A 72,089-nucleotide genomic window follows, 5' to 3' on the forward strand; every position below is an offset into this window, starting at 1 on the left:
CTTATTCTTTATCTTTAAGCAAGAATGGATCTTTATGATCCACAGATTCTTATGTACAGGCGAGCAAGGTCTCAAAGAGTCTCGGTAGGGGTAGGGTAGCGGGACAGTCTCAAGGTTCAAAGTCACTTGCGGGTGTGTATCCGGCACACAGCTCTCAATCCTCGAGCCGGGGGATACGGGGTGATCTTGGGTCCAGCCGGACCGGGATAGTCTCTGAGCCGCCATCGGATCAGCAGGGCTCGAGTAAGGAGGTGGTAGTTCTTACTGTCTGTAGGGAGCCGCGATCGAATCAGCAGGGCTCAGGAATTTCTCAAGGTTGCAGGGGAGCCGCGATAGCGTCAGCAGGGCTCAGGTGGTCTCGGGCAGAAGTCCTTCTCTGCCAGGTAGGGGCCGCGACAGCGTCAGCAGGGCTCAAGTAGTTCTTCAGGTTGCGGAAGAGCCGCGACAGCGTCAGCAGGGCTCAGGTGGTCGTCGAGTAGAAGTCCTTCTCTGCTCGGTAGGAGCCGCGACGAGGTCAGCAGGGCTCACGTAGTCCAGGATACAACTGGCTTGGTCCTCCAGAGCAACACTTGATATAGGACTTCTCGCCTTTGATATCCGGAGTCCTCGCAGGCGGAGGTCTTAGCACCTGGGGGTCGGTTGTTGTGGGTTCCGCCTCGGCGGCTCCTTTCATCCTTTCACGGTGGGTCTAGAGGGATCCCAGACACTCAGCAGGCCTGGAGCCAGCCCTCGGAGAGGCCGGATGGATGATCGAAACTCATCTCTCAAGGGGAGGTGTGATCGAGCTACTCCTCCCTCTCTCGCTCACAGGGAGCGCTCTACCCCCTGGCCGGGTATGGCGCCGAAGGCCGAGGTCGGGCTGGGGTGGCCATCTTAGGTGCAGGGACATGGGCATCGGCCTCGGGTACCAGGGAAAATGGAGGGAGAGGTCGGGGAAGCCCAGTGTCGGGGATGTGGGTCATGGAGGGAATGGTCGGGGGAATCAGGGCCATGGGGAGCTGTCCCCCCCAGCTGAAGGTCGGGGAGAACTACCCATCCTCTTGGGGGTTCTCTTCGCTGAGGTGGAAGAACCTGGAGAGGCCATCAGCGTTGGCGTGGTCGGTACCAGGGCGAATCTCTACTGTGAAATCCATCCCCTGGAGGGAGATTGACCATCTCAGCAGTTTGGGTTTTCTCCTCTCATCTGCATGAGCCACCTCAAGGGTCGATGGTCTGTTTGGACTCGGAAGTGGGTTCCGAACAGGTAGGGTCGGAGTTTCTTGATGGCCCAGACTACGGCGAACGCTTCTCGTTCGATGGTGCTCCATCTCTGTTCTCGGGGCAGTAACCTTCTGCTAATGAAGGCTACGGGCTGATCTATGCCTTCCCCATTGAGCTGGGACAGTACGGCTCCGATGCCATGCTCGGAGGCGTCCATCGGGACCACAAACTCCTTGGAGTGGTCCGGGGCTTGAAGCACTGGGGCAGTACACATGGCGGTCTTCAAGGCGTCAAACGCCTTTTGACAGGAGGGGGTCCACTGCACGCGCTTGGGCTGCTTTTTGGACGTCAGATCTGTGAGGGGACCTACTAGGCTGCCGTAATTCTTTATAAACCTCCGGTAGTAGCCGGTGAGGCCCAAGAAGGCTCGGACCTCGGTTTGGGTGGTGGGCGGTTCCCAGGCCAGGATGGCATCGATCTTCGGCTGGAGAGGGGCGACCTGCCCGCTTCCAACCTGATGGCCTAGGTAGGTCACTGACCCCTGCCAATCTGGCACTTGCTGGCTTTCACCGTCAAGCCTGCCTGGCGCAGGGCTAGCAACACTCTCCGGAGGTGCCGGAGGTGCTCGTCCCATTGTGAACTGAACACCGCAATATCGTCCAGATATGCGGCACTGAACTCTTCCAGCCCGGCCAGGACTCGGTTCACCAGTCTCTGAAAGGTGGCCGGGGCCTTTTTCATCCCGAACGGCATCACTCGAAAGCGATAGTGCCCGTCCGGGGTGGAGAAGGCGGACTGCTCCTTGGCGTCCTCTGTGAGCGCAATTTGCCAGTAGCCGCAGGTCAGATCGAAGGTACTCAGGTAGCGAGCAGACCCCAGGCGGTCGATGAGCTCATCCGCGCGGGGAATGGGGTGGGCGTCTGCTCGGGTGACTGCGTTGAGCCCCTGGTAGTCCACACAAAACCGAAGTTCGGGGACAGACCCAGGGGCCGCGGCTTTTGGGACCAGTACCACTGGGCTGGCCCAGGGACTGTCGGAGGGCTCGACCACTCCTAGGGTGAGCATTTTCGAGACTTCGGCGTGGATACAGGTCCGGACTCGGTCAGGCACACGGTAGGCTCAGTGTCGCACCGGCGGGCTGTCTCCGGTGTCCACGTCGTGGACACACCAGTCGGTGATTTTGGGGACCAAGGAAAACAAATCAGGGAACTGCCCCAAGAGTTGGCGGCAGTCCTCACGCTGCTGAGGAGTGAGGGAGGAAGAGAGGCTCACTCCGTCTACGGAGCCGTCCTTCTCGTTGGCACACAGGAGGTCAGGGAGAGGCTCCGTTTCCTCTTCCGCTCCGTCGTCGGGGGCCAAGAGCAAGCTCAACTCCGTCCGCACGAAGTGAGGCTTGAGGCGGTTCACGTGGAGGACCCGAAGGGGGTTCCGCGGGGACGGGACGTCCACCAAGTAGGTCACTTGGCTTTTCCTTTCCACGACCTTAAAGGGGCAGGTCCATTTGTCTTGGAGGGCGCAGGGTTTCACGGGGGACATCACCCAGACCTGCTGGCCCGGTTTTAACTCGACCAGAGTGGCATTCTGGTCATACCAGCGCTTCATCTCCTCCTGACTTGCTTCGAGGTTGGCTTCGGCTAGCGCTCGGAATTTCCGTGTCTGGTTTCTGAGAGTGAGAATGTAGCGGAACACATCTGGAGGTGGTTCTCGGGGGGCTGTCTCCCATCCCTCCTTGACCAAGCTGAGGGGCCGGATCACTGAAAGAATATCGACGGACAGAATATCGACCATCAAAAATATCGTTGAGAAAATATCGACAGTCAAAATATCGAGTTTCTATCTACAAACAGGTAAGTACAAAAATATCGAGTTAAAAATATCGTTTACAAAAATATAGTTGTAAAAAATATCGTATTTACTAAAAACAGTGTTAAATTAAATTAATATTAATAATTAATTACTAAAATATACTTAAAATTACTTAAATTAACTTATAATAATTAAATAATTAATTAAAGTTAAATAAATATTTTTTTATTTCATATTTATTAAACATATATATATAGTAATAAAATATAATAAAATAATACCCAAAAACTGAAAACTGACCCTGAACCCTAAAAATACCCCTTTACCCAAAAACTGAAAACTGACCCTGAACCCTAAAAATACCCCTTTACCCAAAAACTGAAAACTGACCCTGAACCCTAAAAATACCCATTTGCCCAAAAACTGAAAACTGACCCTGAACCCTAAAAATACCCCTTTACCCAAAGACCCAAAACTGACCCTGAACCCTAAAAATACCCCTTTACCCAAAAACCCAAAACTGACCCTGAACCCTAAAAATAAAAAAAACGATATTACTTCACTTACCTTAAAAACGATATTACTTCACTTACCTTAAAAACGATATTTTGGCTGTCTATATTCTGTCCTGTCGATATTTTCTCCAAACGATATTTTGGAGTCGATATTATGTCCAAACGATATTTTGGAGTCGATATTATGTCTGTGCACCGAGGGGCCCCCGGACGGGGTGCCCGTACAGCAGTTCGAACGGGCTGAACCCCAGGGACTTCTGGGGGACCTCCCAGTAGGCGAACAAGAGGCAGGGGAGGAGGACGTCCCACTTGCGCCTGAGGGGCTCTTCTAGGCCCATGATCATCCCCTTCAGTGTCCGGTTAAACCGCTCGACTAGGCCATTTCCTTGGGGATGATACGGGGTGGTGAATTTGTAGGACACTCCACATTGTTGCCACAGGGACATCATGTATTTGGAGATAAAGCTTGTGCAGCGGTCTCTCACGACCTCGCGGGGAAAACCCACTCGGGAGAAGATCCCCATTAACACTCGGCCCACCACGGGGGCCGTTATGGTGCGGAGGGGGATGGCCTCGGGGTATCGGGTGGCGTGATCCACCAGGACTAGGATGAATCGGTGACCTTGGGAGGTTGTAGGGTCCAGGGGCCCTACTATGTCGATCCCGACCCGCTCAAAGGGGTACTGACGACGGGGAAGGGTTGGAGGGGAGCCTTGCGCGTTCCTCCACTTTTCCCACTAGCCTGGCACGTAAGACAAGACTTACAGTGGGCTTCTACGTTCGCTCGCATCTTGGGCCAATAGAAGTGCGTAACTAGGCAGTCATAGGTCTTGTCCTGGCCCAAGTGTCCCGCCAGGGGTACATCGTGGGCCAGGCCCAGGAGGAAGTCTCGGAAGCGTAGGGGTACCACCAGCACTCGGGCTGACCCTAGCTCGGCAGACTTCTGTTCACTGTACAGGAGGTCATTCTCCCAATACACGGAATGGGGTCCAGTTTGGTCGCCCGCAGCTTGGGCCGCGGTCTGTTGCCGGGGTCCAACCAGGGATGGGCAAGTGGCTTGCTCCCGGCAGAACTCCTCTCGGGAGGGGCCCCCCTCGTGACGCCACTGCGCCAACTAGGGCAGATCATCTATTTCCGGGATCTGTGCGGGCTCGGTATGCAAGGGTTCATTGTCGGTGACGGGCTCTCCTCCTGGGGAGAGGCCGGTGGGCTCAGTTCGGTCATCCCTATCCTCTTCTACAGGGCTGTGGCTGGGAGGTTCGGCGTTGAATGCCCCGAGGGGGGGTAGTCGGGCGGACATGGATCGGGTGGTGGCGCACACCCACTCGGGTAGGCCCATCATGCCCAGGTGGGTCTTGCACTCCACCTGTCTCCACGGGAACTTTCTAGGTCGTTGCCCAGGAGACAGTCTACAGGTTGGGAGGTTCGGACAGCGACTCTTAACTTTCCTATCACTCCTCCCCATTCGAACGGTACTAGGGCCATTCTACACACACTCTCGGTGTTGTCAGCGGACAGTACGGGGCACAGGACATTCGGAAGGATCTGATCCTCTCTGATTAGGTGACTGAGGATACCGGTGATACTCGCCCCAGTGTCGCGAAGGGCCTCCACTCGGTGGCCGTTCACCGTCACCAGTTGCCGGTATTTCTTGGTATTATCCGGTAGGGGGGCCCCGGGGATCATCTCTCGGTCTCCTAGGAAGACTAGGGCCATGGCAGCGGGTTCCCACTCTTCGGTGTCCTCCATCTCCTCCCCTAGGACTACGTTGGCTACCTGTCGGGCTGGGGGAGCTGTCGCGGAGGGTTTCGGGCTCAGGGGACACTGGGGGTCACTGGCGTAGTGCCCTGGCTTTAGGCGACGGAAACAGGAAATTGTGACCCGGTGCCCACGGTTACCTGGGGGAGCGGGGTTGGCTGGCGGGCGTGCGGGTAAGGTCTGGGGTTGGCTTCGGGGGGGGCTACGCTGGGGTCCCAACTGGGAATCCCTCTGCCTTCCTTGGTTCCCTCCTCCCCTCTGGCGGGGAGATCCCTGACTGCTTCTAGGGTAGTCTCCTACGGGGCCCCGGGGGACCCGGGTGTTCACCCAGCGATCGGCCTCCACGGCCAGCTTCCTTGGGTCTGCCAGCTTGCTGTCCAGCAAATGCTGGCGAAGGTCCACAAAACAGTTCACGGACAAGTGTTCCCATGCAATGAGGTCGATAAGTCCTTCAAAGGTGGTAACTTTGCTGCCCTTGATCCACCCCTCTAATGCTCGACTATAGAAGTTCACGTACTCCACCCACGTGGTGCCGGGAATCTTCTTGCACTCTCTGAACCGCTGGCGATACATCTCGGGGGTGAGTCCGTACCTCGTGAGGAGGGCTTCTTTCATGTGGCTGTAGGAGGTCTGCACTGAGGACGGCAGATCGAGCAGGGTGTCTCTCTCCTCGCTCAGGAATCGACCCCACAACCCAGCTCCCCAATCCTTCTGCGGAACTCGTTGGGAGGTCATGGCGACTTCGTAGGCCTTGAACCATTGCTGGATATCATTGTTCTTATAGTATTCTCTCACCACATCCTTGGGGATGTGGACTTTCGGTTCTACCGGGGAAACGGCTTCTCGGTTCCCCGGGGGTCGGTTTTCTTCGCTCCGGGCCTTTAGCTCGATCTCCTTCGGGCCGCGCTCGTGCTCCAGCTGGAGTCTCTTGTCTTCGTGCTCCCGTTGGAGCTTCTTCTCCTCTAACTCTCCTTGCACTCGTAGCTGTTCTACCGCTAGCTTCTTCTCCGCTAGCTTCAACTCGCACTCAATCTTAAATTACGCCAGTTCAAGTTCATGATTTCGGTTTCTGTCTCGGTCCGCGACCTCTTCGGGGGAGAGGCCCCCATCTGGTGCGCTGCTCCGCACCGGAGCGCTGCTGCCCACCCTCGGGCTGGGGTCGGGTTCGGTCGGCTGCTCTGCTCCTCCTCCTGACAGAGGAGGGTTTTCCTCAGACTCGACCCAAGCTTGTAGGGCGTTCTGCATAGCTTCCTTCATATTCAGGCCTGTGGTAGCGATGCCTCGTGCTTTGCAAAATTCTTTCAGTTCTTTGTGCGTGTACTCTTCCAGCCGTTCCGCACGGAACGTGATACTCGCGTCGGCTTCAGTGGAACTCTTGGTGTTCTTTTCTGTCATCTTTGTTTGGTAGTACGTCAGCCGCTTACTGTACGATCTCTAGATTATGGGCTTGGATCCCGTCGCTTGCCACCAATGTTAGAGGGGCGATCCCAGGGGAGGGCAGACTCGCACCTGACCACCCTGTGACCCACCTCTCCTAGGAACACAGCCGAGTAATGGCAGGAGATCCTCAGGGGGAGGACCTCGAATCTAAGATCGTACGCGCTGTGCTAGTACCACTCGACAAAGGGACACCACACCGGAGTATTAAGAGAACATATTCTTTATCTTTAAGCAAGAATGGATCTTTATGATCCACAGATTCTTATGTACAGGCGAGCAAGGTCTCAAAGAGTCTCGGTAGGGGTAGGGTAGCGGGACAGTCTCAAGGTTCAAAGTCACTTGCGGGTGTGTATCCGGCGCACAGCTCTCAATCCTCGAGCCGGGGGATACGGGGTGATCTTTGGTCCAGCCGGACCGGGATAGTCTCTGAGCCGCGATCGGATCAGCAGGGCTCGAGTAAGGAGGTGGTAGTTCTTACGGTCTGTAGGGAGCCGCGATCGAATCAGCAGGGCTCAGGAATTTCTCAAGGTTGCAGGGGAGCCGCGACAGCGTCAGCAGGGCTCAGGTGGTCTCGGGCAGAAGTCCTTCTCTGCCAGGTAGGAGCCGCGACAGCGTCAGCAGGGCTCAAGTAGTTCTTCAGGTTGCGGAAGAGCCGCGACAGCGTCAGCAGGGCTCAGGTGGTCGTCGAGTAGAAGTCCTTCTCTGCTCGGTAGGAGCCGCGACGAGGTCAGCAGGGCTCACGTAGTCCAGGATACAACTGGCTTGGTCCTCCAGAGCAACACTTGATATAGGACTTCTCGCCTTTGATGTCCGGAGTCCTCGCAGGTGGAGGTCTTAGCACCTGGGGGTCGGTTGTTGTGGGTTCCGCCTCGGCGGCTCCTTTCATCCTTTCCCTGTGGGTCTGGAGGGATCCCAGACACTCAGCAGGCCTGGAGCCAGCCCTCGGGGAGGCCGGATGGTTGATCGAAACTCATCTCTCAAGGGGAGGTGGGAGGTGTGATCGAGCTACTCCTCCCTCTCTCGCTCCCCGGGAGCGCTCTACCCCCTGGCCGGGTATGGCGCCGAAGGCCGAGGTCGGGCTGGGGCCGGGGCGGCCATCTTAGGTGCAGGGACATGGGCATCGGCCTCGGGTACCAGGGAAAATGGAGGGAGAGGTCGGGGAAGCCCAGTGTCGGGGATGTGGGTCATGGAGGGAATGGTCGGGGGAATCAGGGCCATGGGGAGCTGCATGGATTAGGAGGGATCACTACGGGTCAATGAGGACCACGCCACGAGGCCGGGTCCAACACTTAGGATACAGGGGAAAACATCTACATACACTAGGGTACACTAAGGGTTAGGGTACCCTCATGATTGGCATTACCTCCCCTATACGACCCTAGTACATAATAGGTTAGATGGATTGAAACTACCTTTAAATCCCTCGTATATAATAGGGTAAGGCAGTTTAGAGGCCAAAAGCCTTTCTGCACTTGCATGTATGCACTGCTGAAGCCTGTGGTCAGTTTAAAAGCAGGCCTGTTAGTGCCCTTTATTTATTTATTTATTTATTAGTATTTTGTAAAGCGCATGGTTACACTAGCAAGTGTGTCCCCGCGCTGTGGATGCTAATAGTTGTTCTCCGTTGTTAACGCTTCTTTCCGGTTTTAGTCTTTGGGGAAGAGGAATGTTTTCAGGTCTTTCCTGAATTGTAGCTCAGAGGGTTCTGTGCGTAGTTTAGCTGGCAGCTGGTTCCATGTCTTAGCAGTCTTGACTCTGAAAGATTTTCCGCCCATTTTGGCGCTTGTAACTTTCGGGACTTGTACTTGCCCTGTGCCGCTTGATCTCAGCTGGCGGGTGGGTTCGTACCATTTCAGGAGATCATGTAGAAATCTAGGACCTCTGCCATGCAGGATGCGATGTCCTACACATAGTGCTTTGAATTTTACCCGTTCCCTGATCGGGAGCCAGTGAAGGGTTTTCAGAGCTGTTCTAGAAGATGCTCTTCTGGGAAGTTGTAGGATCAGGCGGGCCGCTGAGTTCTGTATTCGTTGAAGTCTAGAGAGGCTTTTTTCATTGGCCCCTAGATAAAGTACGTTTCCATAGTCTAGCCTAGATGTTATTAGGCTGTGGACTAGGGTCTGGCGTACTGGTATGGGCATAAGGTCCAGCGTTTTCCTAAGGACTCGTAGTATCCCAAAGCAGGTGCCTTGCGCTGGTTCCAAAAGACCTCGGCACTTCCAGTGCAGACACACTTGTGCCATGTAACAAGGATGACTGCGCTGCATGGTTATCTTTTCTGTGCAGGAAAGGACACCTCACAGCACAAAAATAATCTAGAAAGGGAAATTATGTTATCAATGTGTGCGGGAGCATGCAGCACACATGGAATAAGTTGAAACGCACTAAAGAACTAAATACGTCTCCCAGTCTTGCCTGTCTAACGTAGCATTTTCGGAGCTGTCAAATTTCACACAACCCCAAATGTGTGATTCTAGAGCCACATCAAAAGCTATGAAAGTTATGGGGGAATGTCCAACCCAACACCAATTGCCCGCCCCTTTTCTGTAACAGACTGGAGTGGTAAAGCAAATATGAACAAGGTGGCGCTAATCTACGTTAACCGGCTTTGCAGAACCCTGTAACTATGGGGAAGTTTTTAACACCACAAAAACATAAACAAAATAGATGTCCCATCAGTGTTTGTGCCTTGAATGCATGCCCCCAAATCTTTGACACAAGTAGTAAATGCTTGGCTGACACATATGTGTGTGTCTCAATCCCATGACAGAGGTACAAACCTTACTGGAATGGGGTACGTACTTGTCACATACAATATGGCAAACAGGATAACTTGTACCATTGCATGGATTGCCAATCAAACATTGTGAAGTATATAGCAGCATGACTCTGTGAAGGTTTGCAGGTTGACAGCCTAGACACTTTTTGAACAAAAGACATCTGACTAATGAAAGTCACATACACAACATATGTCACATTCCATAGCCATACACTGTTGCCGGGGTATGCAACACCAAAACAAAATGGTACAAGTACCACTTTGCGTTCATTTCTTAACGTTAGCGTGAAGTTTTAATAGCCATAATATAAAAAACTCGCAAAGTACATGAGCTGTCAATGAAAATTCAAGTCTGAACCATTCGCAGCACAAACTACATTGGACTGTCACCACCAGAATGCAGTGCTTCTGTCAATTGATCACCTATTTCAGCTTAGCTTTGTGCTTGGCATCATGTCAGCGCTTCATGCAGTCTGTCACTGTCCTCTTGACTTCTGCAATGGAGTTCACCTGGTTGACTATGGACTGTCATATTGAGTTTTTGGTCCTCATGACACCCTGGAGGTGACGAAGGGCTTGTATTGACGCTCTGGCACCTCAGCAATCAGGATCTCATGCTCCTCCTGACTGAATCTATGTTTTCTCTTCCCATTCCCCTGTGACTCTGTCTGGTCATCCTGGCTGTAGGGGAAGTTTTTGTCTTGTGCTGAACTTGGTCCTGGCTGCTCAATTCTGCATTCAGGTATTTATTTTTTATTTTTCCCTAGCGGCGTATTTGTAATCTCTTTTTGGTGCTAGATGCTGAAAAGTAACATTAGACTGAGTAGCGTGAATGTTTTGTTGATATTTGGCCAGCCAACACTTTTTTCAAGCTAACGTGTAGTTTCTATCACCTTGACACTAGAGTTAGCATCATTTTTCGCGGCTGGCAGCTGATCCTAACGCCAAGTAGTGACGTATTGAAAATGCGATCGGAGTGGTAAATAAAATTGCCACTAAGCAGCGTGAAAACTGCTTAGCGGCAATTCCTGTAAATATGCCCCTGTGTGAGGATGAAAGAGAGGCAATGAATGAGCATGTGGGTCAGGCAGTTTGGAAGCATATGAATCGGACAGTGGGTGGGGCATGTGAGTGAAACTGTAAGACAATGTGAGCATGTGCAAATGTGTTATCATGTAAAATAGTATGGGGCATAACTACAAGCCCTAATAGCCACAGGCGCACCACTGTTTATGATGTTCTTGTGGCGATAAACCCTTCGCCTTATTTACAAGGCAGTGTTAAGCCACTTAGCGTGGCTTAATGCAGCCCAGTAAATAATGCCCCGTTTCATGCTACACTTAGCGTGTAAGGTGCGCGCAATGGGTGTTGGGTAGGCGTTCAGCCCAAATCATATTTCAGCAATGTTTAGCGAGGTCTCGACGTCGATTGGGGACCTATTCAAGGCTAAAATAAAAAAGGGAAACAACAACATTGATAAGCGTCAGGGCAAATTTGGCTGGTACTCGAAAGAGTGTCGTGCTGGAAAGAGAGCACTAATATTGGCAGTAAAAAGTGGAGATGCTACCCTAACAGCCACTAAACGCAAGAGTTACAAAGCAGAGTTAAAGTTAGCAAGGAGAGATTGGGAAGACGCATTTTGGCAGGAACTCCGTGTCGCCAGTGGTGAAAAAAATGCAAAAGGCTTTTGGGACTTATTACGCAAGAAAAACAGACCCCTAGACACTGTCATCACATGTAACATAACTGAGGATCTATGGTATTCACATTTTTCAAAATTGTACACAGCACCTGTAGCAGAAGTGATGGACTTCGCTCTACCACAGATCTCTCGAGGCGATGGGAGCTACGAGGAAAGCCTGTTTACTAGGAAAGAAGCGGAAGGTGCCATAAAATCTCTAGTTCCGCGCAAAGCGGCTGGTCCCGATGGCCTTCCTGGTGACCTGCTTCGTGCAGACTTGGGTAACTGGAGTATGCTAATCGCATCAGTTTTAAACGCTGCAATGGCGGGTGCTCCCCTGCCCGCCTCATGGATGGCCGCGGAGGTGGTCCCTCTGCACAAGAAAGGCTCAAGAGAAGACCCAGCGAATTACAGGCCGATTAGCCTGATCGATTGTTCGCAGAAAGTAGCAGGCAAGGTCCTTTTAGCCAGAGTTCAGCAGTGGGCAGATGAAAACAAGATACTTTCAGATTTCCAGGCTGGGTTCCGAGCTGGTACAGGAACAATTGAACAAACGTTAAGGCTACTTATGATCTATTGGAAGGTCGTCGTGATTGGGAAGGGTACCTTATATCTGGCCTTCATCGACCTCCGCACGGCCTTCGATTTGGTCCCCAGAAATAATTTATGGAAGGTTTTGTGTGACCTCGGCATGCCACCCTACTTGCTTCACCTGATCATGAGGTTCCACGAAAAAAACTATGCCCAAATTCGCTGGGGGCCGAATGGTCAAAAGACCTCAAGAATAGATGTGAATAGAGGTGTGAGACAAGGGTGCGTACTTGCACCAACACTCTTCTCGCTCTATGTAAATGGGGTGGTGGACTACTTGACCGGGATACCAGCAGATGCACCCCGTTTGGCAGGCCGTTAAATTCCTACCCTGCTTTTTGCGGACGATACTTTACTTCTGTCAAAATCCCCGATGGGACTTCAGCAGCTTCTCTCTGGTTTTGACGCCTTTTGTAAGCAAAGAGGACTCTGTATTAACACAGATAAAACAAAGTATCTTATCCTGAATCCTCCGCAAAAACTCGGCCCTCCCCCAACATTGGGGTCTGTTGCACTGGAAAGGACCAAGACGTTTGATTACCTGGGTATCCGGCTGGTGGACTCCATGAAATGGGACCACCACTTGACCAAAATGTTGCTAAGTTTGAAAAGAGTAACTGGGGCCCTGTTGAAAGAGCAGAGAGCAGCCTCCACAAAACCTATAGCAGCAGTAATGGACATTTACTCGGCCAGAGGAGTAAGTGCCGCTCTTTATGGGGCGGAACTCTGGGGGACGTCAAGCATGAAAGAGCTTACTCGAGCTGAGAACATCTTCTTGAGAAGTTTGATGTCCCTCGGTCCCTCTGTCCCTATCCTGCCGTTGCAATTGGACATGGGCTGTCGGGCGATTGAAGACCAAGCTAAGTTACGCCCTTTGCTTCTGTGGGCCCGCATCTGGAGAGTTCGTGAGCTCTCAAGTTATGCGGATGGCCTGCGGGAGATAATCAAATCTACAGGCTGGGCAAAAATAAAGTGGCTAAAGGACATCAAAGCATTACTTGTCAATCTGGGCCTAGAAGAAGCATGGCATCAACAGACAGCCCCGCCCAAATTAATGCTAAAACAACTCTACTGGAAATGGGTGGCAAATAAAAGATACTCTTCTGTGACGATTTGTAAATCGACTAGAAATGTTATGGAGTCTAAAGATGTCCCCATTAGAGAACTGTATTTGGACATTATCTCAGCCCCATGGGAAAGATCCCTGTATTTTAAATTTAGAATAGGTCTTCTCCCCTTAATGGAACTCACAAGCCACTGGAAAATTCCCCACCAGACTGCTCCGTGGTGCCCTTTCTGCCCACAGCGTCATGAATCTGTCCCTCATTTTTTATTCGAGTGTTCTGCTTATAAAGTTCCACGGATGAAATGGCTAAAACCCATGTGTCTTACACTGGGAACAAGACATTGTAATGTGGCACTAAGGATATTACTTTCAGACACTCGCTCATTTTATGCATGCGCCACCTCGAAGTATCTTGGGTGGGCATGGCGGATTCGGTCAAAAAGACTTAGACAAATTGTTTAATCATGTTTTTATTTCTTGGGTCTGTTTCATAAACATAACTTTTTTAGGTAATTTATACAATTTTTCCCCCAAAAAATAATAGTAAGAATTGCTGATTTCTTCATGCAAGGGGTCTTTTTACACGTTTTATCCTTAATGCTTCAAAATGAATTTTATATGTATGTATGCTTTTTAAGATATTTTTATGTCGAAATAAAGCCTTTTTGACTTGACTTGATTGATTCAGATGCTGCCCCTTATTTACAAGGGTGGCATAAATAGGACGCAGCACCAAAATTAAGACCAGGGAAAACCTGGTCTTACCCTGGTGCAACGAGGACAAATGCTTTATTTCTCCTTGTTTTTCCTCTTTCCAAGTGTGCTGCATTGTTCAGGGCACATAGAAACAGAAAATTGCCATGAATGATTATTTATGTGAAGGAAGGTGTCCCTTCCTTTACATAAACAATCATAAAAAAATGACAATTTGCAAATTCTATGTGTGCTGCTCAATGGAGCACACATAGAGTTGCAAATCACTAATCCTGGATTGTTTATGTGAAGGAAGAGACACCTTTCGGCACATAAATAATCATTCCCCCCATCACAGAAACCCTTGTACAATAGCGTAAGGATCCCTGCCTTGGCGCTAGGCACCTAGATTTGGTGCCAGCCTTAAAGCGTCAGGTTTCATTGGCTAGGCACACCATGACATTACTTAGGTGTTTAGCGAGTGCCCTTTTAGAGCCTATGGCTGTTTAGCAAATTTTGTGAAAATTTTGCTTTAAAATGTGCCATTTGACCCCATTTCTTTCATACTTTTCGAGAAGCTGAGATGCATCACTCACTTACATGCACAACTTCGGGTCCAGCCTCATGCCACACCACTTTGAAAGATCACTATTTGCCCCTATAATTTGCTGCGGTCTAAATGAATCCACAGGTGGAGTGTGACTCGGTGCTGTCCTGTTCAATAGGTAAATCAAACTGTTAAACTAGTGCCAGTCTCATTTGCATGGCAATTTGATTTCACATGGCACACATTTTCCTATTTATTCACATATATAAAACCCTTAATATTCCATTTTTCGTGAGAGTTGTGGAAATGATTCACTGTTGCTAGTGTAGGGTGTGAGCCTTCGTCACTTTTCATTGAATGGAAGCAAACCCTCATTCACTCAATGTGAATGCCTCATCTTAGGGCCCCTTCTCATCCCGGACACCAGCCACGGGTGGGCCATCTTCAGGTTCTGTGGGTTGCCTCCCTAGATGGGGTTTGACTAATAATACTGCTGTTATAGCTGGAAAAGTGCCATATAAGACTACATTTGTGCACTAGTTGAAAATATGTCAGAACTATTATGACCTCATCTATCCTTAGAGATAGTCATCAATTGTTGAAATGTTGCTTCCTAAAGGAAGTGCCTACAACTGGTCACTGGGACTGTGCCCTACACATGTTTCATTTCATCTATCTATGTTGTAAAGGGTAGGAGCTATGGGATATATTTGCAAGGGCATTGCACCACAGGAATGTCACTTTTTCCGACGTCCCGGTGATGGATTGCCCTGCTCCATATTTACAAAGTGGCGTCAAGCCATTTTTGTGGCTAACGCCAATTTGTAAACATGGTACCCTTCAGGTATCTTTGTGAAAGGGGCATGCAATGGGTGTAGCTCTTGGTGTTCCACCTCAACACACATTGCTTTTTGACTGCCCCAGATTTGCAATGATCTGTAAATCTAAGGCAGTGCCAAAAACTAAATCCATGTAAAACGAGGAAAATTACTTTTATTTTTCTGCGGTTTGCTTTTGCGTTTATGTGCAGGAAAGTGTCTCTTCCTGCACATAAACAATCATTAAATAATGACGATTTGCTGCCTCTAGGTGTGCTGCATTCTGCAATACACATAGAAGTCACGAATCGACAATATTTATTGTTTATGTGCAGGTAGGTGTCCCTTCCAACACATAAACAATCATTCCTGGCAACACAGACACCCTTGCACTATGAAACAAGGGAGCCTGCATTTAGCGCTCGCGCAGGGCGAAACACAGGAACAAGCCGTATTGTTGTAAATACTGCACATCCCTGCGTTTTGGAAATGTCGGAGCAAAGCGCTGACAAATTTGCCACAACTCCTCTCTCTGACAGTCCCCTGTACATATGCCCCTGTGTTTTCCCTCCCTACCATGACGTGTAGGGCTGCAGTTCTTAGTGATTTCCTGTAAAGTTGCTTGTGTCTGATCACCTTTAAAAAAGAGCTGGCTCTGTAAAATTGAGGCTTAGTGGTGCTTAAGCACTGCAAACAAAGACGGATACATTCCAACTACTGGAACTGAACCTTGAGCATATGTTACAGGATGTTTCGCATTTTGACCTCTACAAGAAAGTATTTGTTTTGCTGTTCTCCTGCTGCATTGCCTGTAAGGTGCATGCATGGCTTAGTTATCTTGCACCACACCAATGTCTTTGGGAGAGAGTGATGCATGCATTACTGTAATAGCCTTCGGGGTTTAAGACCTGTCCTTAAATTTTTTGATGCCCCAACCAGGCAGCTGGTGATTCAGGCCACTGTCATCTCTCGCCTGGATTACGCCAGCTCCCTCCTGGTGGGGGCCAATCTGGCAGAAATTACCCGCCTACAACAGGTACAAAATGCTGCGGCTAGAGCGATAGTCGGCCTGCCTAGATTCTGCCCTGTTTCAAATGTTCTTCGCTCCTTGCATTGGCTTCCAGTGAGGAAGCAAATCCATTTTAAGGTTCTTTGTCTGACCTTTAAAATTTTGAAGGGAATAGGTCCCCAGATCATGTCTAACTTCCTGTCTTTTTATGTTCCCACCCGCGCTCTGCGTTCCCAGGGCCAGGCTCTCGCCGTGGTTCCTAGATTCAGGCTATGTCGTGCTGGTGGACGTTCTTTCGGTGTTAAAGCGGCAACCCTCTGGAATTCCCTCCCGGTTGAAATTCGCCTGTTGGAGGATCTTATGCTTTTTCGGAAAGCCATTAAAACATTCTTGTTTTAGTTATTCTTTTTAGCTGTTTGCTCTGCTTTGTTCCCTGTTATGCTATGTCCTACCTTGCAATTGCGCCAGGACGCTCCTTCGCTGGAGCAGCTGCGCGCACAACAAATACCGATAACATAACATAACATAATGGCTTCCTTCTGGGACTAGCCCTTTCGAAGAACACAGTACTGTGTCTGCACTGTGTTGGGAAGAAATGTAGCTGGTAATGTACCCAGGCTCTGTAGCCCCCCTGCCCCAGCAGCCATTCAGTCACCTACACTAATACTTGATTCGATCCACTAAACTACATGCCACTTTACACTAGAGGAAGCAAATGGCCGGCCCTGTTGGATGTTAAGGAACCCAGCACTGCAGCTACCCTTGCGGTATCAGTTCTGCATTTAATTGAAGCTTGTACTACTCCTAACTCTGCTGCCTCTGTCTGAAGAAAGTCTGACTACTGCTGCGCATGCTGTACAAGTTGCGTGAGATGGAAGCTTGCCCTTCTATTGGCTCTGCTGCATCTATGCTCTTTCCGAAGAAAGTTGGCACTACCACTACCTGTTCTGTGTTTGAGGAAGCTTGCATTGCTGCTGGCTCTGCTGCCCTGTCCTCTGTCCGAAAAAAAGAGTGCCCTACCACTACCTGTTCTGTGTGTGATGGAAGCTTGCATTACCGCTGGCTCTGCTGCACTTGTCCTCTGTCAGAAGAAAGTCTGCCCCTACCCATACTGCACCTGTTCTGTGTGTGATGGAAGCTTGCCCTGCTGCTGGCTTTGCTGCATCTATGCTCTTTCCGAAGAAAGTGTGCACTACCACTACCTGTTCAGTGTGTGACGGAAGCTTGCATTGCTGCTGGCTCTGCTGCACTTGTCTTCTGTCAGAAGAAAGTATGCACTGCCCCTACCCATACTGCACCTGTTCTGTGTGTGATGGAAGCTTGCATTGCTGCTGGCACTGCTTCCCTTGTCCTCTGTCACAAGAAAGTCTGAACTGCCCCTACCCATTCGGCACCTGTTCTGTGTGTGATGGAAGCTTTGTACTACTGCTGTCTTTACTCTCTGTCATGTAACAGACAGCAGACTCCACCTGTTAGAAGCTGGCACTGCTGATGTGTGTACCCCCTCTGTCCTGTGTGGATGATACTTCGGCACTGTTGATACCCATGCTGCACCTGTTGTGTGTGTGATGGAAGCTTGCATTGCTGCTCTCTTTGCTCAGTCTGTCATCTATGGGACAGCAGACTGTACCAGTTGGATGCTGCCACTGTTACTGGGAATTGTATCTCTGTACTGTGTGGATGAGACGTCGGCACTACCGATACCCATGCTGCACCTGTTGAGTGTGTGATGGAAGCTCGCTCCGTTTGGGACTGTGCTGCCACAGTCTGTACCTCTTCTGTGTGTGTTAGAGAAGCTTGAGAAAACATGTCATTACACATTGGATAATATGATTAATTGTGTCAGTCCTAGTATTTTTAATGTGATCTATTTAATAGTTGTTACCTAACTTTGGCCCAATATGCTCCAAGCAGACTTTATTTCATTCCTTAGTTATTGTAATTTACTGTTGGTTCTTTATTTAGTGACTATTATACTATATATATATTTTTTTTTTAACTTTGTGGAGACATTCTGATAGACATTCTTTTTATTTAGTTTCAATACTTAAAATATATACTATTAGTTTGTTCTGCATTAATCGCATTAAAATATTACTTGTACTTTAGCGGAGGCATATTTATGGCAACAATTTATTCAAGGAAAAATGAATTAGGCACTAGGTAATATCATATGTTTTATGATACTTAAGCCCGAAAACATCAGAGAAAGGGTTTTGTAAACAGGCACAGAACAAAACAGGTGTCTATGTTCTTTGTGATGAATCTCACACGTAAAACACGGCTCGCTGTTGGTTAACCAAATATTAAATCCAGTCAGTGTTCTGTAAACCCAAAATCAATATTCATGAAGTTAATTTGCATATGATGAGTTTCCATCCAGATTTCCTTATTGTTCCTAACTGTGAAAATCTAAGGGGCCTTTTTGTTAAAAAATAGTGCAGCGCAACACAGCACAGCGAGTAACCTTACTGTGCTGCGCTGTGTGATAGGGAAAGGGCAGGAATGCACCGTATCTAACAACATCCAGCGTATTTAGGCTGTCCGGTTTTAGATTAAAACCTATAATAACTGATAAAACCCCACCAGAAGGGAAATAGCCCTGACCAGTGTAATCATATACACGCTGTGAAAAAAAAAATGTACAACCTCAAACTAAATGCCATTCAAAGAAAGGAAAAGGAGAGTGAAAGAGAAATTTGTATTTCTACCTGAAGGGGGCAATACAATGTAACTTTGTTATACAAGGTGGCTGTAAGAAAGACTGGGCTAACTTTAGTCTGCTTGAGTTTTGTTGTGTAGGGGTGTTACTAAAATATTGTTTCTTCTTCCTTTTTTCAGTTTTGTGGTCCTTGGTCTAAAGATACAGGGGTTAGAAGCATGTTTAGGTGTTTTTTTAATAAATTGTAGAAAATCAGGAAATATCAAAATCATATTTGATTTTTTGACTACGTTTGAGTCTTTTACTGATAGGAAAAATGTAGGATTGATAAGAATCTTTCCAATATATGTACCATCACGTTTACCCACAGAGAAGGGGTAATAGCCCTTGATACATCATCCCCCCTGTTCTAGTGAGTCAGTATTGATAGTAGGTGACTTTCCAAACACCCCAGGCTTTAAACATTCAATGCAAGGTATTGTGCTAGGTATATGTGAAAAGAGTGCAGTCTGGGATAGTGGTGAAAACATGACACCAGACTTTTGGAAAACATGAAGCGCAGTGTCACTTGGAATGCTGCTGCAAAAAGTTCTTACCAAGTTCAACAAAGATTGTAGTGATATTGCATGTATTTGCAGTGATTCAGATACATATATGAAAAGTTGTGATGACCTGTCAAAATCGATACCTGAGCTGAAGTGCTTCCCTGTAAAAGATCCTTGCCACGTGATAGAAAGTATGCTGAAAGCAACTTTACAATCTTCAGAGTTAATGAAGAATGCTATTGACTTTTTAGTCCATTCTGGTGCACTGTTTTGTTAGGCGGGGAAACTAAAACGCAAATGTTTCTCATTTGGTGCTTTGTGTGGCATCAAAGAAAGAGTCATCCCAACTGTGTCACTTGGCTGGTGGTTCTCAGTCGTAGAGGCAATGAATGCTATATTATCTAATTATAGAACTTTTGCTGAGTGTTGATGGCAAAGGCAAGAAATGTGAGGATCTTTGCTCACATATTGAAAGTGATTTGAAAACAGTACACTCTACTGCATTCTTAGATTCTTACAGGAAAGCTTGACTGCTGTAGTGGACATAATACAAAAACTAGAGTCTGAAAACACCCTTGCCTACCAAGTGTTCAGCATAATTGGTGTAGATGTGAAACATCTCCTTGAGAGTAGGCTGGGAGACACTTTTAGTGACTTTGGCACTGCAACATATTCCATGTTAGAGGGCTTGCCACTTGGTAAGCAAAGAAATGTCGAGGAGCAATTCAGAAACTTTTATTTTACAATATATGAGAAATAGCCCTTCACTAACCATGGCATTTGAAGTCAATGAAGCCTCACTGTGGTACTATGCACACGTTATAGATCCCTTCCGTAAAGGGAAATTTTCTCCGAAGTTTCAAAAGTGCTGCTTCATTTTTGACCGCTTCAATAACTCTGAGGGCATATGCTCCCAATTCAAAGTATATGTTGCAAAACCTGTACCGGAGAATCACGATCTTCAGGTCCACCAGTATTGGCATGGAAAGCTAAGTCAATGGCCAGAGTTAGCAAATTGTGTACTGGCTATTTTGGCGTTGCCTGTCTCAGGTGCCAATGTTGAGAGGGCCTTTTCACAGAAAAAAGACTCACTGAAGAAGTGTTGTATGGTGTACTATGAAAATTTTGAATCGAAAAAATGTATTTGGACCTCATATACACTGTATGTACACTGCCTATATACCATGCACTATCAGTGCAAAGTAAGCAATATAAAAAAGAAAAAAGTTCCATAAACACTGAAAAAATACTGGTTCTGTTGTTCGTAATGGCGTGAAAATGTGTAACCACTGATAACCGCTGTTTTTTAAGGTATTGAAATCACTTGAAGACACTAAAAAAACCGCACCAGAATTTACCGACAACTGAAACTGAAAACAGGAAAGCCTAAGCGTATTCCTGTCTTTTCCCTGTGCTGCCACACAACGTGAAGCCTAGCTCCCCCAGCTCAGAAACCCTTGCACCGGGGTGCAAGGGTGCCTGCGCTGCAAGCAGGATCTTTTTGTGCAGGAAGGGAAACCTTCCTGCACAAAAACAACCCTGAGAGGCATTGTCCTCTTTTTATGTGTGCTGCAGAGTAAAGTAACGAGGAGAAATAAAGATATTTTACTTGTTATGCATCACCTGAGGAGGCGTAGCCTTTTGACGCAGTCCCAGGTCTACCAGTTATGATAAATTTGGAAATGTACGTCCCTGGGGCAGAAAAACGCAACACAGCCATTTGCATTGCCTAGCTTTACTTAGATGTATCAAGCAACAGAGGGCCACACAAGACGGACTTGTGTGGCTCTATAAATCTAATTTTAGATGTGTGTCGCACTAGTGCCCCATTGTGTGACGCAAGGGAAACACATGTCTTTGAGAAATCTGGCCCTATTTGTGCTTTTCAATTTTGTGGGTCAACAAACTCAGTTCCACTCAAAGCTTTGAACTGTCACAATGAGATGTCACATTGGGCTTTCTTGTTCTGATTATGCCCTAAACAGTATCCTGGGGGATTTTGGGACATTAGGCAAGACATCTTTTTGGGTTAGCATGAAAACATTGCCAAAACTTGGAACTATAGCAATAGCACTAAAATAACGTTTGAAAAATCATTGACAAAACATTTTTTGCTCCTGGATCTAGATCACTTTTGCCTTGTAACAACAATAATTTACCTGGAATTCAGTATCTAACCAACCTTTTCTTCCTACTGTAAGAAAGACACAGTAAGGTGTATTGTTGTATGACTACAGGACAAGTGCCTCATATTACACATAGCACTTGTAACTGCAACTTTAATTTCAGGATTGTCTTAATCACAAATAAATCCCACTTCACAACTGACTGTACAGTGAAAATCAAAGCAGTGCTGCAAGGATTTTAACTACTCCATCAAATTAAATCTGATACATTTGTCATGTATATCTTTCTAGCTGGACAGTGTCTTCTGGCTGTGCTGGGTTAATGACATTGGAGGTGGTGCGAGACAGGAGTAGGCAGTGCTTAATTTGAGCTGGTGGTTTCCGGTGCATGGCACTTACTTGTCAACACTGTTGCTTGTGACAGTCTGCCACAAGGGGGCGCTGTCTGCAATGACCACAACAACAGTTTATTATTAATTCAATATACATTGAAATGAATGTTATCTGCCACTCAAGCCATTCCAATGGCTTTGGGGGCCTGGAATAGTCTAAACTGTCACACTTGTTGGAGTGTGACGGTTAGTAGTTACGTTGGTACTATCACTGGTAGCGCTGGCAGGGGCTATGTGTGGTACATGATGCAAGGGCCTATGGACGAGAGCCCTGGGACACATTTTTTTTACAAACCAAGCACTGGGAGTAGGACAGAGAGGGATAGCAGAAAGGGAGTAAGAGATGACATGGAACAGTAGGTGAGATAGGGAGAGACGTAAGGTAAGTGAAGTAATGTGAGATAGCCAGAAAGGAAGATACAGAGAGGTAAAAATAGGAATATTTAATGGAGAAGCAGGGCCATTGAGATGGATAAGGTTTTAGAGTAAGGTACAGAGCTAGAAAAAGTTAACAGCAGATAGAATGAAATGTAGAAAACATGGTAGGTACAACAAGGGGGTGAGGTAGAGAGATAAGGCCAATATGGAGGTGAGTTAGAGTGGAAGAGACAGAGAGTAGACATATAGAGAGGCGAGGGGGTGAAAGTAGTACAGAGATGCAAGGTAGAAAGGAAGAGGTGTGGTGGAGAGATATAGGCAAATTGAGAAGTATAGAAATACAGGCCTGAAAAAAAACACTGAGCCATACACAGAGATAGATAGAGGTGGGTGAATTGTAGAAAGAGTGGTGAGGTGTAGAGATAAATAAGACCAAATAGAGGTAAGGTTGATAAATAAAGTAGCAGAGAAGGAGTGGTGTAGAGAGAGGCGTGGAGACAGAGGGGAGCTATGTCATTGAGTGGTAAGGATGAGGTGAGACAGAAGGGGTAAGATGAAACAGAAGGAGGTGCATAGAGAAAAGGAGAGGAGAGATGATGATAATTAAGGAAAATGAGGGAGAGGTAGAGAAAGGCATAGCATGAAGAAACACAAGTATTGAGAGATGTGAGGTAGAGAACAGAGTAAGAAAGGGAGTAGTGAGAGGAGTTAGTGAATGAATGATGAGGTCAATTCAGAGGCTCAGAATGTTATAGTGAGATATGGTGTTGTAAGTTAGAGACAGACAGAGGTGGGGTAGATGGTGTACTGAGGGAAACGTAAGGTAAACATAGGTGAGGTAGAAAGAGCTGAGACATAGAGAAATTCCATAGATATAAAGAGATGTCGAGAAAGATCAGTGAAGAGAAAGGGATGAGGTACAAGAGGAGAGGGGAAGTAACTAGAATGATTACTCTGGGATACTTTAGAAGGTGGAGGTCCAAGGCAATTGCTCCCTTTGCCCAAGCCTTAAAATGTCTCTGTCCTCAAGAGTCTTAGGACATTATCTGCCTTTATAATGTGCTGGAGACATTTCCTTGGGTGGACATGGTGGAGACACTGCGGCCATACTTTTTCAAAAAAGCCTTGCTGACCATTCCATGGTTAACTAAAATCCTCAAGAAACTGTTCTTAAACTTCTGTCCGATGAAGGCATACAGAATGGGGTTGATGCAATTGTGCATGTAGCTAAACATCTCTGTCACAGACATGGCAGTTTCAACCTGAGTCCTCTTTTTACACGTATCCTCAATTATGCGGCTCCGCATAAGGGAGTCAATGACGATGACAATGTTGTACGGAAGCCAGCAGAAAAGGAAGGCCACCACTACGGCGAAGATGACCTTCATCGGCTTGAACTTCTGGTTGCTCTTGGTTTGACAAAGGGCTGTAAATGTAGAACCATAGCAGAAAAGCATAACAAGCAGGGGGAGGAAGAACCCAAAGATGTGCCGGCTGATCCGTAGTATGATCCTCCATCGGTCAGTTCCAAAAGAGCCCAGGTTCTCGTAGCAGACCCAGCCAATCCTTGGAGCCTCAAAATCTTCTCGGAAAATAAGAACAGGCAAAGACAACAAGGCTGAGAGCAGCCAGACGCCGAGGCAGATATATTTGACCCAGTCCCTCATCTGCATGGCTACTCCTGTGGCACGGACAATGGCAAGATACCGGTCGATGCTGATGCACGCCAGAAGAAGGATCCCACTGTAGAAGTTGACCTCCTGCAGCCCGGAGACCACCTTGCACATGACGGTCCCGAACACCCACTCATTTGCTCTGTAGACCGCCCAGAAAGGCAAAGTGATGGCAAACAACAGATCAGCGATGGCCAGGTTTAGGAGGTAAACATCAGTCGACGACTGCTTTAGTCGATTGTAGCAGATCACAAAGACCACAAGGGAGTTACCCACCAGGCTGAGGAAGAACACCAGGCAATAGAGGGTGGCTAAAAAGTATTTGTCCACGGTCTGTGGGTCACCGCAGGGAGTCGTGTCAGATCCTGGGAGAATGAATGTGTCGTCAGTGTAGTTAAACAAACCTTCAAAATCCGATCCATCGTAGATTTGCGCCATTTTTGTAAATTGGTGCACACGCCTTCCTGAGGAAGAAGGGAAAGGAAGATGAATATTTGGGTTGGTGCAGGTTTCATTCCCAATACACAAGTTTTGTACACATTTTTCATTCATCAATATTCTTACATAGCCGACCTGTCTTTACTTTTTAGACAAATTGTGTGATTGTGATGATCCTGTCATTCACAGAACATTTTCGAACTTTGCTTATGTAATGTTATGTTATGTTATGTTATTGAATGTTTTATATAGCGCTCAGCTACTCAAAAGAGTGTCCCGGTGCTAAAGAACCCAAAAAGAAGCGAAGCGGAGAAGGAGAAGGAGAAAAAGCTTACTGGACAAACAGCCATGACTTGAGTTCTTTCCTAAAGGCTAAGAGATTGTCATTCAGCCTTAAGGACAATGGTAGGGTATTCCACAGTTGTGGCGCCAGGCGTTTGAAGGAGCGGCCTCCGATGAGAGCGCGTTTGATTGCGGGAACAGAGGCCAAGGTCAGAGAAGATGACCTGAGTGGCCTAGATGGCTGATAGAAGTCTAAACGCTTCCTAATGTAGATGGCCCCCACACCATGAAGTGCCTTAAAGGCCAGAGTGAGAGCTTTGAAAATAATGGGCTTCCTGATTGGAAGCCAATGCAAGGTCTCTAAAAGGTCTTTTGCACTGGATCTACGATGCAGGCCAAACACAGCTCGTGCAGCAGAATTCTGCACAATTTGCAGTCATGTTAGCAGGAATTCGGGAAGGCCGAGGTATAAAACATTGGCGTAGTCCAGTCGTGATCCTATCAGAGCTTGGACAGTAATTCTTCTGTGGGCAAAAGAAAGTAGAGGCAGGAACTTCCTCAACATTTTTAGAAGCCCGAAGCATTTGCCCACTAGGCCCAGAATCTGTGGCTTTAGGGTAAGACCGTCGTCTAACTTCACTCCAAGATTTTTGGTGTCGGATGAGGCAACTGAGGGTGGAAACATGGCTACTGGCCACCAGGACTTCCTTCTCGGGTCAGAGGGACAGCCAAAGAACAGCACCTCTGACTTATCTGAGTTGCACTTAAGGTTGTTAAGTTGGAACCAGTCAAAGACTGCCCCCAAACAGCCTCTAATGCTCTCTCCATCAAAGTCTGAGTTCCTATCACATAGCTCCAAAACTTAGGCATTGCATGGAGCTATAACTCCTCTACACTGTTCAGGGCGAACAGCCTCCTAAAGTGTGTGAGTGGAGCATGTTTAGGTGGATACCGTGTAGGTACAGATGCAAAGTCATATCAACTTTAATAGTTGGGCCTGGCCTACCATCAAAAGCTAACACCAACGAAACCAGGTGCACACCAGAGTCCAAGCCACAGTTTGTGTATGGAACCAACATGGGCCTTGTGTACTTTTTACGAAAGCAAAGATTGTATATGGATAGCCATTCTGTGATTCTATTTGAAGTCTAATTTATACTGTGTGCACCTCAACTAAAAAGTCCACACTAAACACCACTGGGTCATCTTTGTCACATGGTACAAGGCTCTGCATGGGTCAAGGCTGCCTTTTTAGCTTCGTAGCTCCCCAATGTCATCATGAGCCAGTGACACTTTGTAAATCCAGCACTGTTCAGTTTTCAATCCTTCATGCACTGCAGCTCTGCCATATTTCAGGCAGCACTCCATCTATTGAAGGCTACTGAATTCAGGCCTTCCAGTGTACAACTGTGCATGCCTCCAGATGTGAGATCACTGGAATACACATGTTTTGCTAGAGTGCTCCAGGAAAACAGTGACTCTTACCTTACTAGAGCACTTTTATGAAGCTTTCTGAATTACAGTAAATCGTAAATATATGCCTGTGAAAGGTAGTAAATGCAGGATTACAAATTATTAGAAGAATCATACCAAATGCACATTGAATCTTTAGTTAATATACCTGCTTTTTTTAAAGGGGTTAATTTTCTCATGGAGTTCTATTTTTTGTTGGTTAGATTGTATTATTTCTTTCTGTCCTGCACCACAGAGAAGACAACATAGAAGTAAACATCTGCATCTGTGAATACAGAGGGAGCTAAGAGAATTTTCATCTAGTCAGCTCACAAACTAACTTGTACTGTCCTGTTACCAACTTTCCACAGTACCCTGCAGAATTCTGGGAATTGATGACACTATTATTTTGCTATCTTCTATGATCACATTTCCTTCTGTTGTAGCAACGATTCTACTACATTGCAACTTCGTCACTGCCAAATGTATGACTAAACCTACATGGTGAACTAATACAAGCGATTGACAGATCATTGCATTTCTTTACCCAAAATGTATGTACCTTCGCCCTGCACGGAGCACTCGGATTTTTGAAAACCTTTTTTCCTTGTTTGCCAACGTTGAGTTGGCAAGCACAAGTGATGAAAATCCAATGCTAGACCACCCTCCAGTGAAATTTATCAACGCTGGTGGTCGTGGATAGTTGCAACCAGAAATCTTTTGCGTTGAGGAAGCGGCCCCTCGAGTAGAAGATCTACTTGAGCGGCAGAAAGAAGCAGCCCCTGTTGCGCTGCGCATTGTGCAGTTTGCGCTGATTGTCCAGCGTCCAGCAAGAGACATAACACCCGGTGGTAAAAATCAACATGAACGGCGTGAACTAACGCACTCCGTCGCTTGCGGAACTTCACAAAGTCCTGCACAGTTTTTTGCTCACTTTGCAGAGTTCCTCACAGCAGAACACGGAACTCTGCGAACTACGCCAGGCCTAGACCTAATGCTTCCCGCTTTGCATGTGTTCTGTCCTGTACAGCACATATCCAACGTGGGAAACGTTTCAAGTTAGTCTATGCATAGTATTTTGTACTGGATGGGTACCCTTGGGAAACATCCTTTACAACGCAACTTTTACCACGCAGTGCCTTTACGACACAACTTTTACAATGCAAACCATTACAACGCATTGCGCTGGGGGGCGCTCTAGGATAGGGAATACGTTTAATTTGCTATCCAACACCTTCCCTACTATCCACGGGGACTGGAGTTGGAATAGTAAATTAAACTATTCATTATCCAGCACCCCAAAGCGCTATGCGTTGTAAAGGTTTGAGAACGCAAACCCGCGTTATAAAGGCATGCGATGTAAAAGCATGCGTTGTAATTTCATACATCCGGTACCCTTCCATTACACAGCCTATGCATGTCTCACTCACCCTTTTACTATAGTGTCAAGGAGTGTGCATGGCAATCGGCAGCCTGAATCTGTGCTATAGGGAAAGAGAGTGCCATTTTTCTGTAGATATGGCGTTGTCTTGTCTCCCTCACATGCAACGCAGCGCAGCAACTCTGCGTGCTGTGCTACATTGTGTGAGAGCTTTGTAAATATGGGCCCTAGTACCCAAAGTTTTTATTTATTTCTTCTTGCTCCTATGAACACACTTTGCAGGAACAAAGAAGGGAAAATATCTCACATCAGATGTAGGTAGGGGCATAGATTAGTCAGTGAGATTTGAAGGTGTGAATCTCAAATTTCCCAACTAAATAGCAGCGGGCTGCAAGGTGGAGGGGTGAAATGACAAAGTTTTGGGATGGAGTGTTTCCATGAGGAACAGGATCAGCACTGCGTTACCATAGGTGGGTCTCTGTCTAGAGTGGCGCAGTGGCCTAAAAACTGATGGGTTAGACTGCTGTCCCCAGAGAGTGCCACTGGTAAGACTCTCTGCAAGCATTCATTCCATCACATTTTGGGTGTTTGGTTGTTAGTGGCATCTCTGGTAACTTTTGAGGCTGGCACAGCTTTCCAAGCTTACTACTGGCAATGTTTGTGAATTCTAAAAAGAAGTAAATTTCCACCCCTTCAAGGAGTACTTCAATCCGTGCAAATTTGCTGCTATTTTGGTAAACCATTGACTATATATATTTAAGAACCCGATGCAGAAAAAGACCAAATTAAAACTTATTTCTTAGTGAAATGAGAAGGGAGGAGAGAAAATATGACAGCCATAGTAAGCTGGACTCAGGGCCCCCAGGCCCGACGCCCAAACAAAGAATGCATTTGAGGGGTGTCAAACCCCAACCACCCATGCTGAGGCTACACCCGTGCCCATCTCACCTGGGCCTGGCAGTTCTCTCCAGGAACTCATCACTACAGTAATTACAAGACAATGTCCTAGAGCCCCTGATTATCTCTTAGGAGATAATCATATCTCCAAGGGCATACATTTACATGTAAAGGTGTTATTCAATATAATTTAAAAAATACAAAAAATAATTTAAAAAATCTGAAATCTATACTGAAGAACATGTCTACTATTACTTCAAAAGTTAAACATAGAAGAATGCCTTCAAGAAATTCAAAGAACTTTTTCAAACAAGGAAAGAAAACGCAATACCAAAACCTGGTGTCAATCATAAGAAGTGAGGTGCCAGCCATATTTAGTTCTCATGTTGGGTTTGTTAATTCTGTACATAACTGCTGTTGTTTCATCTGTCAGCTAGCCCTTTTTCGCAAAAGTATCAAAAACCCTTGTGAGATGATGGCACTGTAGCACATGAATGAAACCTTATAGTTTGCCCTTTTGTAATAAATGGTTTGTTTGGGAGATGTGAGTCCTTCCCAAGTAATTATTCCAAAATCTTGTCAGGTCCAACACATAGGTGCAAGAAAGTCAACTGAAGATCAACCCAATAGCCATGGCGCAAAGCAGACAGGCTTAACTTAAGGAAAATGTAGTCAGTATTTAGCAGGACCAAAACAATTGGAAAGTCAATACCCGACACACAAAAAATCCCACTATTAATTTTTCAAACTCAAGAACATTTAGTAGGAAAATATGGCACAAGAATGAATAAGTCTAATCTAAAAAAGATATATATATTTTTTAATTTTAGGGCAAACAGCACCCAGAAAACTTAAAGTGCCAATCCAAAGTCACTGTTCATGGTTCACTGGTACCTAGGCCCGATTTCAGGCTGACTACAATGAAGCGGAGGTCAGATGCATCGGTTTGGTCATCCCAGTCAAAGTTTTACCTTTTAACTAGAGGTTTGATTGAGAGTTTGGCAGACGGGTTATTCCACCATAAATATGACAGATATCCCATCAGCCTTATCACAAGTGAACTATATGCACTCGCTTCACCAAGGCACTATCTAAAGATTGCCTTAAAGTAGGCCAGGTAACCACCATCCTAGAAAAAGCTAATGCAAATAGCCTGGATCGTAACAATTTCCGGCCCGTCTCCAACATTCCCACTCTGGCGAAGCTCCTAGAGAAGTGGGTTCAGGTCCAACTTTCTAACCATATAGATCAATCCAGCCTCGTGACCTACAGCAATCGGGCTTCCGTCAAGGCCACACGCACATAGTTGACAATGTCTTAAAAATGCTGGATAAAAATGAGGCATGCCTTGTCATCCTCCTTGAACTATCTTCTTCGCTTGATACTGTCAAACACAACAGTTTACTAGATTTACTTGAACATAGGATGGGGATATCTAGAATCGTACTAAACTGGTTAATTCCATTCCTCCACAACAGATTCCAAACAAGTTACGGTGAATCAACCCCTGTCCTTATCAACATCGGTCACGTTAGGGGTTCCACAAGGGTCCTCTAACATTCAATATTACATGTACGCAGACAACACCCAACTGTATTTCAAACTCTCCTCTCCAGAAGACATCAAGTCCCTCAACACAACTCTAAAAATACTAAAAACTAGCTAACACATAACAATCTCAAACAAAACGATATAAATAGAATTCCTCCTCTATGTTTCACCCTACGACAAACCCAAGACTGATTTATGGATGAGGCATATAATGGCCCTCAATGGCTATTCCTCACATTATTGATTCTGCAAAATCTCTGGGGATAATATTTTACAAGTAATTGAACATGCAGGGACTCATCAGTGCTGCCAGCAAAGTAGCAAACTACCAAATAAACTTACTAAGGAAATGATAACCTATCCTATCACGACAACTTCAAATCAGTTTTCCAAGCCCCAGTTATTCCAAGATTGGTTTATGGAAGTGCAACTCTTCATGGCCTTCCTAGATCCAAGCGGTCACCTTTAATGGCCTCGCTCAATGCTGCTGCCAGACTCGTCACAGGAACGAAAAGAAACAAACACATCACCCTGTATCTAAAATCACTTAACTGGTTATCTTCTGAGGCAAGAATACAGCTAGAACTTGTTTGCATGACTCACAAAACCAGACACTACAACACACCAAAATACTTGCCACAAAAATTTGAATTATCTGGCAGAAGTGGATGCTCTAGCAGTAACAGCACCCTGCTGCTAAAATCACATATATTCCATAACAAGAAAACTTGCAACAGAGCCTTCTCAATTGCCCCAAATATTTGGAACTCCTTGCCACCTGAAACCAGACTGATCCCTTCTACTGCATCATTCAAAAAGGAATTGGAATCACTTCTTATGAACAAATTGCTGCCCTAAATGCATTACCCTGGACTCTTGTTCCTCACATATGTTTAATATTTGCCTTGTTATATTCATGTCTTTTTTTGTCTTGTCACTTAGAGGTTACTTTCCGCAATTTGCTGTTTTTCACAGATTGAACCTCTTTACTGTACCTAGCCTTTTTACTTTTTTGTCTCAGACATGTCACTGACTTTGTATCACCTGTAAAGCACTCAAATGCCCTCTAGGGTCCTGTTTGCGCTATATCAAACGTTATGAATAAATAAATAAAATGAGTTGTAGCTTATGGCATGTGTAATAATGAGGATGGACTATTTGTCATAATTGTGAATGATTACCCCTTTCGCTAAATTCAAAATGAGGCCCGTAGTCTACTTTTTGGAAGCAGAAATCCTCCATTGAGGCAAGGTTGAAGGCTTTATCTAACGAGGTTCTCTCAAAGTCGAATAACCATTGGCAGAGATCCTACTGAAGTCGGTGGCTTTAGAGAGAAAAGGTCTGACTGCGAATATTTACATTTTGTACCAAGTAATGTCATAACATCAGCCGAATAGTTTTCTTTACTTTTAAGGTGTGGCGCCGCGGCTAGGGTGACAGACTCCGGAATCTGGGGATCACGGTTTGATCCCCGGCACCGGCGGCAGAGTAGCCCAGCACCATGTGACTCTGGGCAATAGCTTGCTTAATCTTCCCGACGGCCCCCAGCGCCTAGAGACCCTTACGGGTGATTGTGCGCTTTACAAATGTGGATTATTATTACTTTAGGCCATCACAATTTCAACATTGGGACTTAGTCTCTTTTTTGGAACTTTAGACCTTCAGAGGCAAGGCAGGACAGGGTACAGCAACCAGCCCTGGCAAATTGCTGCTCGACTTGTCCTGGGAGCGGGTCGGGTACAGGGGGTGCTAAAAAGCAGCACCCCTCCGATTTTTGTTACATGGGGCCCGTATTGCAACACTGCTGAAAAAACAGACCCTGGTGACAAAACAGGCCCCTATGGGCACAAAACCGGCCCTCACCCCTCAGGCTCTCTGGAGAAATGCCCGGTGCCTGCTTTGGCCTGTCCGGCCCTATTCAGTGGGACAAGCCTGGAAGCAGTGGCCAACCAGGCTGCACCAAAGATGGATACCACAGGGTCCGCAGAAGCATTGTTTCGGAATGCAGAAGGTTTGAAAGGGAGTAACCTGATTTTCTTGATCACTGAGGTGTGCATTGAGTAGCTAGCCTCAGGTGGGTGGTCCTGGTCATCTGGAAGTCCAAGATGTTTTAAATCATAACTTTTCCAACTATTTACAGTAGCTTCCCTTGGTCACTTCTGAGACTCTCAGGGTCCAGGGCCCACTCCAGCAGAGGCCACCAGTATTGGTTAACTTCCAGCTTCTGATGTCCCTATTGCGACACAAGAAGTCTGGCAAATTACCCTTAGAGTCCTCTTCTTAGTCCTGGGTACATTTGGCTGCAGGGCCAGCCATTCAATTCTGTACACAGGCCACAGTCAGCAGGCTCAGGCTTCTTTGGTTCTTCTTAAGGTTCTGATGTATTATAAGAAATTGGGGGTTCGGTTCCACTTTTGTACAATTCACTAGCCATTGAGTGAAGGTGACTTGAAGCCACTCCCTAAACAAGGAGAATACAGTCCCTCTTTTGCTCCATACCCTGTTTGTACTTACTGTAAGCTATCCTGTAGTGCACCATTCTCAGGGAAAATCAAGAGGACAGAACCTTTCTGTGGAGGAGGCTAGTGGACCAGCCAAAGTTGTGCCCATGGAACTGATCAGTCTCGTCCTCTTCAACCACACCACACTGATACTTGGATCAGTTCCCCACACCAGTGCAATGGAGACAGGCTGTCCACATTAGACCCTGGAATCATAGGACTCCTCATCCCCAGGTCTCACTTTACACCTACCTATGCATGGGTGGGCTTCATCCTGGTACCTTTCAAGTTAGTAAAGTTCCTGAACCCTCCACACCTGCCATTCCTGATAGAGGATGAGTCACAAACCACACACTCATGCATTCCTGCCAAAAGTCCCAAGCCACTGTGTCTATTCTGGGAGTAGAGTTCACATGTCATCAATGTGAGTGAACTGACGAGGGCGGCTGAAGGCTAATACTAAAAGACCTCTGGAGTTTCGGGCAGACAAAGACTAACTTTTTAAGATTACTTTTCCTGTATTGTTGCGATAAGTTGGGCTGTGGCCTAGTTTTAAGAGTTCTTGATTCCCAACTCACTGGTGCAGGGGCACTGAGTTCAGTACACCAGTGATAAGTAGTGAATTCCAGGTTACTGTATCATCACCAAACCCACTGTGCATACCTGCCGATGTGGGTCAGTGCTTTGTGGGTTACAAACAGGGAGCAGTGGTAATCCAAATGTTTGTTTATCAATTTGTTGCCACTCATGGATTCCTAGAAAAAGAATATGCATTTCAAAATATTTATTTTAAAATGGTTATTTTAAACCTCCTGAACCTAGTGCACTCAATGCTGGTTGGTGACATCACAGGAGATCAGAATTAAAAGCAGCTATGCATTTTCATGAACTGTGCAAACAACAAGGAAAGATTCCAGCATCACAATATATAGCCCTTAACACGCTCACTGTGCTATCTCTAGCCACTATACTAATTCTATCAGGTGAATAAATGATAAACCAATTTCTACTGTTTTGGAGGTGGTGCACACACCTGGAACAACAGGATTTGCCATGTTTTGGAACAGCTCACCAGCTATTTAGAGCACAAGGGCAAGGAGATTGTGTTTAGGCAAGAACACAGTACTGGCACTAATCAGTGAGGGCATGATGCTTTGCAGAATAATAATAATCCATATTTGTAAAGCGCGAACAATCACCCGTAGGGGTCTCTAGGCTCTGTGGGCTGTCGGGAAGATTTAGCATGCTATTGCCCAGAGTCACATGGTGCTGGGCTAACCTGCCGGCTGAGATCGAACCGTGATCCCCAGATTCCAACGTCAGCCACCCTGGCCGCGGCGCCACACCTCTCCCCAGTAATGTAGCAGCTTCGGTGAAGGCAGTGGAATCCGGTTCTGTGCCCATTTGGATCTGCGTCTGGATAATACCTCTAGCTGAAGATTCTCTCTCCTTCAGTGGTCATGTCAAGAGGTTTACATAGGGCTGACCACTGCCTTTCAGCCTACATTAGGGGACTTTCAATTTAATCCGGAAATAACCGTTATGAACCAACTTGGTGAAAATACATCATCTCTGACTATATTTACTTCACATATTCATTGTCAATCCTTGAAAGGCATATCTCATGGATCTTGTAGAAGACTTGTGTCACCTTATGTGTTAACAAAGTAATTGTGTGAATGACATGACAGCTTCACGAGTTCTGTGAAATATAATGACATCTTGAGTGCGGGCAAAAGTGCAGACAGGCCAACAAAAATGGAAATTGAAGCTAAAATGGAACTTGCCCTTTATGTATTTAAGGATCTAAAACTAAACTAAAGAAGTCTAAAAGCAAGCAATTAAAATAGAATTATGAAGGGGAACAGTCATAGTGTTTATGATAACCCTGGAATAACTCTGAAACTGAAAAATCACTGAATGTGTTTTTGCATGATCATGCGTATCATAACTTCATAACACATTTACAGAACAGAAGCACGTGCTATAAGCGTGCATTTGATGGAATAGTAGTTAATCATGTGTTTGTTGTTCATTAACATAAGTTTGCAACTATAATTAAAGGAATCTCTGCATGGGAAGGTATCGCTTTAATACACTATTTTTTATCAACAATCCAACTTCAACATGGAATTTGATTAGATTATGTGGCCTTATGAAAAAAAATATTAGAAGTGTAACTTTATTTTTTACTCATAGGGACAGCTACAGACCTATACAGTGAAAATCACTTTTGGGGGTGTGTCACTGTAAGAATATGCCAATCTTAAATTCTTACAGGTTCCACTTATAAATAATAAGCACCCTACCTTGTGGGTATAATGGCCTACTTAGGCTTGGCTTAATTTATACTATGACAAAATGGTTATTTATATCGGTTTAAAAGCTTTAGCAGTCAGGCTACACATGTAGGCATGAAGACGTGTTTTCCTTGGCTGCCTAGTTGATGGCCAAAATGTATGCTTTAGTGCACAGGTGACATTTAACCTCCATGCAAATAGTGTATTGTCTGCACCATATACTACTTACTGGAAAGCAACCTACGTCAAATGGAGATTACCAATTTTATCATGTTTAAGAGTCATAGGAAATACATTAGTGACTGGTCAGCAATACTTTAGTGTGAAAAGTTCAAATGCCAGCAATACCAGTCAACAGAATATATGGATTCTATCACAATTTCCAACCTTCATATCTGTTGTTGATCTTTCATACAGCATTTTAACGTAATGTGTTTATTCTACTTCTAATATTTTCTAACGATTAGGAGTCTGTACCAGTTCACCTCGCACTGTGAAGTGGCCTTTGGCGATATACTTAGTACTAACAAAACATTTAAATATAGAAATAAATGCAATGATGGTAAGCGATTAAAAAAACTGACATTGGAAAATGGAGCATGGATCAGCATTAACTACAAGTGCAACCAAATATCTGATGTAACTTTAAAGTCCAAAACAGAAATCACAGATTGCAACTATGTGATTCTTCATGGAATGTTCCTCATTTAATTTGACGTCCAGATGTTTTGCACCGTAACTTGGAGGCGGAATGGTACCCAAATCCGAGGGCCACCAATTGGGGGCTGAGCTTTTCCAAACAGCAAGATTTCAGTTTTTTCATCTTTTACGCTGGACACAGTTAGTAATCATCCAATCCGCAATTCCCTTCAGACAATACTGAAACCGATGTTTTACATCGTTAATATACTGTCCCGGTGAGATGATCAGCTGGGTGTAATCGGCATATGAGATTACATCAAATACACAGGATTTAACAATCTGGGCCAGGGGTCACATGGATGTTAACCACATCCATGCTCAGGACGGCTCCCGGCCGTCATGAGTCATGGTAGTCGTGTGCTCATGACGGCCGGTAGCCGTCTGAACGTTGTCGCTCCGCCCACGCGTAGTTAATTCCCCGCCTGAGCGGGAGAATTAATCAGTGGCCGGGAGCCGTCCTGGGTACCCGAGTGCCACGCCCAACCCTGCCCCTCCTCGCACCGCGGCGGAATTTGCCACGCGGCGAAGGGGTTAAACAAGGTCAGGCTCAAAGATGAGCCCTGAGGCACCCCTTTATTGATAGGAATTGTGCTAGAATTAAATGAACCTAGCCAGATCGTTTGGGTACGACTATCTTAAGATGTCGGCAAACCACCGAAGGGCCTTGCCCTCGAGACTGATCATCTGCAGTCTGCTGATCAATACTGCATGAGAAATGGTGTTGAAGGCCGCTGAGAGATCTAGCAACACAATCATGGCAGGTGAGCCAGCATCCAAAAGACGGAGCGTGGTGTCCATGACTGCCACCAGCACGGTCTTTGTATCGTGGGCGGCTCTGAATCCTGATTGGGATGGGTCCAGAATCTTATGGTCCTCCAAGAATACCATGAATTGTTTGTTGACACAGCTTTCCAACATTTCCCCCAGAAGGTGATTTTGGGCTATAGGTGGACAGACTGGCTGGATTGGCATCGATTTTTTAAGTATGGGGAAACCAGAGCGGCCTTCCAGGCTCGTGGTATTTTGTCTGAATCTAGCGAAAGGTTGAACTGAGACAGAATGGAAGGAGCAGTCACAGTTGCACGATTTGCAGAAACTCTAGGGGCCTTATTTATGAAGGCCTTGCGCCGCCGGTGCGTCACTTTTTCCCCATGTTAAAAAATTACGCACCGGCGGCGCAAGGCCTTCATAAATCTGCCCCTAGGAGTTTATAACTAGGCTGCAGCTGAATAAGAATTGGCAATAGTCATCAACCCCTGAATTTGGTCCAAGGTGAGAGGTTCGAACCTATTTCAGTGGCATGTTTCGATTATAATGATCTAACATTACAGTAAATACCACAAAAAGGCACAGTGAGGTTGAAAGAAATCTGTTACTATTTTCAGTGGAAGGCGTCAGACAAACTGCTGGGGTGAACTCCATCAGAGAACTGGAATCGTCCTGTCTGCCAAAGGGGGAGAGATGAAAGCTGCCCCAAACCTCAGCTACTAACAAGGGAGACAAACAGGGAACCCTGCCTGCCCTACAAACAAATGGACCTTCCAGACACTGGGAAAGGGAGAGCGCCACAGGGGGGCTCAAATTTGCCTAAATGAGCCAGGTTGTTGCCAATATTGCAAAGAAATGCAGCAGAGATGCTAAATCTGTGCTTAAAAAGGGAGGTGGAGAGAGAGAGAGCGCGCGAGAGGAGGCGTGGCATGGGTGACAGACAGGTAAGCAGAGACCGACGGGGTGTTAGGGGGCCATGTGGGACAGGAAAACGAAGAGGGGGAGAGAACGAGGGACCGCGAGCAAAAGAAAGCAGGGAAGGGAGGCGGACTCTCCACGAGCGAGAGATCTATAGAGAGAAAGAGGGCTAAAGATAAACTTTATCGGTGAGAGGTGGAGAGACAGGAGGGACCGATACTCTGTGCGTGAGTGTGCGCGTGTATAGACTTTCACACACGTCCACGTGACGGAGTGGAGGTGAAGTTAGACAGAAGCCAGGGCAAGAGGGTTCCGGTGGGTGTGCGTGACAGGAAAGAGGAGAAGAGAACTAGAGACGTGCGTGCGTGTTTTACAGAAGGAGAGAACGAGAGACGGAGAAAGGACGTGCGTGCGTGTTTTAGGAAAGAGAACCAGAGACGGAGGAAGGAAGTGCGTGCGTGTTTTACGGGAAGAGAACGAGGATGGAGGAAGGTCGGAGGAAGGACGTGCGTGCGTGTTTACGGAAGGAGAGCGCGAGGCGGAAGATTTGGTAGAAGAGGGCTAAGAACGGACAGAATGGCTTAGGGGAAGCTGACGGGGACGGTGTGCACGTGCTTCTGCACGTGCATGTATGTGTGAGATGGCCAAGGGAAGAAATAAGTGAAGAAAAAACATGATGTGTGGGATGAGAAGGGAGAGAGAAAGAGGCAGAGGAGAGGCAACGACGATACCGTGCGAAAGTGCGAGTCCAGGGCGGAGTGAGTGTGCATGGACGGGCGTGTAAGTGGGAGGGAGGGGGCTCCGAGTGTGTGATGTGCAGAGAGACGGAGGAGGACAGAAAAGGACGCACCCTGTTCAAAAAAAGCAATAAAGCAGCCTCTTACCTGGTGTCACCGCAGTCCATGTACCCCTTCTCCTCTCAGTGTCTGGAGCCTCTGAGTGCCCGGGATAGTGCAATCGTTTAAAAGAGGAACTCACGTTACACAATCTCTCTGTAACAGGGCTTGTTGTCTCAAGGTCGCTCGGGCAGCAGCTTAATCTGAGCTCTTCCTAAAATCACGAATCACCCCCCCTCTCCTACCTCCCCCCCCCCCCCGCGCCTTTCTCTTTCTCATGCCTTTTTCTTTTTCTCCCTTTTTCCTCCACTCATGTATATTCTGTACTCCATGTAAATATATATATTTTTTACACAATAAAAAATTACGGAAATAAAAAAAAAGAATGCATTGATAAAAACCAATAGGTCGCACTTTAGATGGACTGTGTGCGAGGAGGTGGTGAGGCTCAGACCTTGGTTAACTCTTTTGTGCCACTTTCTTTTGAGTACAACGCTCTCCTTCTGAGACACTCACAGGAGCACCCACATGACCACCCTTTCTTTAGGGAGCAAATACACAGTATATATATCTTTTTTCGACTGGAAAAAACAGATTTCAGGGACATTATAGGTAGGAATTAGCATTTAAAAAACCGTATAAATCCACGAGAAAAAAAAACAGGTTACAGGAACATTCTAGTTAGTCTGACATTTTACTTATACAAAACCTGTGAAATTCATCCGTTATTAACTATAAATCACACCCCTGCAATGCACTGCTGATGACGTCACTTATTACATCACTCATGTCATGGTCACTGACAACACTGGGGACATCACTCATGACATCCCTGATGACACCATACAGTGACTGCGAGTGTTTCTAAAAAGGTTAAGAATGTTATATATATATATATATATATATATCGAGGACGGGCCCACTTGTGGAGTCCATACAGGACTTGATTGTGTGCTTCCCGGACCACACTTCCCAGAATGCACAGTCTCATTTGAGCCTCCCATCGGTGGGTGTGTTATATATAAAATGGGGAAGTGGGTCGGCGGTTGCGCACACCGCTTCCGTTAAAGCCCCTGAAGAGAAGCATATGGAGCTTCGAAACGCGTCGGGCAGATCCTATACGGAGCGGCGTCTACGAGTGGATCCCGGTCCTCACCTATACATAAACCAAGCTGCTGTTCGCGTGCTACTCAAAGGTGGACACCTTCGAGCATTGATTTATACGCGGCCGTCCAGCCGCGGAGTATGCACCACCCCGGTTCCCTGGGGGTCACTAAAGTGAAGCAGCAGTCGTACTTGGAATCGATGACGGGCCCACTTGTGGAGTCCATACAGGACTTGATTGTGTGCTTCCCGGACCACACTTCCCAGAATGCACAGTCTCATTTGAGCCTCCCATCGGTGGGTGTGTTATATATAAAATGGGGAAGTGGGTCGGCGGTTGCGCACACCGCTTCCGTTAAAGCCCCTGAAGAGAAGCATATGGAGCTTCAAAACACGTCGGGCAGATCCCGTACGGAGCGGCGTCTACGAGTGGATCCCCGTCCTCACCTATACATAAACCAAGCTGCTGTTCGCGTGCTACTCAAAGGTGGACACCTTCGAGCATTGATATATATATCTATATATATATGGTTCCTGCTTCTTCACCTTGCCACCAGTTATCAGAGTCAATGGGGCAGGGACTAAAATGCACAGTGCAGATTGTCCAACAGAGGTGCAGTACCTCAACTGCTGTGTCACTCCTACAACCAGGGCGGGTACCAGGAAATTCGTAGCCGAATTAGCGAGAAAGCCGTGAGGCATGCCAGTAGATGCCTGGACCCAAAAGCGTGGCAGGGGTTTCCTGACTGCGTTGCTGGCGAACGCAGTAATGTATCAACGAAAATTCTGCCTGGAAAGGAAGAAGCAGGAACCCAGGGGGACGGGTAGAGGAAACTTTAATGGAACAAATTCAGCTCCAGTGGCGGCGAATGCATTTTGGACATTTTCTCCTTCATCAGCGCCCGGCACCGGACTCAAGTATCAGCGTAAATGTTCTGCTGCAATTCAAGGAAAGTTCCAACGGGTCCGCTCCTCCCCCTTGTTGATCATGTTCACCTGTTGCAGTTTTTTCCCATCTTGGAACTGCAAATCCCACAATGCCGTGTAGCAGCAAGGTCGGTTGGTGAGAATAACGGGGATGGAAGGTAAGTTGTTCTGCGCGGTTCCCAATCGCAGTCAGACACGTTGATACCATCTGCAAAATTCTCCCACTCCAGTCTCCCCTCGAGTCCCCTTTACTGCCACAGCTACCAGTTATCAGAGTCAATGGGGCAGGGACTAAAATACACAGTGCAGATTGTCCAACAGAGATGCAGTACCTCAACTGCTGTGTCACTCCTACAACCAGGGCGGGTACCAGGAAAGTCGTAGCCGAATAAGCGAGAAAGCCGTGAGGCATGCCAGTAGATGCCTGGACCCAAAAGCGTGGCAGGGGTTTCCTGACTGCGTTTTGGGTCCAGGCATCTACTGGCATGCCTCACGACTTTCTCGCTAATCCTGGTACCCGCCCTGGTTGTAGGAGTGACACAGCAGTTGAGGTACTGCACCTCTGTTGGACAATCTGCACTGTGCATTTTAGTCCCTGCCCTATTGACTCTGATAACTGGTGGCTGTGGCAGTAAAGGGGACTCGAGGGGAGACTGGAGTGGGAGAATTTTGCAGATGGTATCTACGTGTCTGACTGCGATTGGGAACCGCGCAGAACAACTTACCTTCCATCCCCGTTATTCTCACCAACCGACCTTGCTGCTACACGGCATTGTGGGATTTGCAGTTCCAAGATGGGAAAAAACTGCAACAGGTGAACATGATCAACAAGGGGGAGGAGCGGACCCGTTGGAACTTTCCTTGAATTGCAGCAGAACATTTACGCTGATACTTGAGTCCGGTGCAGGGGGCTGATGAAGGAGAAAATGTCCGAAATGCATTCCCCGCCACTGGAGCTGAATTTGTTCCATTAAAGTTTCCTCTACCCGTCCCCCTGGGTTCCTGCTTCTTCCTTTCCAGGCAGAATTTTCGTTCATACATTACTGCGTTCGCCAGCAACGCAGTCAGGAAACCCCTGCCACACTTTTGGGTCCAGGCATCTACTGGCATGCCTCACGGCTTTCTCGCTAATTCGGCTACGAATTTCCTGGTACCCGCCCTGGTTGTAGGAGTGACACAGCAGTTGAGGTACTGCACCTCTGTTGGACGATCTGCACTGTGCATTTTAGTCCCTGCCCCATTGACTCTGATAACTGGTGGCTGTGGCAGTAAAGGGGACTCAAGGGGAGACTGGAGTGGGAGAATTTTGCAGATGGTATCAACGTGTCTGACTGCGATTGGGAACCGCGCAGAACAACTTACCTTCCATCCCCGTTATTCTCACTAACCGACCTTACTGCTACACGGCATTGTGGGATTTGCAGTTCCAAGATGGGAAAAAACTACAACAGGTGAACATGATCAACAAGGGGGAGGAGCGGACCCGTTGGAACTTTCCTTGAATTGCAGCAGAACATTTACGCTGATACTTGAGTCCGGTGCAGGGCGCTGATGAAGGAGAAAATGTCCGAAATGCATTCGCCGCCACTGGAGATGAATTTGTTCCATTAAAGTTTCCTCTACCCGTCCCCCTGGGTTCCTGCTTCATCCTTTCCAGGCAGAATTTTCGTTCATACATTACTGCGTTCGCCAGCAACGCAGTCAGGAAACCCCTGCCACGCTTTTGGGTCCAGGCATCTACTGGCATGCCTCACGGCTTTCTCGCTAATTCGGCTACGAATTTCCTGGTACCCGCCCTGGTTGTAGGAGTGACACAGCAGTTGAGGTACTGCACCTCTGTTGGACAATCTGCACTGTGCATTTTAGTCCCTGCCCCATTGACTCTGATAACTGGTGGCTGTGGCAGTAAAGGGGACTCGAGGGGAGACTGGAGTGGGAGAATTTTGCAGATGGTATCAACGTGTCTGACTGCGATTGGGAACCGCGCAGAACAACTTACCTTCCATCCCCGTTATTCTCACCAACCGACCTTGCTGCTACACGGCATTGTGGGATTTGCAGTTCCAAGATGGGAAAAAACTGCAAAAGGTGAACATGATCAACAAGGGGGAGGAGCGGACCCGTTGGAACTTTCCTTGAATTGCAGCAGAACATTTACGGTGATACTTGAGTCCGGTGCAGGGGGCTGATGAAGGAGAAAATGTCCGAAATGCATTCCCCGCCACTGGAGCTGAATTTGTTCCATTAAAGTTTCCTCTACCCGTCCCCCTGGGTTCCTGCTTCTTCCTTTCCAGGCAGAATTTTCGTTCATACATTACTGCGTTCGCCAGCAACGCAGTCAGGAAACCGCTGCCACACTTTTGGGTCCAGGCATCTACTGGCATGCCTCACGGCTTTCTCGCTAATTCGGCTACGAATTTCCTGGTACCCGCCCTGGTTGTAGGGATGACACAGCAGTTGAGGTACTGCACCTCTGTTGGACAATCTGCACTGTGCATTTTAGTCCCTGCCCCATTGACTCTGATAACTGGTGGCTGTGGCAGTAAAGGGGACTCGAGGGGAGACTGGAGTGGGAGAATTTTGCAGATGGTATCAACGTGTCTGACTGCGATTGGGAACCGCGCAGAACAACTTACCTTCCATCCCCGTTATTCTCACCAACCGACCTTACTGCTACACGGCATTGTGGGATTTGCAGTTCCAAGATGGGAAAAAACTACAACAGGTGAACATGATCAACAAGGGGGAGGAGCGGACCCGTTGGAACTTTCCTTGAATTGCAGCAGAACATTTACGCTGATACTTGAGTCCGGTGCAGGGCGCTGATGAAGGAGAAAATGTCCGAAATGCATTCGCCGCCACTGGAGATGAATTTGTTCCATTAAAGTTTCCTCTACCCGTCCCCCTGGGTTCCTGCTTCTTCCTTTCCAGGCAGAATTTTCGTTCATACATTACTGCGTTCGCCAGCAACGCAGTCAGGAAACCACTGCCACGCTTTTGGGTCCAGGCATCTACTGGCATGCCTCACGGCTTTCTCGCTAATTCGGCTACGAATTTCCTGGTACCCGCCCTGGTTGTAGGAGTGACACAGCAGTTGAGGTACTGCACCTCTGTTGGACAATCTGCACTGTGCATTTTAGTCCCTGCCCCATTGACTCTGATAACTGGTGGCTGTGGCAGTAAAGGGGACTCGAGGGGAGACTGGAGTGGGAGAATTTTGCAGATGGTATCAACGTGTCTGACTGCGACTGGGAACCGCGCAGAACAACTTACCTTCCATCCCCGTTATTCTCACCAACCGACCTTGCTGCTACACGGCATTGTGGGATTTGCAGTTCCAAGATGGGGAAAAACTGCAACAGGTGAACATGATCAACAAGGGGGAGGAGTGGACCCGTTGGAACTTTCCTTGAATTGCAGCAGAACATTTACGCTGATACTTGAGTCCGGTGCAGGGCGCTGATGAGGGAGAAAATGTCCGAAATGCATTCGCCGCCACTGGAGCTGAATTTGTCCCATTAAAGTTTCCTCTACCCGTCCCCCTGGGTTCCTGCTTCTTCCTTTCCAGGCAGAATTTTCATATATATATAATATATATATATATATAATATATATGATTGACAAAGCCTGCTGCGCAGGCGAAACGCGTCTCTCTTTTACTGCAGGGTCGTGGGAGACCCAAACATCAATAAAGAAGCCTGATCCATGCATGCCTCGTGTACGTGCCTCTTCTTCATTGAAGTAGGATTGTTTTCTCTCATATATATATATATATATATATATATATTTTTTTTTTTTTTTCCACCAAGAAAGCGGCACTCAGAGTTTGAGTTTAACAATATAAGTTTATTTCAACTTCTCCAGCTCGGACCAACGCGTTTCAGCCTTACACAGGCTTTGTTCACGGTAAGTGAGCTTTTTTCTGTGTCCACTATTTACGCTATGTTGCAATTATGGTGCATTATGGGATTTGTGGTTTATGTTATACAAATACAAATTATTCATCATTTGACATGCGATATATCAGTGATATTGATTAGCAATTCATATCAACATTATTAGTGATGTCGTGCTGCATTTTTACGCGCCAAGGTATATGAAAAGTGACATTTCGATTATGAGACAGTTGCGGTGTAGTACCCAATATATATAATGCCTACCGCATTGTGTATGCAAATGCTGGGGGGTACCACAGGTACCCCCCATGTGCACCCCACACCTCACCTTCACTTCGGGGGACCGCAGGGGGCCGCCAAAGTGAAGACCTCATGCCTTTGATGCCGCTACGGAAAGGCATCTGTTACTGCCGATTGTAAAATGGCTGGCGGTGTCTGATAGACACCGCCACCATATTAAACCTTTTCCGCCCCAGTCGCAAGGCGACCGGGGCGGAAAAGTGGCGGACGGTCTTTCCGTCCGCCGCGGTCCCCCCGCCATACTAATATGGCGGGGGGCATTTAGCTGAGGATGGCGGGCGGATTGGCCCGCCAGGCTGGCGGTGGCTACCGCCAGCCTGGCGGGGGCAATCCGCCCGCCATCCTAATGACCCCCATAGTGTCTAAAATCAATGGTCAAACATAGTATAAATATTCCAACAGATAGAAAAACTCAATATACATTTTTTTTACATATACGGAAAATTTTGAGAATAAATATATAAATATATAAATACAAATATAAATATATATACTAAAATACGATGTTGTAAAAGTTCTTTCGACTTGGTAAGTCATTATATTTACCAAGGTTTTTGTGAAAGTTAATTAAGTTTCCACTAAAATAAAGCCCATGTGGGCCAATATGCACATATTGCCATTCAAACTCAACCCTAAATAGGCACATACTTATTACTATCCTCAAAGTGCAAAAAACAGTGCTTATACATTTAAATCCATAACCAAAGCTGCTTTATCCATTATAACTCAAATTACTAATGTTCACATATTAAAATCAGGGAATGAACGTCTGACCTTATCCTAGATGTTATTCATTATTATGACGACATTCATTCTAAGCACATCAATGTGGTAGTTTATAATCCTGTAACAAACCTCATGTTGCTCCCCTAGATGAAAACAAGAGCTACAGACAGGTATACATGTCCTCGCTAGCATTCAGTCCCCCAGGGTTCTTGCTATCGAGTTCCAGTATATAGCGTGTCTCGAGGAGGCGTAATCTAGCTTCTCTATCCCCTCCACATTTCAGAGGCGGTACTGTGTCAATTAAAAAGTATTGCAGATGCTTAGGGTCACTCTCATGCCTCAGCTCAAAATGACGTGCCACTGGGTAGGCCTGGTCTTTCCCTGTTATGGCCCTACTATGCTGAGGTATCAGCTTGTGGGCGGGCAGTCGGGTACTCCCCACATACCTCAACCCACACGGACACTGCAGCACATAGACCGCATATTCAGTCTTACAGGTTAACCTCTTATTAATGGGCACAGGTTCAGTTTTAAATGGACTGGTGAAATGAGTCTTGTTACACCCATATCGACACGCTTTGCAGGTTGGGCATTTTCTAAACCCCCTGCTTAGCGCCATCCATGTACTGGGTGTAGAAACTTCAGGGCTATTGCTTACCAAAGCACTTCCCATAGAGGAAGATTTTCTGAAAGTTAGTTCAGGTTTATTGGCAACTAGGCTACCTATAACAGGATCCCCTTTTACCAAATTCCAATTCTTATAGAAAATGTTTCTTATTTCTGAATGTTGTTGATTGAACGTTAAGCTGATACGTGATTGTATTTTGGGTTCTGTGTTTCCAACCTTTACCTGTTTGGATTTAGGAATTAGCGTCTGATGTCTTGTTACAGATTTCGTGCACTTAATGGCATTGTTCACTATCTCCTCAGAGTAACCTCTCTCCAAAAACCGCAATTTACTGGCTTCCTGTGCTATGATACACTCCGTGTATGAACTACAGATTCTTCTGATGCGCAGCATCTACCCATAAGGGATACTGTGTATCAGATGATGCGATGTTGGCTTGCCGCATGTAGCACAGTATTGCCTGCGGTTGGTTTTCTGTGTAATTTAGTGTCTAAGCTGGCATTTTCCACCTATACCTCTACGTCAAGAAAACAAACAAACTTTGCATGAGTCGTTGAAGTGAATTAGAGATTTAAATTATTGTCATTTAATCCATCAACAAATGCTTGCGCACTACTATAAGAGCCCTTCCAAACCATGAATAAATTATCGATGTATCTTAGGTACAATGCTGCATGTTCCTCCATGTCAGCTCGATGTCTCCCCACGAGGACCCGCTCCTCCCACAGCCTCATGTGCAAACATGCAAAGCTGGGGGAGAAGCAGGCCCCCATGGCTGGCAACACCCCTTATTTGCTGGAATACTTGGTTGTTAAAGAGGAAAAAATTCTGCTCTAAACAAGTTTGTACCATGGTCAATGTCATTTTGTTATGCGATGAAAAATTAATTGGGCGTTTATTTAAGTAATGTTCCACAGCTTTTAGTCCATCGCAATGTCTAACTGACGTATATGGTGAAGTAACGTCCAAAGTCATTAAGAAACATTCTGGATCCCAATTCACATCATCTAATTTACAAATAAAGTCTGTGGTATCCTGTACGTAGGAGGAAAGTCCTTTTACCCAGTCCTGTAAGAAACAATCAATGTACTTAGACATATTTTCTGTTGAACTGTTTATGGCTGAGATAATCGGCCTCCCTGGTGGATCATCAATATTTTTGTGGACTTTTGGTATCAAGTAAAATGTTGGTATTACAGGATGTTCTTTCTTAAGGAAACGGGATTCCTCGTCTGAAATTAAGTTACCACTTCTCCATGCTACCAACTTTGAATTTTGATCATTCCATGCTGATTTAATTGCCAGGATGTTGCTCTTTCTGTAGCACGATGGATCTTCCAACTGTGATTCTGCTTCCTTTATATACATCTGGCGTGGCCATAAAACAATATTCCCGCCTTTGTCTGCCTGTCTGACAATGGTGTTACGGTCAGACTCAAGCTTTTTGATAATTTGTTTGTAGCATTGGTATATATATACATCCAAACAATCCAGTAAAAGTCAGCGCGCTCTCAGGAAAGTGAAGAAACCAGCAAATCGAGTGATGTCAGTGTTGTGTAATACACAACGCGTTTCGCCATACAAAATGGCCTGATCACGTGAATTTTACTACAACCAACCACCATATTTGTATTGAAGCAGGAAATAAACATGAACCTAGGACTCCACATTCGTGTTCGTAGTAAGATGATAGCCGTGCATAAAATGCTTTCGATAATGTTACCAATTTGTCAATATAAAGCAAATGCTCACCAGAAAAATACACACATTATCTTATTCCTTTTACATATTATCGTAATTCATAATGGATTCTGCCCCGTACATCAAAAATCATCTACATATCCAGTACTTATGTCATACTGAAGGAGAATGTGAATTATACAAATCTTATACATTCACAATGAATAAATACAGTGATGTAAAGAAGGAAAAGAAAGTGAATAATCTGTACTTCACTAGCGCCGACACGGGGCGCACGTGATCACCAGATACCCAGTCACGTAACACCTTCATAGTCCTACGCATAATGCGTGTGTGTATGGTGTCGCGCAATAAAGTTTTATCTAAGTAAGCTGCAAGACTAACAGTAAATGTACTCCTTCAGTTTCAGAACACAAGTGTGCAACAAACTTCTAACTTTATCAGCAAGGATCAGTGTCCAAGTAATGAACACACGCGGTGACTTGCACCCCACAATCATAGGCCAAAGTTAACTTTATTACCCGTGATGGTACATAGCTAAAATAAGTGCAGAACCGTCCTGGTGCTTGTGAGTGAAGAAGAAGAAAAAAGGGGGGAGGGGGGCTTCCGTGACTGACAAGTGAATGTGAGTGACTTGGGCCCCTCTCTTTCCTCCTGGAAAAAGAAAAAGAAATATAACAGAGAACTAAAAACAGGCTAGCACTAACCTATAATGCAATTTACATTAGAGCTCATAATATATTAATGAAAAAACTAGGGCACAGGACTATACAAAATTTACATGAGGACATGGAGTTATGATGAATATATTACACACCAGACATTATTCTTTCAGATGAACTGATAATTCCTCTTCTTGATTAAGGCCCCCTGGAGCCCTAGTTTGAAAGTCTATGATCATCCTCGACTCTCTCTGTCTCAATCTGAGGACCCTATTTCCTCAACTTGGATTTTTGACAACATGCTCTAGGATAATATAACTAAGATCCTTCGTTTCGGAGAAATGATTCTCCCTAAAGTGACGTGCCACGGGGTATTTAGGGTCAAAATGTATTTTTTTTTTATACATATATACAGCAAGGTGTATTGAAGAATGAATGGGTGTATACGTGTCTGTATGGATGATTCAGTGGGTGCATGCCTGACTGTATAAGTGAGTGATTATACATGTCTCAGTGAATGTATAGGTAGGTGACTAATCTGTGCTTATGTCTGCATCAGTCTGTCAGTGGTGTGTAAGTGACTGCATGGGTTGGTGAATAGCTACATGAGTGTCTATATGTCTATATGGGTTATTGACTGGTTGTCTGAGTACCTGTATGGGTGCCTGAGTGCCTGTGTGGGTGGGTGGGGGTGAGTGTGACTTTCGGCATGGATGTGTGAGTGCATGATTCACTGGGTGTATGCATTCATGAGTGCGTCTGTATGGTTGAGTGAAAGTGCGTATGGCTGTGTCGGTGAGTGAATGGATGTCTCAGTGGTATATGGGTGACTAACTTCATATGCGAAAGGCAGCATATGTGAATGTTGGAGTACATAAGTGACTGTTTGTGAGAGTGAGTAATTGTGAGAGTGGGTGTATGGATGAGTCTGCTTGTGTCAGTGATTGTATACGAGAATAGGTATGTGCAAGTATCTGTATGAATAAGTGAGGTGGTGTGTGTATAACTGTATAGGTGAGTAAATGGCAGTGTGAGTGACTCTTTGGGCAACTGACCACGTGTGTGAGTAACTCTATGGTGAATGGCGGTGTGTGAGTGTCTGTATGGGTGTATGAGTGTGTATATAAGTGGCTGTATTGGTGAGTGACTGGGTGAATGAGTGGCTGTATTGGTGAGTGAGTGAATGTGTGTGTAAACTTATGAATCAGTGAGTGTGTATGTACATACAGGTATTGGTGTGTCTATGGTTTCGAGAATGGTAGTCTGAGATTTGGAGTGGGTGTATGAAAGATTATATTGGTGTGTAAGTAGGTGCATCAGAAATAATGTGGGTTATGTTATCAGTCATGTCATTTGAGATGTCATCAGTGATGTCATCAGTTGTGTCACAGCTTTTGTACAAGTGAAATGTAGTGCACCAGGAGGCGCATTTACAGAGTGGTGGAGAAAGGAGTCGTGGCCTCAAAAGACCTCTTAACAATCCCACTGTGTGGGACTTACTGGACGTAACAAGAGGGGTAGCTGGCCCCAAGGACATCCTTGTGGGCCAATTACCCCTCCTGTCACCTCCAGTAAGTCCCACACAGCAGGTTTGATGAGTTCTGATAGCAGGCCATCCCCCCACCCCCTTTCTCCACCAGTCCGTAAACCCATCTTCCGGCATGCCCTTGGCTAGGGAATTACCTCCCCTAAACTGCTTGTAGTTCTTAGGGGCCAACTAGCCTACCTGTCACCACGAGTAAGCCCCACACAGTGGGTGTGCTGAGAGGTTGTCACAGGCCACGCCCCCTTTCTCCACTACTCTGCAAGCCCGCCTTCTGGTGCACCTATCAGCAATCCCACTATGTGGGGCATACTGGAAGTAACATGTGGGATAGTTGGTCCCTAAGGACTCTCAAGAGCGAAGGGGACTTCATCCCCCAACCAAGAGCACGCCAGGAGGTGCGCTTGCAGAGTAGTGGGAAATGGGGTTGGTGAGTTGCCGTTTTTTATATTTATTTTATTTAACAAAGGGAGGTGGTGTTCCCCTTTCTTCCCTTGATGCTTTTGGGCCCCAGGGGGCTGACCCGTTTAAAAAAAAAAAAATTAATTTCAAATAAAAAAAGAGAGGGGCCACATGGCCACCCTCCTGAGCCAGATTTTGGGGAGATCCATTTAAATTGGCGGGGTCTGTGAAGAGCCACAAAGACAGGGTTGAGCATTGCAGACAGTCGTTGCTATAGCGTGAAGAACCAGTTATTGCTGGAGCTTTGCGTTGGTTGATTGTCGTAGACGGCAGCGGTCAGCACAAAGTGGAGGTCTTGTGTTGCCATTAATCTCAGATGGTTGATGTTGGTACGAAGAGCAGGCCCCTTTGGAGCTTAGCGTTGGCGGCTGTGGCAGATGGTTGATTTTTTCGGTGCAAAGAGGTCACTTTGCGCTCCCGAGAAGCCCACTTCAGGATTTTCTCCTTTTCTTGAGGAGTAGTTCTCAACGATGACAGCCAAGGATCCAGGCCCTCGGAAACACCTCTTGGGAATCAGGGCTCACTCCAGCAGAGGCCAGCAGCAGGGATCAGGCAGTTCCAGGCAGATCTAGATGGTGCTGGGCAGCTGAACAGTTGTAGGGAGGGCTCTGGAAGCTTGTTGTGTCACTCTAGCTCACAGAGGTGGTCAGCCAACTGAGCACTGGAGTCATTCTGGATATCGCAAGATCAATGCAAGTAGGTCCAATCTTCCTTTTTCAGACAGCCAGGCAGTCCTTCTAGCAGCAGGGCAGTCCTTCCAGAAGCAGGGCAGTCCTTTTTCTGAATCTTCCATAGAGCCAGGATTGTTCTGACGGTAGCTTCCGTAGGTCCCTTAATTATATCCCTTCTGCCAGCCTTTGTGTGGGGAATTCCTTGACCTACTCCCAAAACTGGTTCTGGTCAGTTCTTCCCCTTCTTCTCGCTCCAGACTATCTAGGGTGAAAATGGCAAGGACAGGCCTTGTCAATGTGAAAAAATAACCATCAAATATGATATCACCAGGGAGATAACGACAACACAAGGCGCAACATACAAATTAAAAGTACAAAATATTGCTTTATTGTTAAGTATATATACTCAGGATAAAAACATTTGAAATCAATTATATAGCCAAATAATACACTTGACCTATTCTAATTAAAAAACAACACTAGTTAACATACAAAATAAAAATATCAATGACACAATTAATAAATTCATAAGGTAGTGGCAAACAATAATAATCTTCGACGCGCGTTTCGGCGTTTGAGCAAGAACGCCTTCTTCAGGAGCCACAATTAAAATCTGAAAAACATATATAAGGAAGATTAAAAACACCATTAGGGGAGAAGCACTAGCCTCTCTACATGATTTTATTACATAAACATATGACCATTGGGGGAGAAGCACTAGCCTCTCTACATAGTTTTAGTACGTAAACATGTGACAATATTGTGAACCACCTTGCATATCACAGAAATTCCCTGCTTAGTAGCCAAGCTGTAGCGCTACATAAGTTACAACTATACATAATAATATTTGAGCAGTGTTGTAGTTAAATCCTAACCAGGTCCTTCGTGATATTCAGACCTGGACCAATTACTGTTACCTAATCAACATGTATGGAAAATCAGGGGAATCTTATTTCACACCGGGGTTTGCGTGACACTATTTTTTGAGGCAGCAAACAGGTAATGACAAAAAGGACAGTCTAATTTATCCATCTTTGGTAATACACTTGATTCTAGCTACATTGTCCTTACCAGGAGATCACGAGTTTTGCTTGTTTCCAAATGATGGCTGGAACACAAGGGGGACCCTCTTTTCCTAATCTTGGGGGTAGTTGATGGACCCCAATCCGTATTGCTATATCTTATCAATCCAGCTAAAATATTAAACAACAAATTGAACAAATATTTTCTGCCTTTGTGGTATTAAGTTGGATTTATTTCTGCACATAAATGATTTTAGTTATACAGGTCTTACCTAGTATTGGTTAGGAAAGTGCATTAGGGTCGACGTGAATAGAAATATCCAATCATTAACAGTGCTGGAAATCACAAAAGATAAAAGAGGAAAACCGAACTCATTACCTCATCACATATGGACATGAAGTAACTACCACTGTATCATTGCATAATGGGTACAGAATCTTACCTACAGAGTGTAACCAAAGGGGTTGCTATTTTCAAGGCAAACGGCTCTTCTTTGATATGGTGCTCGTTGCTTTAGATAATTTCTTTTTTATAAAAAACTGTGGGTATAAGATTACAGCAAACCTACCATCGGTATTCTTATTAGAAATTTAAATTTCCAGGACAGTGTCAACAGTTTGCACGACCACATTGTCGAATCTAGTAACAGCCCTTGTGTCAGGTTTCTTTGTGTATGCTTGGGGCCAGGCCATTTTAAATGTAATTATGGCAGGTTACAGCTTCTCCCCAGCAATCCTGTCAGTGAGACCCTATCCCCTTACACTTGTCATACTGTCTAGAAGCAATACACAACCCACCGCACACAGGAACAGTTGGTTTGGACAAGAAAATGCCAAATTTCTAAAAGTGTTATTTTCAAAATTGTAAATTAAATTCCAACTTCACCATCAAAGAGGATTTAAGATTGCAATTCTTTTGAGGGTAAACAGCATATCCTTATCCACTCCCAATTTGAATTTAGCACTTACTAAAGGTAATAAGGTAACCCAGTGTTAGTCTATGGGAGAGATAGGCTTTACAATAGTGAAAAATGACCTTAGGAATTTGGATCACTGACATAATATCGACAGGCAAAATATCGACTTACCAAAATATCGAGGTAAAAATATAGAATGCCAAAATATCGACTTCCTATCTACAAACAGGTAAGTACAAAAATATCGACTCCAAAATATCGATAGGAAAAAATATCGATTTTTTAAAATATCTTAAAAGTAATTTTAAAGTACTATAATAATAATTATAATTAATTTAAACATACTTAAAATACTTAAACTTAAAATTAATAAATAATTATTGTAACTTAAAAAATATATATATATTTTTAAATATATATATATATCTATATATATACATATTATTAACAAAACATATACAATATTTTTTCTGTAGGATAGCGAGAGGTTTAAATGTACTATTCCCACTCCAGTGAGTGCAACAGTCGGGTAAGCGTTGGATAGCGTAGGGGTTAAAAATAACTATTCCTACTCCAGAGAGTGCAACAGTAGGGAAAGCTTTAGATAGCGTAGGGGTAAAAATTACTATTCCCACTCCACAGAGTGCAACAGTAGGGAAAGCGTTGGATAGCGTAGGGGTAAAAATTACTATTCCCACTGCAGGAAGTGCAACAGTAGGGAAAGCGTTGGATAGCGTAGGGGTAAAAATTACTATTCCCACTCCAAAGAGTGCAACAGTAGGGAAAGCGTTGGATAGCGTAGGGGTAAAAATTACTATTCCCACTCCAGCAAGTGCAACAGTAGGGAAAGTGTTGGATACCGTAGGGGTAAAAATTACTATTACAACTCCAGCGAGTGCAACAGTAGGGAAAGCATTGGATAGCGTAGGGGTAAAATTTACTATTCCCACTCCAGAGAGTGCAACAGTAGGGAAAGCGTTGGATGGCGTAGGGGTAAAAATTACTATTCCAACTCCAGCGAGTGCAACAGTAGGGAAAGCGTTGGATAGCGTAGGGGTAAAAATTACTATTCCCACTCCAGCGAGTGCATCAGTAGGGAAAGCGTTGGATAGCGTAGGGGTAAAAATTACTATTCCCACTCCAGAGAGTGCAACAGTAGGGAAAGCGTTGGATAGCGTAGGGGTAAAAATTACTATTCCCACTCCAGCGAGTGCATCAGTATGGAAAGCGTTGGATAGCATAGGGGTAAAAATTACTATTCTCACTCCAGAGAGTGCAACAGTAGGGAAGGCGTTGGATAGCATAGGGTTAAAAATTACTATTCCCACTCCAGTAAGTGCAACAGTAGGGAAAGCGTGGATGGCGTAGGGGTAAATATTACTATTCCAACTCCAGCGAGTGCAACAGTAGGGAAAGCGTTGGATAGCATAGGGGTAAAAATTACTATTCCCACTCCAGCGAGTGCATCAGTAGGGAAAGCGTTGGATAGCGTAGGGGTAACAATTACTATTCCCACTCAAGAGAGTGCAACAGTAGGGAAAGCGTTGGATAGCGTAGGGGTAAAAATTACTATTCCATCTCCAGCGAGTGCAACAGTAGGGAAAACGTTGGATAAAGTAGGGGTAAAAATTACTATTCCCACTCCAAAGAGTGCAACAGTAGGGAAAGCGTTGGATAGCGTAGGGGTAAAAATTACTATTCCAACTCCAGCGAGTGCAACAGTAGGGAAAGCATTGGATAGCGTAGGAGTAAAGTTTACTATTCCCACTCCAGAGAGTGCAACAGTAGGGAAAGCGTTGGATGGCGTAGGGGTAAAAATTACTATTCCAACTCCAGCGAGTGCAACAGTAGGGAAAGCATTGGATAGCGTAGGGGTAAAATTTACTTTTCCCACTCCAGTAAGTGCAACAGTAGGGAAAGCGTTGGATGGCGTAGGGGTAAAAATTACTATTCCAACTCCAGCGAGTGCAACAGTAGGGAAAGCGTTGGATAGCGTAGGGGTAAAAATTACTATTCCCACTCCAGCGAGTGCATCAGTAGGGAAAGCGTTGGATAGCGTAGGGGTAAAAATGACTATTCCCACTCCAGAGAGTGCAACAGTAGGGAAAGCGTTGGATAGCGTAGGGGTAAAAATTACTATTCCATCTCCAGCGAGTGCAACAGTAGAGAAAACGTTGGATAGCGTAGGGGTAAAAATGACTATTCCCACTCCAGAGAGTGCAACAGTAGGGAAAGCGTTGGATAGCGTAGGGGTAAAAATTACTATTCCCACTCCAGCGAGTGCAACAGTAGGGAAAGCGTTGGATAGCGTAGGGGTAAAAATTACTATTCCCACTCCAGCGAATGCAACAGTAGGGAAAGCGTTGGATAGCGCAAGGGTACATTTTAATATCCCCACTCTAGTTAAAATAAATTAATATAAATCACATAATTATAAATTAATCAACTAATACATTTTGATTACCAATTAAGAATTAATTATTTACCAATACAAAATTATTTAACAATTTATTTTAAATAAATACCAATTAATTAATTATCATGTTTAATTAATTATATTAAATTACTTCCCACCCTATTCCTCTATAAACCAACAACTCGCTGCTAAAAATAAAATAAGATTCACATAATTATCAATTAATCAATTAATAAAAATTAAATATCAATTAACAAATCATTAATTACCAATTAAAAATTAATTGACAATTTATTCAAAATAAATACCAATCACTTAAACAATTAACATATCTAATTAATTATAATTAAATTACTTCCCACCCTATTCCCCTATAAACCCACAACCCACTACAGAAAAAAAAATATTAAGCACATAATTGTCAATTAAACAATTAATAAAAATTAATTATCAATTAAAAATTAATTAGCAATTAATTCAAAATAACTACCAATTAATTTACATATTTAATTAATTATATTCAAATTACTTCCCACCCTATTCCCCTATAAACCCACAACCCGCTACAGAATATAAATGACTATAATTAAAATATTGATCAATTAAAATGAATTACCAATTATATTTTAATTAATTACCAATTAATAATTAATTAACAATTAATTCTAAATAAATAACAATAAATAAATTAACATATTTAATGAATTATAATTAAATTACTTCCCACCCTAATCTCCTATAAACCCACAACCCGCTACAGAATTATATTACTCAAATAATAAAAATTCATATTAACTTGCCTAGAAATCTATATTTTTGTTGTCTATATTATGTCTAGTCGATATTATGTCCATTCTATATTTTTGATTCGATATTATGTCCATTCTATTCGATATTAAAATATTCTAGTCGATATTTTGGTAGTCTATATTATGTCTAGTCGATATTATGTCTATTCTATATTTTTGACTCGATATTATGTCTAGTCGAAATTAAAAACTCGATATTTTGACTGGTTACCGAATTTTTCACTGTCAGGACATGTAAAAATGTAACACATATGTCCTACTTTTTAATTACCATTCCCTCGCCCTGTGAGTGGTTATGGCCTACTTTAGGGGTGAGGTATGGGTATTAAAAAGGTAGGCTAGGCCTGACAAAATGTTTCTTTTCCTGGGTTGAAATGGCAGTATAAACCTCCACTACAGGCGCCCACTAGTAGAATTTAATTTACAGGCCCTGTGTACCGGCAGTACCATTTATTAGCAACTTACAAGTAAATTAAATGTGCCAGTTTTGTTTAGCCCAATGTTACCATGCTGCTTTATGGAGATAGAACCACTTTGACACTGGTTATCAGGGCTAAAGGGCACAGAGTAATAATGCCAATAGAAACGAGTTCTGCCAAAGATCAGGGAGTGAAGGCAAAAAAGCATGCGAGAACACTGCACCAAAGATGACAGTTTCAACAGGGGGATTGAAAATAGAAAAGAAAAAAAAATCACAAGTGACCTGAAAAGGTGTAAGGAAATGCTGATGTTAGGCATCTATCTCGCAAGGTCGGCACCCACTCTGGAGACTAAGGAGGCTTGGATATGTCTGTATCAAAAGGTGGATGTTTAGTGATATGTGTTTGACAATGCCAATTTCTAGCCTAATATTTAGTGCCACAAGGCTCAACAGAGATAGGCATTGGCCATGGAAGGTCCTTCGTTAAATGTGTTCCAGCTGATTTCAATATGAAAAGTAATTTATCATTTGCAGACACTAGTTGAAAATTACTGGGAGAACAACTTGGCCAGGTATTCTGGTGATCGGCCTTGTAATGCTTTGTCATCTTCACATCTGGCCACAAGTACCAACGCTTTCCCTCACCCAACAGCACTCCTGACAGCCACTTAAATCATCCTTGCTCAATACATACCAAAGCCACTTCACCTCATGCATAGATATATCACCCCTTCAAAAAAATTGTATTTACCACTTCACACCATTCAGTCAACAGTCAGTATAAACTTCTCATCTACTCATAAAACAGCTCAACTACAGTTGCTTACTCTTCGTTCACCCTCAGCCAAGCACAACTCACCCGAGCAGCAGCTTCTACTGCAACATAACTCAACATTCATTCTCTCGCTATATCATCTATTCAGCCACTCGCTGACACCACAACATAGATGTACACATCACTCAGCCACTTGCAACGCAACTTAGCAACACCACTCACCCACAAACTCACTTCAACATCCATGCGTAAGGATTAAATTGTTCACACAACTACCTCACCGTCAGTCTTATCCAAATCCACACTCTCAACAATACTCTCACACGTGAGTCACCAAACTATTAATCCATCCACTCAGCTGTACAACATCTGTGAGCCCACCACACCATCACTCAGCTACCCACGTGCCTTCAGTACTACTCACTTTGGACCCTGCGCTGCTAGAAGGTGGAACCTACACCTTTGAGGTTGGAGGAACTTGGACCGCTTACCTGAAGATTACTGTGGTGTGTGTGTGAAACAACTGCAACGTATACAGAATGCCTTTGCATGCCTCATCCTCGACATCCCTCGCCACAACCACATCTCATCCCACCTGAGAAACCTGCAATGGCTCCCCGTCAACAAGATCACCTTCAAGCTCCTCACCCACGCACACAAGGCACTACACAACACCGGAATGGCATACCTCAGCAGATGACTCACCTTCTACACCCCGAACCGCCAGTTCCGCTGAACTCACCCTCGCCATCGTCCCCTGCATCCGAAGGGCGACCACCGGCGGAAGATGGTTCTCCTACCTCCCTTCCAAGACCTGGAACACCCTCCCCATCCTCCTACGGCAGACCCAGGACCTACTGACCTTCAGGAGGCTACTCAAGACCTGGCTGTTCGAGCAGTAGCAGCACCCCCCCCAGCGCCTTGAGACTCTCACAGGTGAGTAGTGCGCTTCCCACTGCCGTTGACCTGTGTGTCTTGAAGATAGTAGGTGGATAAGGTCTCAGACTGAAGTTTTCTGGTTATCTCAGTTATGGCCTTCACCTGTGTCTGCACCGTGCCTATGGGTGTTTTCTGACTTTATCTGTGCCTGTATGTGTTGTGTTTCTATGTATCATCTTCATATAAGTACAGGTACATGTATGTAAGTAAATCTAAACATATTATACCAGGCAGTGTCATTACAACAAAGCACATATTCACTTAAAATACTTCAGATCTGTTTATTTCACCAATGCTTGTTTTTAATGTTGCAGCTCGAAGGTCACTTGTCTTTGAGGTCAGGCTATCTTTTGTATAATAATTAATGTCACTTTAAGCATCTCTTAGGTTTCAGATTAAATACAGGGGTGATGCCCTGCACAGGAGGAGAGGGGTTGGCCTAACGGCTAAGTCGCTCGACCTCGGACCTGGGGAACTCGGTTCGAGTATCGGTAACGACGCCAAAAACCCCCTGTGATTCTGGGCAAATCACTTAATCTCCCCGTGCCTAAAATGAAAGTGTGTCCTCATGTAACGTAACTGGTGCTATGTAAAGCGCTCTGATAACTGATTCGGTTCGGTTCTAGTTCGCGCTATATAAAACTCTGCAAAAAAAAAAAAAAAAGGAGCAGGACTGCGGGAAGGCATTAGCAGTCCTTTCTGCCAAACTTACATCTCGGATGGTCTTTTTGGGGAACGTAGTATAAATGTTGTTTCTTTCTGTAATTCTGATAGCTTCCTCTGTCAGTAAAAAGATCCCTGCTGGATCTTCACAAGTTCCCAGGAGATGTGGGCAACGCTGGGTATAGGATAGTGGCAGTAATTTGTAAAAAATTAAGCTCCAGGGCCCTTCTCGGAAGGCCACAGCAGCCCGCATCACCCATACTGCTGCCAATGATATTACCAACATAACACCTAGCCATTGCACTTCTACAAGTGAGACAATTCAGACTATTTCAGGCCACACAGAGCTATAATAATGTCATGGGAGTCTGGTATTAAAATGTTTAATACATATTGATTTAACAAACATGATTGATGTGCTCATCTCAAAATTAAAAAGAGAGCGCCACCTTGTGATGGACTGTCACTAGAGCCAGTGCTGACAATTAAGTGCCGGTGCCCAGTATAAGATACCACCGGCACAAATTAAGCACTGGATTGTGGAAATCAACACAGCAAGCATTTTTGCTGGCAGTAGTACCGACAGCTATCTAGTAGCGACAGCTACCTCTGGCAGCAAGCAGCTGTCTGGGAGATCTTTGATGCTCACTGGGTGATGCTCGGTGTTACCGGGGAGCTCTAAGTATTGCCACTTTATCATCCTGTAATAATAAGTTTAGGGCATGGAGTGGAAAAAAGGCAGCCAGATCACTTCATATTTTTTCTGCTCCACACCGGCATCCTCATATTTAGGAGCAAGTCGCGTCTGGTGGCTCAGTGGGCTAATGCGACCACGGTAGGGTACTGTGTTTGACCTCATGGTCACAGTTTCAGACACCAGCGGGTCCACTCGGCCTTTCATTCTTGTGAGGTCGATAAAATGGGTACCATTGAGTTGGGTAACATTAAACATCTGTTATTCAGCGCCAAGAAACATGCACTTTACAACGCACAATTTATGTTTAGAAGTAAATGCAACAGAGCTGTAAAAAGCTGTAGTTATTCCTGGATACACACAGCTCTCTGTTACATAGCTGCCTTGAGATACATAAAGGGGGAGTGGTGTAATTATTTATTATGTCCAGTTTAAAGGGGTTTCAGAGGAAGATATCTGTAATGGAGCCACTTGGGTGAGCCGTGGTACCTTCATGGATCACTAGCGTCTCTAACTGAGAAGGACTTCTTCATCAAATTTCACTTTGCCAGTGTTGAATGTGGTCAGGGCCAGACTGGCTGTAGCGGGCACCGGGCATTTCCCTGGTGAGTTGCCAGGGTGGGGGTCGGTTTTGGGTCCCTATGGGCCGTTTTTGTTACCGGGGACCAGTTTAGCAGCATAACAGCAATTTCGGCCCCTGTAACAAAATCGTCCGAAACCGGCCCTGGCAAACAGCTCGGACGCACCCCCCCAAATCCCCCGGGGGCGGCCAAGCAATTTGCCAGAGCTGGAATCGGTTCCCAGTCCGGCCCAGAATGTGATCTCAGATACATAAGATGTGCACTATCATATGAAGAATGTAAGACTTTACTGACCATTAATAAAGCAATACATTCATTTTAAGTATATGTTTGTGAGACATTTAATTGGTCATTACCGTCATGAAGCCAATATTTACTTGGGTATCAGCACAGTAGCAATGACAGTGGCGAGGATCACGGAAGAGGAGGTAATGCCCTTCTTAATAAATGGTAAACTTCATTACTCCGAGTCCAGGTCTTCCTTGCCACAGTCAGGGTTTTCCATCTTGGAAGAGAGACGACTTCAGACTAAAGGCCTAATTCAAAGTTTGGTGGTCCGTGGATAGGTGCAGGTGTGGCGGTGTATCTACTGCTGCACCAGCGGTCCACCCGCAGTATTATGACTCTAGCTCAGTGGGTGCCTGAGTGGTCTTTCTAGCGACAGATGGGTGTCCATTACCTCCCTTTTATCAACGGGCATAGGTGTCACTCTCTTTCTCTTGCTGGGCCAACCTATTAATGTATGCATATAGAGCGGGGACAGGGGGCCTGAGCAGAAGTGGCCTCACTTGTTTTCAGATGTGTTTCACCAGTGTGAACTAATCTGTGCATTTTTTTTTTATCTAAGTGAAGTTAAGAAAACATGCCTCTATCAAAGTAGCCCCCCACTTTCATAAATCTCCACAGTGTTTTGTGGAACGGCAATATGCAAATGTGGGCCACTTTTTTTTAGCTTACCAGGGCTGATTTTTGATCCCAATCCAACCCAGGCGGGTGGTCAACTTTGGGGGTGTGACAGCTGTGCACTGGCATGGCGGAGAGCTGCCACACTACCAAATCCGCAATCAGGCCCTAAATCCAGTGCTTTCGATGGCAGGAAGTTAGAGGGGCCGACTTCCTTTTTATGTCAAAGTATCAGTAGAGGAAGTCGGCCATCTTGGAGGGATGGGAAACTAGAAAGTCAAGGGCATTTGTTTTGACTTTGGTGTGTTGTGTCCGCAGGAGCCAAGCTCACTCGTAATGATTGTGGCGAGGAAGAACTGGTCTCGGTGTAATGAAGATTACCGGGGCACGAGTCTCAGTCTCAAAAATGAGTTCCGGTGCCTGCCACCTGTAACCACCGCCTCAAATTAAGCACCGGTCCATTCACATGTTAAAATGCTTCAATTTACTATTGCAATATTAGATGTCATACCAGTATGATGTAAAACCACAAGGGAGTAAATCTGTCACGAGATTGTTTATTCTCTCTTTGATTACATCCTCAGCAAGGATGTCAGCCTACAGGTGTCATTTATGGTGACAGGGAAAGCCCAGCATGGATCAGCTTCCGCATCTTAAAAGTACAGAACACGCGTTCACTGTGAAAGCCTGTTGCTTCATGTTTTTTCGATAAATGCAAAGTTTCGTCCACAATTCAGATGCTGTTTCTTCTAACCTCTGAGTTTGTGACTGCCGAGTTGTGTAACAGTGCCACTTGTTACTTAAGCGCTTGATATTTTGGCGATAAAGCACTATCTATAAGGAGTTTGGTTTCTTCATCCTGTGCGGCCAAATACGACCCACGGATGTGGTAAGGTTCCCTGTCGTAATGTGGCTTCCGAAGCCACGATTGAGAAACGTCCTGTCCGGTTTGTAGGCCTCAGACCTGACTGACGGATCACAGAGTCCCCGCCCACATTCCCGTCAGCCATGTTTGGGTGCGTCGTGGAACACAAACACGCGCACAGATTGCACAGCGAGCTGCTGGATTGCACCACTTTGCTCTTTCAAAAGGTGAGCCGAGCCCGGATGTTGACACTCACTGCAGGGAATTAGAAATATTATGGTGTCTCTTTTAAAGCACCGCCACGAGGTATGCTGTAAACTGCACAGTATGTCCTAGCGCGTCACTAACTGCGCTTAGCCTGCTGGGATTTGTAATTTTATGTAATGCCACCATAGCTTGATAACAGCCTAACTTGTTTTTGGTTACCCATGTTACTTTGTCGAGTTTCTCATTCTAAATGACAGGTGTTAATAGTACTCATGTAATGGCACTCAGTGTTTCGACCTTGAAAGCATGAAAGGTTAAGTTGGCCCTGTTGGGATATGACCAATCGACATCCAGGCCACAAAGGTGTCAGCCGGGAGCAGTTCACCCCCACAAGTAGGAGCATGCAGTCTGTTGTCAGATGAAAAGACAAGACCGGGTCAAGGAGTCACAAATGACACGCGCGCTTGACAACGACGGCTATTTAAACAAATCTACTTTCCACCATTGACTCTGCTCCTCGCTAGACCGTTGGTGGGAAGTTGCTCCATGACATGTCTGATTAGCTCTAATGTCACTTTTGTTGTTTTCTTTGCATTATATCACATGTTCTCTTGCACAAATAAGGGCCAAACAGAACTACAGGACCCAGATTGCAAATGGAAAAACAAGCCTTGTGGAGTGAAACACACACACACCTGCTACGGGGCAGCATGTATTATTGAACGCAATGACATGTTACCCATGTACAAAGTGAATCACATTATAATGATAATATGACACACGTATGCAGTACTTCGCTGAACACAGATGAAGGAAAAGCTTAGCCTGGCTTGCCACGGGTTGAACCCATAGATTCGCACACAGGTGTATTCTGCAAGTCTTCATTAACTTATCAAGCTACCTCGCCTAAGATGCTGCTTTTTTCCTCCCATCAGACTCACTTGTCGAGACCCCCTGGGCTCAGGGTCAGCCTGGATTGGTGCTTTTTCTCTGGGGTAGTTAGAGGTTAAGTATCCCGTCCGCCTGAACTACGACCAGCTGTCACCCAACCACCTATCATTTGCCTGGCATGATGGGGCAGGAGCCCCCCTTAACTCTCAGCGCAGGTAACTGTAATGGTACCCCTGGTCCTGGAGAGTGCTGCTGAAATCACAGGATCGGGGAGTGTCTTAAGTGGGCTCATCTGGGCAACTGGAGCAAGCATGATTAGCTACCAGCCTTTTTATAGCACACTATCACCACCCTATGAATAAAATTGGTTAAGGGATTGGTGTGTGTGTTTTTAGGCACTCAGGTTATATTATTTGTATATGTGTTTATCACGAGCAGATTTTTCTGCAATTCACTATATGTCACTTTATATGTTGTTTGTTTTGGACACTATTTTTCTTTCTTCTTATATTTCTTTGAGAAGCAAGTGACCACCGATGATGAGACAGGGGCTTGTCTGGAAATCATTTACCAGTTACCCCGATGGTGGTGCTCCCGTGAGGGGTCATTTGCTTCTCTCACATTTTTTGCTCTATAACGAGCAGTGTCCAATGTGTGGTGTGGACGAATTTGTAACCTATTATCATTTGGTGCACGCATACTAGGTTCTTGCGTTGTGGTATATAAATAAATAATACCGGATCTAGGTTTGACTAGGCATAGCAATAACAGATAGCTCAATAAATAAGAGTCAAGATTCGAGGTAGTAGGAGTTTGCAGGTTTATTACAGCATAAAGGACAGGACCAGGACAACCTGCACAGGAATAGGATGGCAGCGCTGCCGGGGGCAGGATCGGAATCGGCGTAACATTTAATAACAATACACAAATATATATACTAAAACAGTTGCATTACAGTACATACGATAGGCGGAGCAGTGGGAGGGGCCTATAACAGTCGCGAAAGATAAGGCATAAAAGAGGCGTGAACAGGGCGTATACATAGACATGTGATGCAAACGTAACAGAATATGTCATGAATGGAGCGGAAACATGGAGGGGGCTACCTAAGGAGCCGGGACCTCTAACCTAATGGTGCGCGCAAACTGGCAATGACGTGTTACTAGAAGAAGCTGGGGGCTATGAACTCTGTGCTAGGAGCAGAGACTGAAGTCTGGAGAGTCAGGGCGACATGTACCTAAGCAGTATCTAGTATCTGATGTTTAGAGAACATGTTGATAGAATCCAAAAGTTATCGGGGTAAAGGCTAACAGACTCTAAGACTGGAGCATGCATTATTCTACATGTAGTGCATGATGAAGAATATTAAATGACCATAAATACAGTATTTCTCTTACATGGAGACGTAGAGGCTAGACAATGACGGAAACTATTGATGCGGTTCAGTAGCTTAGGAATGCAGAGAAGGAGGACTGGACTGATAACTAGAATCATAACATACTCTTGGCAGACTCAGAGGCAGAGCCAGGCTGAACCGGGCACTGTGAGGCAGGAAGTAAGTGAAGGGTCAGGAATACAGGTGGGGGCCGTGTCGCTCCTCAGCGAGGGCTCAGGAGACAGGAGCTGAATCTGGTGTCCGGGCCCTTTTGAGGCCTAGGAACGGGGACTTTACAATGAAATAACGTGCACACTGAGAAACGTGGCAACGTAGCTTTACATAGGCCTGATATTCGTAGTATTCACGAGAACTGGAAATTGACATACTAGAGATGGACACAACTGTAATTGCGTCTTTTAATCGAACATGGGGAATACATATGCATATTAATCATGCACAGATAACATATGATGGAGGACGCGTAGGGACACAGAACATGGCAGAATTTACTTTTCCACATTCCCTCCTTGTCACTACGCTTCCATCAGGAAACATCAATATTCATGATACCATCTATCATTTCATACAGTATCATTTGCTCGTCTCGAATTTTCTTGGAACGGGATTTAGAACGGGGCTTGGGACTAGGAATACAAGAGGTAGCACAAATGCCACAAATCGCAGGGCCACATTGTATACAGAGGCAGCAGCTGAATATGATCGCTACTGCAATACCTAGAAAGGACAATACTTTCCATCCCCAGGCGGAAATTATATTCCAGAACCAACCGGACCATGTCCAGGTGCCTGGATCTTGGTGTAACAGATGGGCAATTTTATGGAGTCTGGTTATAGCTGAATAAACAGACGGCGCGTTATTAGGAATGAAAATGCAGCAACTAGATCCGATGACTCTACATGCCCCGCCCCTATCGGCCAGTATGACGTCAAGGACGAGACGATTTTGCAAAACGACGAATCTCATAGCAGATTGCTCTTCGGTTAAGTTACCTAGAGCAGAGGCAGTCTCATTTACTACAGCTTCAAGGGTTCTGGTTAACCTACGGATTAGCTTACTGTTCTGAACAGGTCCTATAAAGAAGAAGAAACCTCTATTGAAATCTGTATACTGTTCTAGAGCAGTTTCGGTATAATCGACAATCGGGGACTCCCTTCTATGTCTAATGTGTACTAGATGTGTGTTTCTATGATAATCAGATGGGGCTAGAAAAACAGGTGGCAGTAGGAAGGCAATGTAACAGGTTCCCTCCCAATTGAGGGGCAGACGAACATATGCGGTCTGACCACAAATAAAATAAGAATGACGTGAAGCTTTGAAAATAGATTTCCCACTGTCACTATATTTGACAATAGTAGTACAATCGCTGTGTCCTACATGTACGGAACCATTATTCCGGACACATAATTCGCCTTTGACTGGTAGTACTGAAATAGCAGGTAAGTCTGGAGTAGTATCAGACTGAACATTCAGGACCATGAAATTCGAAGAATAATTACCTAAATTGTAAACTTCGTTTTCTAGATCTAACCCTGTTCTGTGGGGAAGACCTTGCTTGTCTGGAAAACATGTACTGTTAAGAAAAGACATATCTGTTGAGGATGACGTTAACGTGGACCATGCTCCACACGAACCATTATGTGAAAATGGATAAGGAAAGAGTGGCAGAACTCCCTTCGGTGTCTGGAAAGGGGGGAGTCGACCACACACCCAACAATTAGTGGCATTGCTGGTCTGGTGTGAATAATGTAACATGTGGATAAAAGAATTGTTACGCATAGCGAGGCGATAAGAGAGTTCATGAGGAGGCAGATCACTAAACGTGTGCTCTACTGTAACATTAGAAGACTTATTTACATGAGAAACTGGAGAATACAGATAAAATGCATAACTGGTGCAGGAAATCATAATGCTGAGAAATAATATGAAACTTAGAAAAACGATACATCGGATTGAGTTTTGACTAACTCTCTCACTATGGGGGTCTATTTTATACATGTCAGAAACCGGTCTAACCGTTTCACCTAGGGGAGGACTTAGACAATCAAACTGGCTGACTTATTTTACTAGACCTTAACTTTTTCTTATACTCCTGTTGCGGAGTTGTCTCTAACAGGGAGGGTGCAATATCATTGTCTTTTGCGGGACAGTCCTTAAGAATAGTACTTTGGCAGTCCTTTAAATGCTCGGAAATGTTCTTTGAAACGGGCTTCAATCCATAAAACTTTTTGATATGCGAAAGATGCACCCAGCCTTTGCGTCCCTCCAACTTCACGGCTGTACGGGTGGCCAGGAGGACCTGTCGGGGCTCCTTCCAGCGAGGCTCCAGCGGACTTGAACGATCAAAGTTTCGCACTAGGACCATGGATCCGGGAACGATTTCATGCGGTGCCACCTCGGTATTGTCTGGAAATGCGGCGGCAACCTGTGAACGACAAGAGTTGAGGGCAGACATCAAGGAAGCTAGGTAATCTGTCAGCATATTACTTGAAACATCGGTAATACTTCGGGGTCTAGGTGTATCCCACATGTTAGGGGGGCGGCCGAATACGACCTCGTACGGGGACAGACCTGATCTGGAATGTGCGACCATGCGCATGTAGAACAGGGCAACTGGCAGAGCTATTAGCCAGTCCACACCTTTCTCTTGACAAACTTTTGCAATTCGAATTTTCAGGGTCTGATTATGTCTCTCTACGAGACCGGCTGCTTCAGGATGGCGTACACAATGGAACTTCCACTGGTACCCTAACAACAGGGAAACGTGTTTCATCAACTCAGATGAGAATGGCTGGCCGTTATCAGAATATACGACTCTAGGGAGTCCATAACGGGGGAAGAACTCACGAACCAACTGCTTGGCAGTAGTCGTGGCTGTGTAATCTGGGACTGGATATGCTTCTGTCCACCTGGACAAAGCGCATACAACTACAAGGACATACTTGAAACCTCGACATCGCTCCATCTGAATGTAATCCATCTGGAGGACTTCAAAAGGGTGGTCAGGAGGCTGGAATCCACCTTGTTCCACCGGGACACTTTTACCTGGATTAAACTGACAACATATCATACAGGTACGGACTTTCTGCTTGGCTGCAGCTCGTAAATGCTTGTTGAACCAAATGTTCTGGATACTGTCTAACATTGCTTTTTCCCCTAAATGTGCTGGACTATGTGCGGTATTGATAATGACTTGAACCATAGAGTCGGGGAGAAACTATGTGGCTTTTCCCTTCGTCAACCATCCTTGATCTGTCTGGACCCCTCCTTGTTCGGACCATTTCTTAATTTCATCGGGGGTAGCATGTAACTGTATGTCTATGACATCTTGTGTAGGGTCCTTAACTGTCATACATGTAGTCGGATCTGGAGTGTGTGTCGGTGTCTTATTAACTGGAATGTCTGGTGTCTGAGCTGTAAGCTTGGCTGTGCGATCTGCTAGATCATTACCTTGAGAAATAGTGTCAGTAACTTTCGTATGTGCTTTGCATTTCATGATAGCAATGGATGTCGGTAAGTGTATGGCATCTAACAGAGCTTGAATAAGGAGACCATGCTGAATCTTGGTTCCATGAGAAGTCATGAAACCTCTCTCCTGCCAGAGCACTCCGAAGTCGTGTACAACTCCAAATGCGTAACGTGAATCTGTGTAAACATTAACTTTCAGGTTCTTGGCGTGTATGCAGGCTTGAGTCAGAGCAACTAGCTCTGCTGCTTGAGCAGACAGGGTGTCAATACGGTGTGTTTCAATAACTTCAGTGTCAGTAGTCACTGCATACGCGGCTACTAGTTCACCTGTACTTGTTCTCATGCATGAACCATCCACATAAAGTGTCAGGTCGGGATCTGGTAATGGAATATCTGTCAGATCTTGTCTTGGCTTTGTCATAATGTTAACTACTTCCACACAGTCGTGTGTGGCAGGATTTGAAGTAACTGACCGTAACAGTGTGGCAGGATTTAGGACGTTGCAGCGTCTGATTTCTATGTGTGGCTGGAACAGTGTCAATTCATAACCTGTTAAACGTGCAATTGTCAAGTGCTGAGTTTGTGTTCGGTTTAAAAGAACTTCCACGGAGTGTGGAACTTGTACTGTCAGGGAGTGTCCTAAGACTATGGAATCACTTTGTCTGATAGCTAGTGCTGTGGCTGCAACTGACTTGAGGCACGCAGGCAGAGCCTGGGCTACAGGATCTAATGTGCTCGAAAAATAAGCACAAGGCTTGTATTGTCCTGCTTGATCTTGTGTGAGGACAGATAATGCTGTACCTTCGCGTTCAGTTACGAAAAGTGTAAAAGGCTTACTGTAGTTCGGTGTAGCCAGAACTGGAGCTTGGCATAGAGCTTTCTTTAACTCATTGAAACTAAGTGTATGTTCAGATGTCCAAGGGAGGACAGTCGATACGGCTGCCTCCTGGGTCGTTAACTGTATCAGTGGCTTGGCTAGAAATGCATACTGAGGAATCCATTGTCTGCAATAAGAAGTAAGGCCGATAAAAGCACGTACCTCCTTCTGGGTCTTGGGCTGAGGAAGACTCGCTATTAACTGGATACGATCTGGTGTCAACTGCCTACCCCTCTTGGACAGTAAGTGGCCTAAATAGATCACTTGCTGGACACAGAATTGAAGCTTCGAAGGGGACACCTTGTGCCCCATCTCTCTTAGGAAATACAAGACTGTAAGGGATGCTTGCTCGCAAGCACGTTCAGAACGGGCTGTGATCAGTAGATCATCGACATACTGGAGCAGGGCAGTGTCAGTTGGCATGTGAATGTTGTCTAGTTGTCTCTTGAGTGCTTGACTGTAAATACTAGGACTTTCTGTGAAACCTTCAGGAGCGCGTGTGAACATATAGCTCCTTCCATTTAAACAAAATCCGAAAAGAAACTGACTGTCTGGATGAATGGGGACACTGAAAAACGCGTTCTTGAGGTCTATGACCGTAAAAAATGTGGCTTCGGAATCAATGGCTGTCAATAGGGAAGAGATATCTGGGACAACTGGGTACTGGAGAATAATACATTTATTAAGTTCTCGAAGGTCAATCACTAATCGATATACTGGAGGTGCATTTGGATCAGTACGTTTCATGACAGGAATGATCGGAGAATTACATACATTGGAGTCAGTTTCTACCACTACTCCTTGAGCCATGAGCTCGTCAATAATTTTGGATAAGGCTGCTACAGCCTCAGGTGGCAATCTGTACTGTCTGATTCGTGGCAGGACTACACCTGGCTTGAGAGTCACACGATGGGGTGTGATTTGCATATAGCCAACATCAGTTGGGCCTTGCGCCCATAGATGCTGCGGGACATTAGAAAATCTTGGATCAAAATCTCGTAATACATAGTGACCCTTGAAGTCACGTAGGAACAATCGTATTCCCTCTGGGGAACAGCATATAACTGCACCTAACTCTTTCAGTGTTTTAATGCCTAATAGATTTTCTGGACATGACTTAGTAAGTAACAGATCAGTAGTACGGGACAATGGACCTACTTCTAGAGTAACTGGCATTGATATTTCATTTACAATAGGCTTTCCTGAAAATCCAAGGGAAATATTTCTAGAGCCTGAGAGCGGAGCCCCTGGAACTTCGGCGTGACTTATAGTGGTCCTACTTGCCCCTGTATCAATCAGAAACTTTCTGTCTTTCCCTAGTACTTGACTGTGAACATAGGGACCCTCTTGATCTACAGGTATCTCGATGAGAGGCAAGCCTACCTCCCTCTCTAGGCTGTTTCATGAATACGGTTGATACTCTGGATACTCTGACTGAGCATACTGGTACATCTGCTGTGTAACATGCTGTGTTGCAGCGATGGGCTGCGGTACAGTAACCGTCTGTTGTGCATTCTGTGGCTGAGGAGTCTGTGAAACTTGCTCTTGTCTAGGCGGACGTGGTCTTTCTTTAGTCTTACCGGTAGCTATGTTGTGTTTCAGAACTGCACACTCGTTTATAAAATGACCTGGCTGTTTACAATAATTGCAGTTTCCTTTAACGGGAGCTGCAGGATGACTGGCTTGATTCGGACCCCTCTTCTGACTGTCTTGAGGAACAGATTGTGCAACTAGTACTTTCATTTTCGTGTCTTTCATACGTTTTCTCTCGTGTTCTTGCTCTTCTCTGATTCTATTCTGGTGATATTGAAGCATCTGTAACATCTGGGACGGGGTACTAGCTTGCCAGGTACTTTCGACTTTCAAAACTCGGTTCTTAACTTGTGGACTCGAATTCTCGACTAATTTAGTAACAAAAAGATGAGGGTATGACTCGCTACTTGTCTTGAGGCCACTGTTTATGGTAAAACATTTTTCAAATCTAGAGTAAAAATCGCTAGTATCTTCATCTTGTTTCTGTTTACAGGCTGAGATTGCATCCCAGTCTTCTTTTCTAGTAGCTAATAATCTGGGCAAAACTTGTATCAATAATTCTGGTAATTCTTTACATTTATCTCCAAGACCGGTACCTGGTACTCGTGCCTTATCTTCAGCTTCTAGAACTGCCCAATCGATCTTTTTCTCTCCCACCTCCCAATCTTTTTCCTTGAGTTTCTCATATACCCCTGCGGGCAACAAGACTTTTAACATTTTAATATTATCTGGATACGTGTATTCTCCCATACGGAGCATGTCTTTTAATTCTCGGTGGAACCCTGCTGGATCTTTATCATGACAGGGAATTAACTTTTTCATCTCTAAGAGTTCCATCTTTGTGATCGGGGTGTAAACAAACACTCGTTGCATTTCACCACCCTCTGTCTTAACTGGATGCACTTCTCGTATCGGATTTTGTCTGTCTATGTAAAAGGGTTTACTTTCTGGGGGTGAGACATGAACAAAATGCGGGTTCAAGAACGTTCTATATTTGTGGCGCTGTTCTAGAATGACACTAATTAAATCAGTACCTAAACCTTTCCATTTATACTGGAGTAACTCGTTCAGGACATCGTGTAACGGACCTGGATCAGAATGCTGACCCTCATACAAAGTAATGAGGTGTTGAATCATATACATACCCGCCAGTCGTTGCTCGGCTGGGGGCAATTTCAGAAACATTTGTGCCACTATTTCGTCTGGAAAAGTGGTAGAATCAGTAATCCATCGGACTGCTGATCGGACTAGTTCTTGTTCATGCATAGTACTTAACTCGCTATAACCGATTCGTGATTTCAGAATGTGGTCGGTAGCTTGAAATACTTGTTCTAGAGAACCTTGTTCTGGTGTTGGACGATGGAAAGTTGACTTGTGTTCTAGGCGTAAATGGCGGTCTGGAAATCTAGATTTTCCTACATACGCTATTCTGGCGGGATTCTCGTCCTCTACCTCTTCCGCAGAGTCATTTTCTTTCTCGCTTACTTGTGCTGCCTTACGTTGATCATGTAACCTTATTATTTCCTTACGAATTTTCTTGTACATACTCTCTATACTACTGATAGTCTTGTGCTTACCCTCGGCTATATTCTCACTCCACCTTGTTAGGGTTCTCATTTCGACTTGATCTTTGGTCGGATAATCTTGTTCCCTTATTAGACAATTAATCAGAAACTTTAATATCATGAGCTGGATCTCAACTTTCCTTTGAGACATGACTTCACTAATACTTTCTGGATCATCCCCTGTACGGATGAAACGATATATTCTGTCTAGATCTTCCTTCATATTCGGTAAAGTGACCAAGTACTCGGACACCTGCCTAACACGCACGGAAAATATAACCATACTATCCTCGCCTGGAACTGGATCATAACAGCATTCAGTAAGAGCTCGCCTGATTTCTGCAATGGACTGATATTTAGGCGTACGCTGTAACGCACGTTCATGTAACTCGACTGCTCCTGGACGTCTATTTGGCGGCGGGGTCTGAGGAGGACCTCCTCCTGCGGCCCCTACACTGGAAACATCGACTGATGCTCTTCGTGCTGGCAGAGTGGGAATTTGAAATGCAGGCTGGATCTGGGGTACCGTAGCAGGTACTGCAAGGGGTGCCCCGGTGTCTGGAGGAGCAGGAAGTGCCTGATTTACAGGGACTGGCGGAGCGGGATTTGCATATTCCGGGACTGTGTCGTCCAAATAGGACGAGATGAAAATATCAGCTGCGGTCGGTTTGTGACGTAGCTTGAGCGGAACTAATGGCGGCGGGAAATTACTGGATGCCTCCGGGGTCGCTTTTGGCAAGCCCTCGGCAAGAAGAGGATACATACCCTTAATGAGGGCGTTCCTCTGTCTGTCTGATTGTTCAGTTTTAACTCGTTCACCT

General features: G+C 45.4%; 1 protein-coding gene across 1 annotated transcript; it reads right to left on the reverse strand.

The window, feature by feature from the left end:
• Window positions 1–21,146: 21,146 nt before the first annotated feature.
• LOC144822124 (C-X-C chemokine receptor type 2-like) lies at window positions 21,147–37,793 on the reverse strand. The gene is made up of 2 exons (XM_078679260.1): window positions 37,754–37,793; window positions 21,147–24,143 (listed from the first exon to the last, which is right to left on the reverse strand). Exon 2 carries the CDS (start codon window positions 24,115–24,117, stop codon window positions 23,059–23,061), a length of 1,059 nt encoding a protein of 352 aa, XP_078535386.1. The 5' UTR covers window positions 24,118–24,143; window positions 37,754–37,793; the 3' UTR covers window positions 21,147–23,058.
• Window positions 37,794–72,089: the final 34,296 nt, after the last annotated feature.

This window comes from Lissotriton helveticus, chromosome 3_1 (genome assembly GCF_964261635.1).
Source record: "Lissotriton helveticus chromosome 3_1, aLisHel1.1, whole genome shotgun sequence".
Taxonomy (NCBI): Eukaryota; Metazoa; Chordata; class Amphibia; order Caudata; family Salamandridae; genus Lissotriton; species Lissotriton helveticus.

What these genes read in the sequence shown, in the direction of transcription:
- LOC144822124 (XM_078679260.1), bottom strand. Translation starts at nt 24,117, where the DNA reads ATGGCGCAAATCTACGATGGATCGGATTTTGAAGGTTTGTTTAACTAC.